The sequence below is a fragment of the Spinacia oleracea genome, chromosome 3 (assembly GCF_020520425.1).
Source record: "Spinacia oleracea cultivar Varoflay chromosome 3, BTI_SOV_V1, whole genome shotgun sequence".
NCBI classification, from domain to species: Eukaryota; Viridiplantae; Streptophyta; class Magnoliopsida; order Caryophyllales; family Amaranthaceae; genus Spinacia; species Spinacia oleracea.
The window spans coordinates 39,179,417-39,251,505 of record NC_079489.1 but is presented as its reverse complement, the minus strand read 5'-3'; the positions used below and the strand labels follow the sequence as shown (position 1 = coordinate 39,251,505).

Sequence of the window (72,089 nt, the reverse complement as noted above, 5' to 3'; positions counted from 1 at the left end):
AGTCATTTTATGTCGTGGCAAAATTGATAGGTTTACCTAAATAAGTCCTTAGACTATTAGCAAAAGGCTATTGCTTACCTAAAAGATTTTATAATTGAGTCTAAATACATAATGTGCTTAAATTCTTCAATGGTTTTAGGGTCTTGGAATCATTTCATTCACACCTGCCGGAACACATAACTTGAATAAAATGCTTAATGAACATTAAATTATGCATGCATGCTAGAATTTAAAGTTTATTAAGATAATTGTGAATGGTTATTTATTTGTTTATTCTTTTTCAATTGTAGTTTTAACTATGGCAAACAACAATTCATTCAACATCCGATCAATTCTCGAAAAGGAGAAGTTGAACGGGAAAAACTTCCTTGACTGGCAAAGGAACTAGCAAATAGTTCTTATGCAGGAAGAAAAGGAGTATGTCCTGGATGAGGCGATGCCCGAAGCCGCAGGCGAAGGGGTCACTCAGGCAGCCCTCGATCGTTGGATTGATGCCAACAAGCATGTAAAATGTCTAATGCTTGCAACCATGAGTGCAGATCTACAGAAAATGTTCATCAACTCAGATGCTTTCACGATCATCAGTAAGTTAAAGAACATGTTCCAAGATCTGGCTCGAGTCGAAAGATTCGAGACTCATAGGAAAATTCTTGAGACTAAGCTTAAGAAAGGCGAGCCCGTAAGTCCACATGTTCTCAAAATGATTGGACTCATTGAGAATATGAGTCGGCTGGATCAGCAATTCTCTCAGGAAATGGTTGTCGACACCATCCTCCATTCTCTTCATAGCGGGTATGATCAGTTCAAGCTGAAATACAGTATGAATAGTCTGGACAAAACGCTCACTGAGCTTCACGGTATGCTGAAAACCGCTGAAAAACGCTCAAACATGATAAACAAGATGTGCTTATGGTGCGTGGGGGCAAGTTCAAGAAATCTGGTAAGAAGAGGAATGCTAAGAAAGGTGGCAAGAAGGCCAGCCTGACTAAGCAAACTGGCGCCAAGTCTGAAAAGAGGAAGGTCAGTCAACCCACTTCTGAATCCGAATGCTTCTACTGCAAGAAGAAGGGGCATTGGAAGAAAGATTGCTTGAAGCTAAAGGAAGATCAGAAGAACGGAATAGTCGTTCCATCTTCAGGTATTTCCGTTATAGACTGTATACTTGCTAATTCAACTTCTTGGGTATTAGATACAGGTTGTGGCTCACACTTATGTTCCAATCCACAGGGACTAAGAAGAAGTAGAAGGTTAAGCAAGGGTGAAGTCGACCTACGAGTGGGAAATGGAGCACGGATTGCTGCATTAGCTGTAGGAACTTATTATTTGTCGTTACCCTCTAGGCTAGTTTTGGAACTGGAAGACTGTTTCCATGTTCCATGTCTTACTAAAAACATCATTTCTATTTCTTGCTTAGATGCTAAGGGATTTTCCTTTTTAATAAAAGACAATAGTTGTTCGTTTTATTTTAAAGAGATGTTTTATGGATCTGCTAGATTAGTCAATGGACTTTATTTATTAGATCACGACAAACAAGTTTATAACATAAATACCAAAAAGGCCAAAAAGGATGATTCAGATCTCACCTATCTGTGGCATTGTCGATTAGGCCATATTAACTTGAAACGCATAGAAAGACTTCAAAAGGAAGGAATTCTAGAACCATTTAATTTAGAGGATTATGGTAAGTGCGAATCATGTTTACTTGGCAAAATGACAAAGCAACCTTTCTCTAAAGTAGGAGAAAGAGCAACTGAACTATTGGGTTTAATCCATACAGATGTATGTGAACCAATGAGTACAAATACTAGAGGTGGGTTCAGCTACTTTATCACTTTCACTGATGACTTCAGTAGATATGGTTATATCTACCTAATGAAGCACAAGTCTGAATCCTTTGACAAATTCAAGGAATTTCAGAGTGAAGTAGAGAATCAATTAGGCAAGAAGATTAAGGCACTGCGGTCTGATAGAGGTGGTGAATATCTGAGCTATGAATTTGATGACCATCTGAAAGAATGTGGAATTCTATCAGAATTGACTCCTCCTGGAACACCACAATGGAACGGTGTGTCGGAACGGAGGAACAGAACCTTGTTAGACATGGTTAGATCAATGATGGGTCAGGCTGAACTTCCAATAGAATTTTGGGGACATGCACTAAATACAGCTGCACTCACTATAAATAGAGCTCCGTCTAAAGCTGTTGAAAAGACTCCATATGAGTTATGGTTTGGAAAGCCTCCAAATGTGTCTTTTCTTAAGATTTGGAGATGTAAAGTATACGTCAAACGATTAATTTCAGACAAACTTCATCCAAAATATGACAATTGTATCCTTGTGGGCTATCCAAAGGAAACAAAGGGGTATTACTTCTACAATACATCTGAGAACAAGGTGTTTGTTGCTCAAGATGGTATCTTTTTGGAAAAGGATCACATTTCCAAAATGACAAGTGGGAGAAAAGTAGACCTCGAAGAAATTCGAGTCGAACAACAAACTCTAGAGAATGCTCAAGATGACATTCAGGATGAAACTCAGAGATCTTTAGAAGTATCTGGTGAGAATCATGGACAATCTAGAAATGTAACCCCGCGTAGATCGCCAAGATATAGATCTCAACCGGAAAGGTACTTAGATATTTTGACGAACGAGAGCTATGACGTTCTATTACTTGAAAGTGATGAACCTGCGACTTACAAACAAGCTATGACGAACCCTAGCTCCAAGCAATGGCAAGAAGCCATGCAATCTGAATTAGACTCCATGTCAGAAAACCAAGTGTGGGATTTGGTCGATTTGCCAGATGGCTGTTAGGTTATGATACATATGACAATTCATAAATCATGCGGAAAAACCATAAAGCCAGGAAAGCATATTATTTACACATAATCATTCAGCATAGTTTAGATGCATACACTTTGTTGCATGCCTTCCCTATCTGCGCCCGAACCGAACAAGAACAAGTCTTTAGGACTCCAAATGTCGTCCCTCCGTAGATAGTCCACAGCACGTCCGGATCCGCCTTAAGCTTGACCAACTAGGATCGCCCTTAAGGTACTTAGAATTTTCGGCTAATGTAGGCAATTGTATGACTGAATTTTTGCTCTCAAAAATCACTTTGAATAATTGAATCGTGTATAAAAATAATGACCCTAGGCCCTTATTTATAGAGGTATGGAAAAGGAATTGTAATCCTACTAGGATGTGGATTTGTTAATTAGAACTTTATCAGGACTCTAAATAACAAAGCAAATCTAATAGGATTAGGATTTTAATCTTCGCACGAATCCTAATAGGATTAGGATTTACCGCACACGCATCGTACAAACCGTGCACCCGCGCAGGCCTTGCGGCCCACGACAAGCGCACAGCCCATGTGCGGTGCTGCGCGCGCGCGCGCCCTTGGCTGGGCCTGGCCTTGCGCTGGGCCTGGTCGAGGCGTGCGTTGCTGCGTGCGGCTCGCTGGGCGATGGCCTGGCTTCGTGCTGGGCCTTCGTCTAGCGGGCCTCGTCCGATGCTAATTCGTACGATTCGCTTCCGATTAAATTCCCGATTCCGGAATTCATTTCCGATACGAACAACATTTAATATTTCCGATTCCGGAATTAATTTCCGTTTCGAACAAATATCTAATATTTCCGTTTCCGGAATTATTTTCCGATTCAGATAATATTTCCGATTCTGACAATATTTCCGTTTCCGACAATATTTCCGATTCCGGCAATATTTCCATTTCCGATAATATTTTCCGATACGTACCATGTTTCCGTTTCCGGCAACATCTACGACTTGGATAATATTTATATTTCCGATACGATCCATATTTCCGTTTCCGGCAATATCATCGTTTCCGGAGTATTCATTTCTTGCCTGTGACGATCTCAGCTCCCACTGAAACCAAGATCCGTCGATTCCGAATATCCATAGATGGAGTATTTAATGCCATTAAATACTTGATCCGTTTACGTACTATTTGTGTGACCCTACGGGTTCAGTCAAGAGTAAGCTGTGGATTAATATCATTAATTCCACTTGAACTGAAGCGGCCTCTAGCTAGGCATTCAGCTCACTTGATCTCACTGAATTATTAACTTGTTAACTAATACTGAACCGCATTTATTGGACTTAACATAGAATGCATACTTGGACCAAGGGCATTATTTCCTTCAATGGCTACCAAGCCATAGGAAGCAAATAGGTTTTCAAAGTGAAAAAGGACAAGGATGGGAAACTTGAAGTTTTCAAAGCTAGATTGGTTGCAAAAGGTTACAGGCAAGTCCACGGTGTGGATTACGATGAAACCTTTTCACCAGTTGCAATGCTAAATTCTATTCGGATAATGTTAGCAATCGCTAGCTGCATATTACGATTACGAAATATGGCAGATGGATGTCAAAACCGCTTTCTTAAATGGCATTTTAACAGAAACTGTGTTTATGACACAGCCTGAGGGTTTTGAGGATCCAAAGCGTGCTAAAAAGGTATGCAAGCTTAAGAAATCAATCTACGGATTGAAGCAGGCATCCAGGAACTGGAATATACGTTTTGATGAAGCAGTCAGTGACTTTGGTTTCATCAAGAACGCAGACGAATCTTGTGTATACAAGAAGGTCAGTGGGAGCAAAATTTCTTTTCTAGTATTATATGTCGACGACATATTACTTATCGGAAATGACATTCCTATGTTAAACTCTGTCAAGATTTGGCTTAGGAAATGTTTTTCGATGAAGGATCTAGGAGAAGCACAGTACATACTGGGCATCAAGATTTACAGAGATAGATCTAAGAAGATGATTGGACTTAGTCAAAGCATTTATATCAATAAGGTGCTTGAAAGGTTCAAGATGGCAGACTCCAAGCGAGGCTACCTACCCATGTCTCATGGAATGACTCTAAGCAAGACTCAGTGCCCAAAAACACTTGATGAGCGTAGACGAATGAGTGGGATTCCATATGCATCATTGATTGGTTCAATAATGTATGCTATGATATGTACACGCCCGGATGTTGCATATGCACTCAGTGCTACGAGAAGATACCAGTCAGACCCAGGAGAGGCACATTGGACTGCTGCCAAGAATATTCTGAAGTACCTGAAAAGGCACAAAGATGATTCTTGGTCTATGGTGGAGATGATGAATTAATTGTTAAAGGCTATACGGACGCAAGTTTCCAAACCGACAAAGATGATTTCAGATCACAGTCTGGGTTTGTCTTCTGCCTCAACGGAGGTGCAGTAAGCTGGAAAAGTGCTAAGCAAAGCACCATTGCGGATTCTACAACTGAAGCGGAATACATTGCTGCACATGAAGCAGCAAAGGAAGCTATATGGCTAAGGAAGTTCATAGATGAACTTGGTGTAGTCCCCTCCATTAAAGGACCAATAGCCCTATATTGTGATAATAACGGAGCTATTGCACAGGCAAAGGAGCCTAGACACCACCAAAGAGTCAAGCATGTACTTCGTAGATTTCACCTTCTACGAGAATTCGTTGAAAGAAAAGAAATCGAGATAAGAAAGATTGGAACTGATGACAACATCTCAGATCCGTTAACTAAACCTCTGCCGCAGGCGAAGCACAACTCGCACACTGCAGCTATGGGAATCAAGCATATTGGAGAATGGCTTTGATGTCCTTGTTTAATGTTTTTAAGTTTTAGAGTTTAATACTTTGTAAAACATTATTGGTTAATCATTTCACAATAAATGAATAGAATTCATTTTTCCATTTTATTTGTGTTTTGTTAAATGATGAGTCCCTTCAATTTGACGAAATATTCAAGATAGAGTGTCAGGACCAGTCCTGTGACTAAGAAATGTCTATCAAGTGAACTTGAATGTCAAAAGAATGAAAATGGTCCCTGGTCGGAGTTGTTAGGTTATGATACATATGAAAAACATAAATCATGCGGAAAAACCTTAATGCCAGGAAACATATTATTTACACATAATCAGTTAGCATAGTTCAGATGCATACACTTTCTAGCGTGCCCTCCCTAGCTGCGCCCGAACCGAACAAGAACAAGTCTTTAGGACTCCAAGTGTCGTCCCTCCGTAGATAGTCCACAGTACGTCCGGATCCGCCTTAAGATTGACCAACTAGAATCGCCCTTAAGGTACTATAATTTTCGGCTAATATGGGCAAGTAATATGACTGATTTTTCTGCTCAAAAATCACTGCTTTAATTGTATGAATACTTGTTAAAAAAATCGTGTATAAATTTATGACCCTAAGCATATAGTTATAGAACCATGGAAAGGATTTCGAATCCTGTTAGAATACTAATTAATTAATTAGAATCCTTTTAGAACTCTAAATAATTAATTTAATCTTTTAGGATTAGGATTTAATCAATGCACGAATTCCGATAGCTTTAGGATTCGCATATCACGCACACGAGAACCGTACGAGCACCGCACGCCTGCGCGCATGCCTCGTGGCTCACGCTGAGCGCACAGCGCCTTGGCCCAATGCTCGCAGCCCATTGGCTGAGCGCGCGCGCCATGCCTGCTGGGCATGGCCTTGCGCTGGGCCTGGCGAGGCTTTGGCGTGTGCTGATGCGTGTGGCTTGCTGGGCGACGGCCTGGCTTCGTGTTGGGCCTTCGTCTTAGCAAGCCTCGTCCGATGCTAATTCGTACGATACGCTTCCGATTAAATTCCCGATTCCGGAATTCATTTCCGATACGAACAATATTTAACATTTCTGATTCCGGAATTAATTTTCGTTTCGAACAAATATTTATATTTCCGTTTCCAGAATAATTTTCCGATTCCGATAATATTTCCGATTCTAAAAATATTTCCGTTTCCGGCAATATTTCCGATTCCGGCAATATTTCCATTTCCGATAATATTTTCCGATACGTACCATGTTTCCGTTTCCGGCAACATCTACGACTTGGATAATATTTATATTTCCGATATGATCCATATTTCCGTTTCCGGCAATATCATCGTTTCCGGAGTATTCATTTACTTGCCTTTGACGATCTTAGCTCCCACTGAAACCAAGATCCGTCGAATCCGAATATCCATAGATGGAGTATTTAATGCCATTAAATACTTGATCCGTTTACGTACTATTTGTTTGACCCTACGGGTTCAGTCAAGAGTAAGTTGTGGATTAATATTATTAATTCCACTTGAACTGAAGCGGCCTCTAGCTAGGCATTCAGCTCACTTGATCTCACTGAATTATTAACTTGTTAATTAATATTGAACCGCATTTATTAGACTTAACATTAAATGCATACTTGGACCAAGGGCATTATTTCCTTCAGTCTCCCACTTGTCCTTAGGGACAAGTGTGCATTTCCTAATTCCTTTGTCGCTCGATGCTTTCTCTTGAACATAAGGTAAGAGTTGTCATCCTTATTATGTCCAGAGGTGTTTCTCGCTTTCAGAGTTCAACTGATCAAATAAACAGATAATCATAGCCCATGATTCATCTGAGCACGGCCATGCATTTTACAGTTTCTAGCTCTCCGAGTGGCCTTGTACAACTTTCAGCATCTCATCCCGATTTATGGGAGGACAATCCCAATCTTATGATCTTGAGATTAGCCTTCGTTTGATAGGTGATTATCTGAGCGTTGCCTTTATAGCCTCCTTTTACGGTGCGACGTTTGACAACGTCAAAGTAAGCAGTTCTCAAACAAGTAATCTCAAATCACTCAGGTATTGAGGATTAGTGTCTAATAATTTTAATGAAATTTACTTATGACAGATTTTCATCTCTTACAGTAAAGTTTCATAGGTCTGTCTGATACTAGTCTCCCCAAAGTAAGTATCTATGCAATTGATTATGACATTGCATGTCCACATAGTTCAAGAAACAGAACTACTAGTCATCTTGCATTCTAGTCGTCTAACGTTTTCTATGCGTCCATCTTTATAGAAAACTCCGACCAGGGACCATTTTCAACTTTTGACATTCAAGTTCACTTGATAGACATTTCTTAGTCACAGGACTGGTCCTGGCAGTCTATCTTGAATATTTCTTCAAATTGTAGGGACTCATCATTTAATAAACCACAAATTAAATGGAAAAATGAATTCTATTCATTTATTGTGAATGATTAACCAATAATGTTTTACAAAGTATTAAACTCTAAAACTTTAAAACATTAAACAAGGACATCAAAGCCATTTTCTAATATGCTTGATTCCCATAGCTGCAGTGTGCGAGTTGTGCTTCGCCTGAGGCAGAAGTTTAGTTAACGGATCTGAGATGTTGTGGTGTCTAGGCTCCTTTGCCTGTGCAATAGCTCCGTTATTATCACAATATAGGGCTATTGGTCCTTTAATGGAGGGGACTACACCAAGTTCACCTATGAACTTTCTTAGCCATATAGCTTCCTTTGCTGCTTCATATGCAGCAATGTACTCCGCTTCAGTTGTAGAATCAGCAATGGTGCTTTGCTTAGCACTTTTCCAGCTTACTACACCTTCGTTGAGGCAGAAGACAAACCCAGACTGTGATCTGAAATCATCTTTGTCGGTTTGGAAACTTGCGTCCGTATAGCCTTTAACAATTTAATTAATCATCTCCACCATAGACCAGGGAGTCATCTTTGTGCCTTTTCAGGTACTTCAGAATATTCTTGGCAGCAGTCCAATGTGCCTCTCCTGGGTCTGACTGGTATCTACTCGTAGCACTGAGTGCATACGCAACATCCGGGCGTGTACATATCATAGCATACATTATTGAACCAATCAATGATGCATATGGAATCCCATTCATTCGTCTACGCTCATCAAGTGTTTTTGAGCACTGAGTCTTGCTTAGAGTCATTCCATGAGACATGGGTAGGTAGCCTAGCTTGGAGTCTGCCATCTTGAACCTTTCAAGCACCTTATTGATATAAGTGCTTTGACTAAGTCCAATCATCTTTTTAGATCTATCTCTGTAAATCTTGATGCCCAGTATGTACTGTGCTTCTCCTAGATCCTTCATCGAAAAACATTTCCCAAGCCAAATCTTGACAGCGTTCAACATAGGAATGTCATTTCCGATAAGTAATATGTCGTCGACATATAATACTAGAAAAGCAATTTTGCTCCCATTGACCTTCTTGTATACACAAGATTCGTCTGCGTTCTTGATGAAACTAAAGTCACTGACTGCTTCATCAAAACGTATATTCCAGCTCCTGGATGCCTGCTTCAATCCGTAGATTGATTTCTTAAGCTTGCATACCTTTTTAGCATTCTTTGGATCCTCAAAACCCTCAGGCTGTGTCATAAACACAGTTTCTGTTAAAACGCCGTTTAAGAAAGCGGTTTTGACATCCATCTGCCATATTTCGTAATCGTAATATGCAGCGATTGCTAATATTATCTAAATAGACTTTAGCATTGCAACTGGTGAAAAAGTTTCATCGTAATCCACACCGTGGACTTGCCTGTAACCTTTTGCAACCAATCTAGCTTTGAAAACTTCTAGTTTCCCATCCTTGTCCTTTTTCAGTTTGAAAACCCATTTGCTTCCTATGGCTTGGTAGCCATCTGGCAAATCGACCAAATCCCACACTTGGTTTTCTAACATGGAGTCTAATTCAGATTGCATGGCTTCATGCCATTGCTTGGAGCTAGGGCTCGTCATAGCTTGTTTGTAAGTCGCAGGTTCATCACATTCAAGTAATAGAACTTCATAGCTCTCGTTCGTCAAAATACCTAAGTACCTTTCCGGTTGAGATCTATATCTCTGCGATCTACGCGGGGTTACATTTCTAGATTGTCCATGATTCTCACCAGATACTTCTAAAGATCTCTGAGTTTCATCCTGAATGTCATCTTGAGCATTCTCTAGAGTTTGTTGTTCGACTCGAATTTCTTCGAGGTCTACTTTTCTCCCACTTGTTATTTTGGAAATGTGATCCTTTTCCAAAAAGATACCATCTCGAGCAACAAATACCTTGTTCTCAGATGTATTCTAGAAGTAATACCCCTTTGTTTCCTTTGGGTAGCCCACAATATTTGTCAGATTTTGGATGAAGTTTGTCTGAAATTAATCGTTTGACGTATACTTCACATCCCCAAATCTTAAGAAAAGACACTTTTGGAGGCTTTCCAAACCATAACTCATATGGAGTCTTTTCAACAGCTTTAGACGGAGCTCTATTTATAGTGAGTGCAGCTGTATTTAGTGCATGTCCCCAAAGTTCTATTGGAAGTTCGGCCTGACCTATCATTGATCTAACCATGTCTAGCAAGGTTTTGTTCCTCCGTTCCGACACACCGTTCCATTGTGGTGTTCCAGGAGGAGTCAATTCTGATAGAATTCCACATTCTTTCAGATGGTCATCAAATTCATAGCTCAGATATTCACCGTCTCTATCAGACCGCAGTGCCTTAATCTTCTTGCCTAATTGATTCTCTACTTCACTCTGAAATTCCTTGAATTTGTCAAAGGATTCAGACTTATGCTTCATTAGGTAGACATAACCATATCTACTAAAGTCATCAGTGAAAGTGATAAAGTAGCTGAAACCACCTCTAGAATTTGTACTCATTGGTCCACATACATTTGTATGGATTAAACCCCAATAGTTCAATTGCTCTTTCTCCAACTTTAGAGAAAGGTTGCTTTGTCATTTTGCCAAGGAAACATGATTCTCACTTACCATAATCCTCTAAGTCAAATGGTTATAGAATTCCTTCCTTTTGAAGTCTTTCCATGCGTTTCAAGTTAATATGGCCTAATCGACAATGCCACAGATAGGTGAGATCTGAATCATCCTTTTTGGCCTTTTTGGTATTTATGTTATAAACTTGTTTGTCGTGATCTAATAAATAAAGTCCATTGACTAATCTAGCAGATCCATAAAACATCTCTTTAAAATAAAACGAACAACTATTGTCTTTTAAAAAGGAAAATCCCTTAGCATCTAAGCAAGAAACAGAAATGATGTTTTTAGTAAGACTTGGAACATGGAAACACTCTTCCAGTTCCAAAACTAGCCCAGAGGGCAACGACAAATAATAAGTTCCTACAGCTAATGCAGTAATCCTTTCTCCATTTCCCACTCGTAGGTTGATTTCACCCTTGCTTAACCTTCTACTCCTTCTTAGTCCCTGTGAATTGGAACATAAGTGTGAGCCACAACCTGTATCTAATACCCAAGAAGTTGAATTAGCAAGTATACAATCTATAACGAAAATACCTGAAGATGGAACGACTGTTCTGTTCGTCTGATCTTCCTTAAGCTTCAAGCAATCTCTCTTCCAATGCCCCTTCTTCTTGTAGTAGAAGCATTCGGATTTAGAAGTGGGTTGACTGACCTTCCTCTTTTCAGACTTGGCGCCAGTTTGGTTAGTCGGGCTGGCCTTCTTTCCACCTTTCTTAGCATTCCTCTTCTTACCAGATTTCTTGAACTTGCCCCCACGCACCATAAGCACATCTTGCTTATCACTTTTGAGCGTCTTTTCAGCGGTCTTCAGCATACCATGAAGCTCAGTGAGCGTTTTGTCCAGACTATTAATATTGTAGTTCAGTTTGAACTGATAACACCCGTTATGAAGAGAATGGAGGATGGTGTCGACAGCCATTTCCTGAGAGAATTGCTGATCCAGCCGACTCATATTCTCAATGAGTCCAATCATTTTGAGAACATGTGGACTTACGGGCTCGCCTTTCTTAAGCTTGGTCTCAAGAATTTTCCTATGAGTCTAGAATCTTTCGACCCGAGCCAGATCTTGGAACATGCTCTTTAACTCACTGATGATCGTGAAAGCATCTGAGTTAATGAACATTTTCTGTAGATCTGCACTCATGGTTGCAAGCATTAGACATTTCACATCCTTGTTGGCATCAATCCAACGATTGAGGGCTGCCTAAGTGACCCCGTCGCCCGCGGCTTCGGGCATCGCCTCTTCCAGGACATACTCCTTTTCTTCCTGCATAAGAACTATTTGCAAGTTCCTTTGCCAATCAAGGAAGTTTTTCCCGTTCAACTTCTCCTTTTCGAGAATTGATCGAATGTTGAATGAATTGTTGTTTGCCATAGTTAAAACTACAATTGAAAAAGAATAAACAAATAAATAATCATTCACAGTTTCTCTTAATAAACTTAAATTCTAGCATACATGCATAATTTAATGTTCATTAAGCATTTTATTCAAGTTATGTGTTCCGGCAGGTGTGAATAAAATGATTCCAAGACCCTAAAAACCATTGAAGAATTAAGAACATAATGTATTTTGACTCAATTCTAAAATCTTTTAGGTAAGCAAAAGCCTTTTGCTAATAGTCTAGAAACTACTCTTGGTTGATAGGTGCGTCTAAGAACTTATTAGGTAAACCTATCGATTTTTCCACGACATAAAAGGACTCCTTACTTATATCGTTGAGTTTCACCAAAACTAACATGTACTCACAATTGTTTGTGTACCTTACCCCTTTAGAATCAATAAGTAACACCTCGCTATGGCGGAAAACTATTACTAAGATTGATGTAAAGGTTATCCAAGTAAGTGTTATTTTGGCATGGCACCTTTTAACTCAATTTTTAAGTTTGGAACTTAAGGCTCTTACTATGTTGGTTAGATTTTAAGTGAACTAAAATCCTTAATCATGCAACATAATCAAGCTTCAATCTCATGCATATTTAAGACATATTTAAAAGCAATAAATAACTTAAAGCATGCATAAGATATATATGATCTAGTATGGCCCGACTTCATCTTGAAGCTTCAACTTCAAAGTCCGTCTTGAAAATGGGTTGGAAACTCCGTCTTGAATTTCACCGTGGGAGGAGCCATTTTCTTCAAATAGGATCAGCTATAATTAAACTAATTACAACTATTTGATGGTACGCAGACCATATTTGAATTGAAAAAACAAACTTTGGTGCATTAGACCAATTACATTCAAATTAATGGTACGAAGACCATATTTTCTATCCTATTTGGGCCATATTAGTCACTTCATAACCTGCAAAACAGTACATATACAATATATATATACCATTCACCCATTCATTATCATTAATGGCCCACATAGCTGGTTAGTAAAACATGTTATGCATCACATATATATTTGCAGCAATTAATCAAGGGCACCAATAATATACCAATTATTCAGTCCTTATTAATTCTAATCAAGTTGATTTAACCTTAAAGGAGTGTAGACCTAATCAAGAGCTTATGACTAAAATGCTCCCACTTAAACCAATAACTTTATATGCTTTACTAATTTTAAACATAAAAATGTATTTCTAGTCTAACCGGAAACATACAAATTTAATTAAAATTGAAAGCTCATATAAAATTATGATCGAATCCAATTAATTTATTTTCAGTTGAATTAAACGAATATAAATTAATTCAAGGTTTAATTTTAGTAAAATAATTAGTATAAATTAAAATTTATAATAATTATAATATTCAAAATTAAAATCCGAGAAAAAAATTTAAATTATTAATTTTAAAATTAATTAAAATTATTTCCGAACTGAAAATTTCAAATTAAAATTAAAACGAACCAATCGGGTCAAGACAAGGCCATGGGCTTGCGCCCATGCCTCGTCAAGTCCAACAAGCAACAAACCTATTGTCACTCGATTGATCGTACCGCAAAGCCCAAGCAACAATGCACTAATGCGTCAAGCCCAGCGAGCCACGCTTGCGCGCAGCCCACTCGCCCATCGCCTTGGCGCGCTGCTGGGCAACGCTTGCTGGACAGGCCAGCCAACGCTGCCTGCGTGCACGTTGTGCTGCGCTTGTCGCTGCCTTGGCTTCTGCCTTGGCGTGCTGCTAGGCGAGGCAACGCACGTTGTGGCGCAGCATCCATCGCTGCCCACGCGTGCTTGCCTTGCTCGCTGCACTTGCTTGCCCATCGCCCCATCGCCCCACATGCGTAGCACACAGCCCATAGGCAGCAATTGCCTTGTGCATGCTACGCTCGTTGCTCGCTGCATTCGTACCGCATGGGCGACGAGCTCCCTTGCTCGTTGTCGCATGCCCGCACTATACAACACCCCTTAAGGGTAACACGTAGCTTCCTTTGCTTTGTGCGTGCAACTTTTATTAGCGAATTATATAAAAATTAATACTTTTTAATTTAAAATTAATGACAAAATAATAAATCATATTATTTTCATAATTTTAGGGCGAAAAATCGAAAATTTATTAATCAATTAATTTCCGATTAACATGGATTCAGATCTAGGTCATAAAAATTTAAAATTTATCATAAAATAACAATTTTTATGGTGGTTTTTAATCATGGGTACCTAATTAAATCATTAATTAATTATGAAAATCAAATCAATTCTAAATTATTCGAATTTCAACAAATTAATCATAATTACAAATTAGGTTGTATAATTAACAAGTCTAGGCATTCAAATTTGTTAAACATATACAGTAGGTTAATCAAAAATTCAAGATCAACAAGAATCGCAAATATTCAATTTGCGTTCGAAAAACTAAATCCTCCGGAAAGTCATAGTTAGGCTTCGAATTTGGGAATTCTGGGTTCGGCCGAAAAATAATGTTTTTGTCAAAATTTTAGAATGCCTTTTACATGCGGAATTGACACAAAAATCACTCGATTTGGTTGAGTAACGAATAAACTGCCGAAAAACTGCGTACATATAATTAAATAAACGCAATTTGCAATTAATTAACAATTACGAAAAATAATCACCCCTTTTAATTCTTTGCAAATTTGTAAAATTTAACCATGTCATGCAATTTAGATTATGTAAATAATAAGAGGCTCGTGATACCACTGTTAGGTTATGATACATATGAAAAACATAAATCATGCAGAAAAACCTTAATGCCAGAAAACATATTATTTACACATAATCAGTTAGCATAATTCAGATGCATACACTTTGTAGCGTGCCATCCCTAGCTGCGCCCGAACCGAACAAGAACAAGTCTTTAGGACTCCAAGTGTCGTCCCTCCGTAGATAGTCCACATCACGTCCGGATCCGCCTTAAGATTGACCAACTAGAATCGCCCTTAAGGTACTATAATTTTCGGCTAATATGGGCAAGTAATATGACTGATTTTTCTGCTCAAAAATCACTGCTTTAATTGTATGAATACTTGTTAAAAAACTCGTGTATAAATTTATGACCCTAGTCAAAAATCACTGCTTTAATTGTATGAATACTTGTTAAAAGACTCGTGTATACATTTATGACCCTAGGCATATATTTATAGAACCATGGAAAGGATTTCAAATCCTATTAGAATACTAATTAATTAATTAGAATCCTTTTAGAACTCTAAATAATTAATTTAATCTTTTAGGATTAGGATTTAATCAATGCACGAATTCCGATAGCTTTTGGATTCGTATAGCACGCACACGAGCACCGTACGAGCACCGCACGCCTGCGCGCATGCCTCGCGGCCCACGCTGAGAGCACAGCGCCTTGGCCCAATGCTCGCAGCCCATTGGCTGAGCGCGCGCGCCATGCCTGCTGGGTCTGGCCATGCGCTGGGCCTGGCGAGGCTTTGGCGTGTGCTGATGCGTGTGGCTTGCTGGGCGACGGCCTGGCTTCGTGCTGGGCCTTCGTCTTAGCAAGCCTCGTCCGATGCTAATTCGTACGATACGCTTCCGATTAAATTCCCGATTTCGGAATTCATTTCCGATATGAACAATATTTAACATTTCCGATTCCGGAATTAATTTCCGTTTCGAACAAATATTTAATATTTCCGTTTCCGGAATTATTTTCCGATTCCGATAATATTTCCGATTCTGACAATAAATCCGTTTCCGGCAATATTTCCGATTCCGGCAATATTCCCATTTCCGATAATATTTTCCGATACGTACCATGTTTCCGTTTCCGGCAACATCTAAGACTTGGATAATATTTATATTTCCGATATGATCCATATTTCCGTTTCCGGCAATATCATCGTTTCCGGAGTATTCATTTACTTGCCTTTGACGATCTTAGCTCCCACTGAAACCAAGATCCGTCGATTCCGAATATCCATAGATGGAGTATTTAATGCCATTAAATACTTGATCCGTTTACGTACTATTTGTGTGACCCTACGGGTTCAGTCAAGAGTAAGTTGTGGATTAATATTATTAATTCCACTTGAACTGAAGCGGCCTCTAGTTAGGCATTCAGCTCACTTGATCTCACTGAATTATTAACTTGTTAATTAATACTGAACCGCATTTATTAGACTTAACATTAAATGCATACTTGGACCAAGGGAATTATTTCCTTCAGGAGTTTTATATAAAGATGGACGCATAGAAAACGTTAGACGACTAGAATGCAAGATGACTAGTAGTTCTTTTTCTTGAACTATGTGGACATGGCAGTGTCGTAATCATTTGCATAGATACTTACTTTGGGAAGACTAGTATCGGACAGACCTATGAAACTTTACTGTGAGAGATGAAAATTTGTCATAAGTAAATTTCATTAAAATTATTAAACAATAATCCTCAATACCTGAGTGATTTGAGATTACTTGTTTGAGAACTGCTTACTTTTACGTTGTCAACCGTCGCACCGTAAAAGGAGGCTATAAACGCAACGCTCAGGTAATCACCTATCAAACGAAGTCTAATCTCAAGATCTCAAGATTGGGATTGTCCTCCCATAAATCGGGATGAGATGCTGAAAGTTGTACAAGGCCACTCGGAGAGCTAGAAACTGTAAAATGCATGGTCGTTCTCAGATGAATCATAGGTTATGATTATCTGTTTATTTGATCAGTTGAACTCTGAAACCGAGAAACACCTCTGGACATAATAAGGATGACAACTCGTACCTTATGTTCAAGAGAAAGCATCGAGCGACAAAGGAATTAGGAAATGCACACTTATCCCTAAGGACAAGTGGGAGACTGAAGGAAATAATGCCCTTGGTCCAAATATGCTTTTAATGTTAAGTCTAATGAATGCGGTTCAGTATTAATTAACAAGTTAATAATTCAGTGAGATCAAGTGAACTGAATGCCTAGCTAGAGGCCGCTTCAGTTCAAGTGGAATTAATGATATTAATCCACAACTTACTCTTGACTGGACCCGTAGGGTCACACAAATAGTACGTAAACGGATCAAGTATTTAATGGCATTAAATACTCCATCTATGGATATTCGGAATCGACGGATCTTGGTTTCAGTGGGAGCTAAGATCGTCAAAGGCAAAGAAATGAATACTCCGGAAACGATGATATTGCCGGAAACGGAAATATGGATCGTATCGGAAATATAAATATTATCCAAGTCGTAGATGTTGCCGGAAACGGAAACATGGTACGTATCGGAAAATATTATCGGAAATGGAAATATTGCCGGAATCGGAAATATTGACGGGAACGGAAATATTGTCAGAATCGGATATATTATCGGAATCGGAAAATAATTCCGGAAACGGAAATATTAAATATTTGTTCGAAACGGAAATTAATTCCGGAATCGGAAATGAATTCCGGAATCGGGAATTTAATCGGAAGCGTATCGTGCGAATTAGCATCGGACGAGACTTCCTGGACAAAGGCCCGGCACGAAGCCAGGTCGTCGCCCAGCAAGCCATACGCATCAAAACCACACGCCAAAGCCTCGCCAGGCCCAGTGCAAGGCCAGGCCCAGCTAGGCGTGGCGCGCGCACGGATCAGGTGGGCTGCGAGCATTGGGCCAAGGCGTCGTGCAGTTCGCGTGGGCCGCGAGGCATGCGCGCGGGCTGTGCGGTGCTCGTGCTCGTGCTCGTTTGCGTGCTATACGAATCCTAAAGCTATCGGAATTCGTGCTATGATTAAATCCTAATCCTAGAAGATAGAAATTAATTATTTAGAGTTCTAAAAGGATTCCAATTAATTAATTAGTATTTTAATAGGATTCGAAATCCTTTTCCATGATTCTATAAATATATGCCTAGGGTCATAAATTTATACACGAGTTTTTTAACAAGTATTCATACAATAAAAGCTGTAATTTTTTAGCAAAAAAATCAGTCACATTACTTGCCCATTTAGCCGAAAATAATAGTACCTTAAGGGCGATTCTAGTTGGTCAATCTTAAGGCGGATCCGGACGTGCTGTGACTATCTACGGAGGGACGACACTTGGAGTCCTAAAGACTTGTTCTTGTTCGGTTCGGTTCGGGCGCAGCTAGGGAGGGCACGCTACAAAGTGTATGCATCTAAATTATGCTAACTGATTATGTGTAAATAATATGTTTCCTGACATTAAGGTTTTTCCGCATGATTTATGTTTTTCATATGTATCAAAACCTAACAAAAAGAACAGACAATTCCAACCCTAAACCCTTAAGCTTGAGTATTGACCGAAGCTTTTCTCTGTCCCGTATTCGTGTGTCTGCCGTATTTAACACACTGTTAAGCAGACCCTGCCCACACGACCGCCTGATCGCTGAATACTGTCAAAGTGCTGCTGAAATCTAAACACGATCCTTAAGCCTAAAATACTCCAAACTCTGGAATAATCCCGTCCCATAGTTAGTAAAGTCATCGGAAAGTTCTAAAGCCAAACGGAAAGCTAGCAAAGTCAAGTGGTAGGTGTTCCTGAGAACCGCAGTAAAACATACGCTTTGCTGTAATCTGAATCTATATTTTATTGCTTTCCTCGCCATATAAATCTATCAACTTTAATTTGTTATATTGCCCACACGTAAATCAGATAACTCTTGGACAAACCGGTATTGTTAAGCTCCTTTAATCAATTAAATCAGCGTTTTGACATCTGTTTAGTAAATATCTATGCATTAAAATCAATCAGGAGTAGTAATGTAGCATAACGCATGTCCCATCGTCATCACAATTGAGCTAGTAAGGATCGCGCCGCGTGGGCTAATGTTGGGCACTCCCCGTATTAGTAAACGTCCCCGAATTCACAAACTCTACTCTGCTGGATGTACGTTGAGGGATCTCCACACCAGGGATCACGAGGGAACGTATGGCCGTTGTGAATCACATATGTTTGCACTCCAGGCATATCACGACAACCGGGTTTTGTCAGTTTTCTAAAACTGAATGGAGACTCCTAAAGACTAGTAAAAAGAGGCTAACGCCCACAGTTAGTTTCTATTTACTTAATATGCTTGCCTCATCCAGAGGGGAAAAGTCATGCGGGTCGTACACTCTTCCCAAGAGGCGCCCCGTCGTGTTTTTCGACCCCCTCACAAATTCAGACTCTTATTTAAATGAAGATCCTAGGTCTAGTCAAAGAAACACGTGGCGCATAAGCCCATGCAAGGGTCAAAACTACGATCAAGAAAAGTAAACTGAAGTGGTACCCACACGACACCTTTCTTGAGGGGTAAATGATGTAGCAAAAAACATGTAAGCCCCCTGTTGTGGCATAAATTACCTATCCACCTAAGACCAATACAGTCACAACACGTGGCACATCCGGGAAGAATTGTAAAGACCATTCTTCGGTCATAGCCCATGAGTAGCGTCAAATGATGTAGTTCATTACCAAATATAGCCCAATTCACGAAGGCCCATTAAGCCCTCAAAATGATGTAAAGAAGGGACACATGTCCTCTTAAGAAAAGCTAACCAATCAGCTATCTAGGTTTTGAGAACATCTCCCAAAACCATAGCCCTGTAAATAGTTCAATTCCCAAGATAAAGGACATTTAATTCATTCTCACCTAACATTCCTATTATGCTTTGCCTTCTCTCTAAATACTTACTATCTCTAGCAAATACTTACTTAATCATAGGAGGGAATATTTTTACGCAAATATTCTTATTTTGCAGGTTGTCAGAAGATTGGTTCAGCGCATACTTGATACCTACTTTGAAAGGTGACACATCAGCATCACCAAAAACACCACATCAAGGATTATTGAGGGGATTTAGGTTTTAACTTATATTGTGAATTGATGGAGAGTGCATGATGCTTTAATGATGTGTAGTTATATCACACGCGCGCTATCAAATTAATATGGTACTCCAAATGCAAAGAGAGAGATTGCCAAATCGAGGTTTTGATGAAATCCTTTCCACCGAGCCAAACTTAATTTTGGAGCGCTACAGTCATATTCTCAGAGGCCAGAGAGCTTCAAAATCAAAATTGATAAACAATAGTTTCTTACTGTTTCATCTGATAATCTCAAAGGCTCTTCTTTCAAGATGCTCCGCCGGTGGGCTGGCCACTGTGATACACTGTGACGATTTTCGTGCTAAGTTGCTGAAGACTGCTACTGTGAAGTGTCTGGCTAATGCAAGTTTTTTCCTGGACGAGTATGATTTTTTCACTACCTCGATTTTCAGAAAACATCTCTTAAGCGTTGTTGTTTTTTGTACTTCAATCGAGTGGAATTTGTGGTAGTGTTCTGTACTTCAAGTATGGTTTGTAAAGACGATGTCAATTTCCAATTTAGGTTTCAGCACAATGCAAAGGATGTGTGCTTCCACGAGTTGGAATCACCACAATGCAGCAAAACAAAAACCAATCTTTTCTAAAATCTTGACAAAAACTAAAACTACCCCATATATATATATGCCGCAAACACTTTGAAGTTGAATGATTTTCATCGATGTGTCAATTACGGGCTGAGCAAGTAGATAAAGTACACGAAAAGGAGTTATTAGCCACCTAATGCATATTCTAAACATAGAGGAGTCTGTGTTCTATGATCATGACATAACTATTTCAAACACACAGCAGATACTGCATTACTCTTACTCTGATAACAGCTCCAGGACAAAATTACATCACAATGCAGCAAAGTTGTTTTTACTCCATACTTCTTTTTCTCCTCTTCTCTTTCTTGCAGGCAATTAGGTACCTCCCATATTTAGCAGAAATCTATCTAATAGAGGTGGAAAAACAAATCAAGTATCATCTAAACACAAAGCCTAAGGAAAACAAACAAACTACAAATGACCATAAGCGAATAAGCCAAATCTAGGGAATCATTGAACCTCATTTTACTCCAGAGTCTAGATTTGATTAGCCATATTCAAGACTGTCATTAAGACTGAAAACCCAACTAACAAAATTGGGATCCGCAAAGGCTCTCATACTCCTGACTTCCGTAGCTCCGCAGCCCCATGAGCAAAGTGGCACCTGTCTCCGAAAGTACATGAACCCTTTGTAAAGTTCTCACAAATCTTGGTCCTGTAATTGGTCGAGGCAGGTCCATGAGGTGGTGCAGGTCCTCCAGAACCCTTAAAGGGGGCATTTGCACTGACACTTGCTACAAGATCATGTACCATGTCAGTTGCCATCTTGATCTGATCTAGGGTGCCTTCCAGTTCAATGTTCCTCTTTGTAGAATCTGAATCATGATCCCGAATCGAAAGCTTCACACCTGTTTGACGGCAAATCTGTTTCGAGTTGACACCACTCTTACCGATGATGGCCCCAGCTAGGGAGGCATCAACACTAATCTTAGCAGTTGCTGATTCGCCAAAGGTGGCACCAAAACCAGTGGGAACAGGTGGTTCATGTCTCCCAGAAAAGCGACCGTGCATAGGATGGCCCCCCCTAGCACGAGGATCATCAAAGGTTGGTGGAGCAACAGATTTATTGAGTTCCCACTCACCGTGGGCAAAATGGCATTTATCACCATATTTGCACCCATCAGGAGAGCTGAATTTGTTGCATAAGCGAGTTTTGGCAGTAGCAGCAGAGCCATTGTGTGCCTGTGGAGGGGGTGGTGGAGCATTTCTTGACATGGGCGGTAAGTTCATCAACTGAGCAACAGCATTGTAACCACCAGCAACATGATGCAGAAAGTGACAATTTTCTCCAAATGGACATCCAGATGTACTGCAAAACAACAAGAATCGAGTAGCTAAATCAAAGTTGCAGAAGGTGTGAATTGGGAGGCCACACAAAACAAAAGGGACGGTAAATCCCTCTCTACAGAAACAGAGCAACACAAAACTTTACTAGGTAGCATGAAAGCACACGAAAGAATACTAACTGATTTAGGCTACAGATTCCCCGCCCTTCACAGAATTAAGTAAAGGCACTTCCTACAGAGGCCAAGGGGACCAAAAAGGTGCTGGTACTTTATACAATAATAACAGAGTATGCAACACAACTTGATTTAATACAACTCGTCTCTAAAAGAATGTGTATAACAACACCCCTTACAACATATTGAACCAAAAACGTAACTTAACCGAATCGCAAACAATTAAACCACAACTACCAATCACAAGTTCCTACATACCAGCAAGACCACAGAAATAATAAAATGCTTCAAATGATTTACCGCTATCAGATATGCCAAAATTGACAAGTAATCGTCAAGCAGACAGGCCACTTCCAAACAAGTCGATCACTATAGATATCACAACTTATTATCTGTAAAGCTATTGAAAACTACTTCATTGTTCCAAAATGGCCTAGAAGACTTCAAAAAACCTACTCCCTTGAGAACCAAAGGTTAAATTTACCAGTAACTTCCACGCAAATCTGGCCTTTTTAAAAGGGAATCCACATAATTTGATTTTTCGTTCTCTTCGAGATGGTTCTAAATTATTATCATGGCCAATAGAATACTGTTATCTACATAATGACCTTTATTCATTTATCTTTAAATCAAAGAAGTAAAGGCAAGAGCTACACTAGCATGAAAGAGCATCACAAGGCAAGGTGTTGTTAGTATTACACATGTAAGCAAGAATAACCACACAGCAAAATCTAAAAGGCTACCCCTGAACCTCAACAGAGATTTGGCTGCCTCTTGCAGAGCCTCCATAAATCACACTCGTTCACGTTACATACTTACATACCGTCAGAAACTACATGCATAATTTTCTTAACATCTTTGAAGTTCACAATGATACATTTTGTTTCAGATAGAAATTTACTGATTTAGTAACGACAGCTGCAAAACATGCTGATAATAAGAAAGATAAATATGTATTCAAAATTTCCAAACAAAATGTCTGATACAACAATATTCAGGCACATGAAACGAACATAATCGCCCAAGTCAGAATCACAAAAGAGCTGCTTTCTTTTTCTGTTTTTTTTAAAGCTAAATTTTCAATTTCTCACAGACAACTCAAAGCTTGTGTTAAAAACAGCAAAGATAAGAAGAAACAGTGGATTCATAGTGCATCACACAAAAACAGACAGTATATATCTCCTGAAATTAGAGAAATAAAATGAAGCCCCTCAAGCTTATTCTTCTAACAATAGGAAGCGGAAAAGTTACTTCTAAAGGACGGGAATCAAAGTTTCTAGTACCTTGTCCTATTTGAAGGAATCTAGAGAAAATAAAAGAAAAAATGACAATGCCACAAGAAAGATACTAGAAGTTCAAATACTTCATCCGTTCTTATTTAGTTGACACATTTCTTTACTCACATTTGTCGATGCACATCTTTTATCATTAATATCTTTGATTATATTAAAAATAGTTAAAAAAATATTTTGAAAATATTTATCAAGAGAATTTAACAAGATCTCACATTACTATACTTTACCTTATGCATAAATAACAAAATCCGGTTAAAGAAAGGTGTATGAATAGTGTTTAAGTTAAACTATGTCAACTAAATATAAACAGAGAAAGTATATTAAAACAAGCCAGATTAAGCATTGTCAGTAACAGAAGTTAACAAACATACTGCAATTAACAGTATTTACATGTTTACATGCTTAAGCATTTATACATTATGGAGTGAAAAATTCATTCGATTGGACAAGTTATGACCTAAAGCATTTGAGATAAGATACACTACAATGTCAATATTTATTAGATGGGTAAAGATTTGAACCTGAAGAACTTGGTGCAAGGCTTTGATTTGCTTCCTATACCATCCGTTTCTGTTACAAAACATTAATTATCTTTTATGAGTTTTCCTTGCCACCGTTGCTTTGAATAAGTTCAAAATAACCAAACACTACTGTAGTGACTTACATGTAACTAAAAATACACTACTAATGATAGACAATTTTAATGCATATATCAATATAGAAATATCTAATTCATGTGAGTCTGTTAATAATTTAACATTACTTATGTAACTTGATTCTCCATGCGCAAGTGTTAGCTCTTCATAACTTAAATCCCAGCAGAGTCTTTTAAATGAGATTTCATCCCATTCTCGGTAAATTGGGTTGCCTTTTGCCTACTTCTTTCATGTTGCTCAACTAAAATGGATATCCATGCTAAATCCATGGTAAGAGAGGCAGATGCACAGAAAATAAACAATTGCAATCAATGCTTAGTGCTTGCATATAAATCATCAAACATGTAAACAACCCCAAATTATTCTAAATAGGTAACTTAACAGAATCACAAACCCCCCCCCCCCCAAACTTCCAGTACACATCCTAAAATACCGTACTAAAATTAGTTCATTGTAATTAATAACATTGTTTCCAAGAGCTGAAATCAGCAAAACATTATCCCTGTCGGGTGGCCATTATTTTGAGACGCCCCCAAAAATTAAAATGTGACCTACTAAAGCGTACTGGTCTTACCTCCCAAATTTGGTTCAAATAAAATAGTGACGTCAGTTACGTAAACCCAGTTACTCCGTATAATATTTTCTATATAGAAAGACAATTAATATTACAAAAATGCGTTTCGGTGACTTTTCTGTCCCAAATCGGAAAAATTTGCAATCTTGTTATTCTTGTAGTACTCAAATGAAAGTAATACTGTAACGAATTAAAAATCTACTCAATTCATGTCACTTCCTATTAATAACCAAAAGGTTTGCTACAGAACAACACAGAAGAAATTTTCAGAATATGTACTCCAGCCAAAATTAATTCTTGCTTCTTAGTTCAGATCCAAGCCTAGAAATTATTGAGTAAAGAAAAAGAAAGGAGTAAAATGAAGAACAAACCTTGTTTGTGCTTCTTGAATCCCCCATTAGAGTGTGCACTGCCAGCATCATGCCTTCCTCTCTTTCGGCCGTCCATTGAAGTTGGAGATTCGAGCTAAATCGAGCTTTAAACAACAAAAATAAACTAAAACTGCAAAATTGAAGAATAAATTTCACGAACCCTAGAAAAAATGAAGAAAATGAGAAAATTTGAGTAAGGTAGAAACCCTAGCAGAAACTAGGGTTTAGAGGTTGGGGAAGAGAGAGAAAACGTAGCTTGAGGAAGAGACGCCTCGAAGAAAGAGAGAGAAAATTTTGAGCGCTGGAGGTTATTTTTAGAAAACAAGGATTTTTTTTAATTTTATTTTTAGGGTTTTTCTTTTCCCCCCATTTTATCTGATTTATTTATATTTAATTTATAAAAGGAATTTAAGTCGGTTAGTTTTCTTTTGTTTTAAAAAAAAAAAACAAAAAAAATCATGTTGAAAGGTGCTCACGTACTCACGTGCTATCTTGATCGACTGTACTAAAGAATCCAATGGCTGGATTGCCGCAAATTTTTGGCTATGAAAACGATGTCGTTTTGTGTTGTTTAAATGAACATTAATATACTGGTACAAAAATAAACATTTACTATTTCGGAAATGAATATTTATTTAGTTATCTGGAATGAACATTTACTATTTTGGAAATGAACATTTATATATTTATTTGGAAATAAACTACAAAAATGAACATTTACTATTTCGGAAATGAACATTTATTTATTTATTTGGAATGAACATTTACTATTTTGGAAATGAACATTTATTTATTTATTTGGAAATAAACAATATAGGCGCTTGTAAAAACATAAAAGACCAATGAAGTGAACAATTTCATTATGAATTTTAAAGCCAACATGAAAGAACAAACAATAAAGCGATAATTATTATGAACAAACAAATAAACAAAAAAGAACAAATAATTCAACAAAAAAGAACAAACAATATAAAAAAGAACATAAAATTCCAGAAAAATGAACAAACAATACAACAATTATGAACAGTTTTATGATGAATTTTAAAGCCAACATGAAAGAACAAACAATACAACAATAAGTTTAATGTTAAAAAACAACAAGAAAGAACAAACAGTACAACAAGAAAGAACAAACAATACAAAAAGAAAGAATAAAAGATTAATGAAGAGTTTAATCATCAACATTAACCATATGATTATTATAAACAAACAAATAAACAAGAAAGAACAAACAATATAAAAAAGAACATAAAATTCCAGAAGAAAGAACAAAAAATACAACAATTATGAAAATTTGATAATGAATTTTAAAAACAACATGAAAGAACAAATAGTACAACAAGAATGAACAAACAGTATAACAAAAAAGAACAAACAGTACAATAAGAATGAACAAACAATACAATAAAAAAGAACAAACAGTCGACAAGAATGAACAAACAATATGAGCGCGTCGTTTTTGGGGGTACAGCCAGAGCTGGGCATTTGGGCATTTGGTTCATGGGCTGGTTTAGGGCGGTCTCCGGCGATTTGGAGGTCTTGGGCTAAACTCAACTGTATGGCCTCATAAAATTTTGAGGACGATTATTTAAGGTAAACATAAATATATTAATATTGTTTTGTTTATAAAAAATATAAAGCCAAACTAATGTTATGATTTACTCATCCTCTCAAAATAATCCCAATTTTGAATTATTTTGAATAATTCCAACATTCGGATATATCTTCTTAAAATAATCTAAAATATCAATTTGCCTACGTACAATAGACCCAAAATGATTTAGTAATGATAAGAAAAAAAAACTTCAGATTAATTTGAGAAGGTAACTTTCACCCATTTTCTAAAAATAATCCCAACTTTGGATTATTTTAGAATAATCCAAAGTTGGGATTGTTTTTAGAAAATGGGTGAAAGTTGGGATTATTCTTATCAATTTTTCCTTTAATATTTTATGTGGGTTTGTTTGAAAGAATGAATCGAAACATTTGACAGACATAAAAATGGGTGATTCTTTTCATCGTTACCACACAAAAAAAGGAAAAGTAACATTGTTAAGAATCGAACTCAGGGTGTCATGTCCCAAACACATACCTCCCTACCAGGGAGGACATGGGAATTTATTGTTTTTAGAAAGCAACTGAAAACATATGAGATATATCATTCTTGAGATTCAACTAGCAAAAATTTCTTTTGGGCCCAAAATTTTGTTGCCCAGTGATGTAGGTCCAGTTGGACCACCCCAAAGTCGGGTCAGGGCTGGCTGGTAGGGGCGTTAGTGGTTTATGGAAAGGTCTAAATTCGAATCTAATTTGGACCAAGTTTGCCGGACTTTGTATTTTACAGAGGGACATAGTAAAGCAAAAAATATATGAAATGTAAGAGAAATGCAAGCGTGTAAAGTAGGGAAAAAAATGTTTGGTTGATTCTAAGAGTTACTAACGCTGAGAGTTTTGTTAATAGGGGAGAGGGTGGGGGTAACTACTCAAGAGGGGAAATTGGAGAAATCTTAACACTTCTTAAGTCGTGAAATTGTGTTATTATTCCTTCAGTAGTTTTTTTTTTTTTTGAAAGGTAAGGAGAAATAATAAATTAGGAGCCCCTCCGCACGAGGGTTACTCCTAAGCAATCACTATCTAAAATGAAAAGTAACTGAGGGATAGTACAAGAATCAATACACATAGTGTTGCTAACAAAATGACCCACATTTGTTATCCAATCTTTCGCTCGATTGGCTTCCCTGAAAACGTGCTTTATATCCCAGTTGTCGAAGAAGTTGAGTATATTTAGAATGTCTTGAATGATGAACTGTAGTTTCCACGGGATTTTTCAAGTTCCTTTTACTGCGTTGATGACCATCAGGTCGTCTCCTTCAATGCTTAGCTGCTTGATGTTTAGATTTCTTGCTTCTTGAAGACCTTTGTGAAGAGCACAATCTTTTGCCTTGAAATCTTGCATGCTTCCTAGATTGTAAGCATGAATGCTTATAAGAGCGTCATTGTAGTCTCGAATGATGAAACCAGCTGCTGCTGAAGAATTTTTACAAGAACCGTCAAAGTTGAGTTTGAAAGTACCGTGAGGTGGTGGATACCAGCGAACTAGAATCAGAAGAGTGTGAGTAGGTGTTGTGTTAGTGTGTGAAGTGAGAGGGGTACCCTTAAGTAGGTGCCGGTAAATACTAGTTCGAAATTTCCATTCTTCAAATGCTATACTAGCCTTAAAGAAGTCCCGCAATAGTATATTCCCCACTTTACCCCCATTTTTGTGTCTACGTATTTTTTTGTCTTATTGTTAGGAGTAGTGGCCGGATCATAATACCCTTGTTTATTTGCAACCATGTATTTTGTTTTTTTGATGGAATGCAACCATGTGTTTCCTGCATAATTTAATTACTTTTTTTTAATAGAAAATAAGTATTTAAATAATTATGTTTTCTGTTTCTTAGGTAATTTTCCACGTTATCAAGTGCGCTTGCAGGGGAGAATACAAGGTGGAAGTGGACGTTTGTGATGGGGGAGAATAGTGTACTATTGGCATCAACTGTGAACGAATTTTGCAAATCATTACAAGTGGTCTCTATTTGCAACGAATTTAAGACCGCATGATTTACGATTTCAGGTAACCAGTTAGCCAATGATGCATTTAATAGTAGCTCAAGGCTTTACTTTACATCGTGATATTTTTGGAAGCCTTAATATCGGAAATCCCATGTCAACTGTTTTTAACGGATTGTATTGTGGGAACTTTTACGGTGCTGATGTGGCACGCGCTCCTCGGAGGTATCAAGTATGACTTGGCACGAACTTCTGGTAACCTGCAAAACAAGAATATTCCCGTAGGAATATTCCCTCCGATGCTTAAGTAAGTATAAGCTAGAGAGATAAGTAATTTGTAGAGAGAAGGCAGAGCAAAGATAAGTTTGTTGTTGTTGAGCAAGAATTGAATGCCTTTTTACCTTGGGATCTGAGCTATTTATAGTGCTAGGGTTCCTTGGGGACTGCACCCTCAACCCTAGCTATGGGACACGTGCCCCTTGGGGATTTAGGACACGTGGCCTTCGGCCTGCAATGATGGACCTTCCATATTTGGACCGGCTTTTAAAGAGAATGGGCTTCGCCAAATGGGGCTCTGTCTTTATTCTGGTGTAGTAGCAGGACTTTGGGCCTTTTTCCAGGCCTGGGCCCATCTGATCAGTATGAGTCGTAGGCTGCCTCTTTGGGCTTTGTGGGAGATTTATTCAAGCCCACATCATTTGCCCCTCATGAGGAGTGAAAACAGACGTTATTTTTCACTGCTCTTGGAGTGTCCAACAAGGTGATGACGCGTGGCAGGGGTAATCATTTCTTACCCCTCTATAAGTAAGTGGCCAATTTGAGTGATTTTCCCCCTCATTTCCAGTGATCATTTGAGAGCAATAGGAGAAGGCAATTTCCGGCGTCTTATATCCACTGACATCCACCGTAGCACCGCCACGATCTTCAAAGTCGTGTTCTTGCAGTTCTTCATCCAAGTTCTTTCACAAACTCTCTTTTGATTTATCAGGTAAAGGTTTTCTTTGGAAAAATGTGTTTGTTGATTTTGATTCTTCCAAATTTTCTTCTTAGTCTTGCATGGGTCTCGTCAAACTGAAGGCGTCATCTTGTCCGTTTGACGTCTTCTGTTTTCAAGTTTGTCCCTGTTTTGAGGCAAGTCTTGGCTTGTTGCAGGATTTAATGGCGCGAATAGAAGACGAGGAGCAGTTCGAAGGAGAATCCTCTTCTCCTATAGAGGACGTCCCAGAAAGCACCGATGCCGCGCCGGCTAGCACGTCAGGTGGGGAGGAAGGTCACCTTCATCCCAGCGCCATCTTCCCACTTCAGACGTGGCTGAACTTTCTCACCCTAGAGGGGAAGGCCTATGGGGCGTCTCTGAATCTGGGTTCGGAGTATAAATTCCGCATGCCGGCTGGTATGGACTGCACCAGCTTTGGACTGGTGAAAGGAGAGTTTGCCGTTTACGGCTCGTTTTTGAAGCTGGGTATGAGATTCCCCCCTCACCCCTTTGTGGTGGAGTTGCTGGACGGCTTTAATATTGGCCTGTGCCAAATGTCCCCGAACTCCTGGGCGGGTGTGTTTGGCTATATTGCTCGCTGCGAGCTTGCAGGCATCACCCCTTCTCTTCCGGCGTTCCTAAGAATCGCCTCTATGTCCCAAGTTTCGAGAGCCGCCGCGGGCTGGCTGATTCTTACAAACAAAGGGGCCTATCGGACGGTGATGGGGAAGGCGTCTAAGTGGCATCACTGGAGGAAGAAGTGGGTGGTTATCAAAACCACCAATCTGGAGATGTGCGAGAGGATGAGACGCTGGAACATCAAGCCCAACTTCGTTGGGAAAGGTGCTTCTTTACCTCCCGTCTCCGCCGAGCTCTGGGAGCGGATCTCGTCGCTGTTCCTGGTCAAGCCGCTCGTCATAAAGGACAAGACGGCCTACATACCCGAGGGGTGGTTGCCTCATCTGAATCAACTGAGCAATCCCATTTTCCTCTCGGCTGTAGGCCTGTGTCCGTATATGCCGAGAGGTAATGTATCTATACTTCCAATTCTTTTGTTTAATCAAAACCGCACTAATGTCTTTATTTCGTTTTTTCAGACGAGGCCATGGGTAAGCTGGACGATGCCTCCAAAGGCCAATTGGATAGGCCGTCTTGGTTAGCGAAGGTACTCGACGCCAGTACCTTCAGAGCTTGGAAGCGTCAGCAGGCAGCCGAGCAAGCCATTTCTGAGCAAATGGCTCCCCCTCCTGCTGAGGAGAAGGTATTGATTAAATCTTCAGACGTGATTTCCTTTGTTGTTTACAACTTGTTTTTATTCATCATTTTTTTTCTTTTTAGAAGACGAGGAAGGCGGCCACGGACGCGGCTCCTACTTCCAAACGCAGGGCTGGCGGCACAGGAAAACCCGTCTTCAAGTCAGTCACGTCGAAGGCTTCTAAGGGGTTTGCCGTCCCCAAGGCTGCATCTGCTTCTCCTAGCTTGGAGAAAACTGGAGGGACATCTGATCCTCTTGCGGGGATTCCTGAAGTCGTCCGCCGCAACATCCCTCTGAGGGCGGCAGAGAGAGCTAGAAATTCTGGGGGTAAGTTTTACTCCAACATCGTAACCACCTGCCGTTCCTCGTCTAGCAGTTCTATAGTTTCCCCCAGGGATTCTAAGGCCGTTGTTTTTCCCATAGAAATTCCCGATCCTCAGAAAGACATAGATGCTGAATTGGATCAGATCCCTTCTTCAGGCGGATTCAATTCTCATGACCGTAGGAAGATAATGACGCTGATGCGCAGTGCCATTCCTCCCCAATATGCTGAAACTCTTCCTGAGGCGGCCGAGAATATGCTAGCCGCCATGCAGTCCTCGGCGCTGGACGTGAGTTTCGTTATACCTTTATTTTTACACACTCGTTTCTTTTTGTTTTGACTTACTATTTTTGCGCAGATGTTCATTCTGCTGGACTCGCTGAAAAAGTGGCGCACTGCTTTGGTGCATGAAGAAGCTCGTCACCGTCTTTTGGCCAGTCAGTGTGGTGACCAGCATTTTGCTGCACTGGAGAAGCTTCGCTTCGACAGGCGGGAACAGATTGACGTTGTGACTACCGCCCTGGCCTCTCAAAATGCTGAGAACACAGCTCGTCTCCTGCATATTGATCAGAATTTTTCTGAAATGGAGGATCTTTCTAAGAAGATCAAGGAGAAAGAGGCTGAGTTTTCTCGTCTGGAGACTCAGTTTAAAGAGTTGGAGGTTCAACTGGAGGCGGCTAGCAAGGAAGTCGCTTCGTCACAAAGCGTCCTCGACCAGTCGGCTATGCTGGGTGAGAAATCGATCCGAAGGGGTATGGAGCTTGCATGGAATGCTGAATTTGCAAGCGAACGTTCCTTCAGCTGGTTTGAGAAGTTTCTCACCTATCAGATTGAGGTGGAGAAGGCTCAAAAGGAAGGACACACCCCTCCTAAGTTCGTGCCCAGCGAGGATGAGGAATGAGTCCCTACGCGTCTTTGTTTTTATTAATGTGTTTTTTTTTTTTTTTGCACATGTTCTTTTGACACCATGCTTGGTGGCTTTTGTGCATAATTCTTGTAATTATGACTAACTTTTTGGGAATGACATGATGCCCTTGTGAACGTCTTATTGCTTTTTAGCTTTCATCACACATTTTTTTATTACGTCTGACGCCCCCAATTTGAGACGTCAGATGTCTGCCTTGGTCTTTTTGCCAAGGTCTTTTGCTACTTTATTAGCTGTGTTAGGAATATGTAACCCCTGTGTTCTAGGTGATCAGCCTAGTGAGGGTGCTAGTCTGGGCCACTTCTTAGGCCTTTAAACGACTAGTCTTTTGGGAGAGAATTAGTTTGCATTTCTCCGAGAGATTTGATGACATTCTTTTCACAAGGATTTCCCAGCAAGACCGGCTTGCAGTGAATTTTTCATTTAATGTTCAAAACATGCTACACGGTGCGTCTAGGCTCTAGTCGTCTTTACAATGCATATAATCTAGACAAGTGTCAATCTAGAAAAAGTACTTCTTGAGGTTATCCGCATTCCAAGTACGCAAAATCGGACGCCCCTGCATGTCTTGGATCCGGTATGTTCCGTCTTGAACCTCCTCGTAAATCTCATACGGACCTTCCCAAGTAGGGGTGAGTTTCCCTTGTTCATTGGCGCGTCCGACGGCTTCCATTTTCCTAAGCACAAAATCTCCAACTTTAAGTATTCTTCTAGAAACCCTTTTGTTGTATTCCCTTGTCATTCGGAGTTTGTATAGCTGCTGTCGTAGAGCCGCATTCCCTTTGGTTTCTGGTAAGAAATCCAAAGCCGCCTTCATCATTTCCCAATTGGCATCTTCATTAAACAACATGACGCGCAGGGTGGGTTCGCACATTTCAATGGGTAGGACGGCTTCAGCCCCATAGGCTAACAAGAATGGTGTTTCTCCTGTGGAATTTTTTTCCGTGGTCCGTATAGACCATAAAACATTGGGTAACTCGTCGGCCCATAAACCCTTTGCCTAATCAAGCTTCTTCTTCATCCCTTCAGAGATAATCTTGTTGAATGCCTCTACTTGTCCGTTAGCTTGGGGGCATCCTACTGATGCAAAACATGCTGTGATACCATGGTCGGCCAACCATTCTTCTAATTTGGGCGTCTTGAATTGTGGCCCATTGTCGAAGACGATAGACTGAGGCACGCCAAATCTTGTGATTATGTTTTTCCAGATGAATGCTCTCACATCATGTGCTTTAGTGTTCTTTAAAGCCTCAGCTTCTACCCATTTAGTGAAGTAATTGACGGCTACTATTACATAACGCAGTCCTCCTGGTGCCGTCGTATAGGGGCCTTATAAGTCCATCCCCCATTTGGCAAAAGGTATAGGGCTGGTGATGGGCGTCAGTTTCTGTGCTGGTCGTCGAATTAGGTGAGCAAATCGTTGGCATTTATCACAACGCTTAACCATATTGAGGGCGTCTTCTTTGAGAGTGGGCCAATAGTATCCAGTTCTTAAAGTTTTTTCGGCCAGGGCCCTCCCTCCTATGTGGGAGCTGCATAATCCCTGATGAAGATCTTCCAGTACCTCATGCCCCTTCTCGGGGGTTACGCAGCGGAGAAGTGGCCGTGAGAAGGCTTTTTTGTATAGTGTTCCATTCCATATCTCAAACCATGTACATTTCTTTTGTAATCTTTCTGCCTGCTTGGGGTCATCAGGGAGTACTCCATTCATTTTGAAGTTGACAATGTCATCCATCCAGGTGGCTGTTCGGTCCAAGATGTCTATTCTCGAGGCGTCAATGCTTTTGGACTGTTTTACCTCCCAAAATACATGACGTGGCGTGTCGCAGGATGCTGAGCTTGCTAGTTTAGATAAAGCGTCTGCCTTGTTATTTTCAGACCGGGGGATGTGTTTTACTTCAAAGTTAGACAGCTGTTGAGCTTCTTGGCGGACTTTTTCCAAATATCTTATCATGGCCTCGTCCTTGGCCTCATACTCTCCTTTGACCTGACTTACAATTAATTGCGAGTCAGACAAAACCAGGACGTCTTCTGCCCCTGCGGCTCTGCTCATCTGAATTCCACATATCAGGGCTTCGTATTCAGCTTTGTTGTTTGACGCCTGAAAGTTAAATCGCATTGCATATTCATAGATATCTCCTTCTAGTGACTCACAGATAATGCCGGCTCCTGACCCGTTCTGAGTGGCAGAGCCGTCCACATGCACTATCCACTGAGTTTTTTCATTCTTCAAATAGGGTGGCTTGGTCAGTTCCGCGATGAAGTCAGCAAATGCCTGTCCCTTTATTGCCTTCCTCGGTTCATACGAGATATCAAACGCGTGAAGCTCAATTGCCCAATTGAGCATTCTTCCTGATGCTTCAAGGTTGGTGAAAGGTCGCTTAAGCGGTTGATCCGTGTATACTACCAATCGATGGGCCAGAAAATATGGACGAAGCTTCTTACTAGCCAAGAACAGAGCAAAACCAATTTTTTCGACTATTGGATATTTTAGTTCAGCATTCTGCAACATGTGACTGACAAAGTACACAGGTAGTTGCGTTCCATCCCTCTCTGTAAGCAAGACGGCGCTTAGCGCGTATTCTGAGATGGCAAGGTACAGGTACAAAACTTCCCCCAAGAGAGGGCTAACTAGCCGTGGCAAGGTGTGCAGATGTTCTTTTAGGCGGAGGAAGGCAGCCTCAGCTTGCGTTGTCCACTCAAACTGGGTGCCCTTTTTGATGGTACTGAAAAAGTAGTGACACTTGTCTCCAGCTCTAGATAAGAATCGTCCCAAGGCGGCGAGACACCTAGTGAGGCGTTGCACGTCTTTAACCGTCCTTGGCGACGTCATATCAATGACCGCTTGCACTTTGTTCGGATTTGCTTCAATGCCCCTTTCGTCAATCAGGAAGCCAAGGAACTTGCCAGAAGATACCCCAAATATGCACTTCTTGGGATTGAGTCTCATCTGGTATGTCCTGATGGTTTCAAAGGTTTCTCTCAAGTCGTCAAGGTGATCCTTCTTCTGCTTGCTTTTTACAATCATGTCGTCAATATAGGCTTCTATATTCCTCCCCAGCTGTTTTACGAAAACTGTGTTTACCAACCGTTGAAAGGTAGCAGGGGCATTTTTTAGACCGAACGACATTACTTTGTAGCAGTACAATCCTTGTTCCGTGACGAAAGACGTCTTCTCCTGATCTTCGGACCATAATGGAATTTGGTGGAATCCGGAGTAGGCGTCCATGAAGCTCATCATGGCATGTCCAGCGGTGGAGTCGACGAGTCGGTCTATCTTCGGCAGTGGGAATCTGTCTTTAGGGCATGCTTTATTGAGATCAGTGTAATCAACACACATTCTCCACGTCCCATTGGGCTTGGGTACCAGGACTACGTTGGCTACCCAGTCTGGGTACTGGCATGGGCGTATGAAGCCTGCATCCATTAGTTTCTTAACCTCGGCAGCGGCGGCCAAATTTCTTGCTTCTCCATGATTCATCTTCTTTTGTCGTACTGGCTTCACAGTACTGTCCACATTCAACTGATGCACGGCCACCGCCGGGTCTATACCGGGCATCTCCTCTACCGTGAAGGCAAATATCTCCTTATATTCTTGGAGTAGTTGCACTAATGCTGCTGACATGGGGTCGTCAGGGTGGACCCCAATGGGGACTGTTCGAGACGGATCCGCTAAGTCTAGAATTATATCATAAAGTGCTCCCACTGGCTCAGGTCGTCTTTCTGCATTGTGCTCTGTCGGTATTTCCCGGGTTTTACGGCGACTTGCTGGAGGTTTAGTTTGTTCCTTTCCCTTTGGAGAAGCTCCCCAGGCCGTTGGCTCCAATGTCGACAAGTAACAATCCCTGGCCAACTATTGATTTCCATAGAGAGATCCAACGCGTCCGTTGCTTCCAACAAATTTTACCAACAGTAAATGAGGGACGATCACAGCTTTTAGGTCGTTGAGTGTTGGACGACCAAGTATGATGTTGAATGTGGTGAGATTTGCCACTATTATAAACCTGATGACAACTTCTTTGATTACTGGGGGAATTCCAAAAGAAACCGGCAGCAAAATGGAGCCAATTGGACGAACGATGCTCCCCCCGAATCCTACCAAGGGCCCGTAAACTTTTTCTATGTCTTCTGGATTGTGCCTTAATTTCCGCAGGCATTGCAGACTGATTATGTCAGACGAGCTTCCCGTATCCACCAGTACTCTCTTTACCTTAAGATTAGCCACCTTAGCCTCTATAACCAGAGGATCATCATCATATGGCGCGGCCGCCCTTCTATAGTCGTCTTCGGAAATTTCTACAGAGGGTAGGTTCTTCTGCGCTGGGCGAAGATGAGGTGGACCTTTTTGTCGTCCCTCCTTACATGGTTCTCCTGCCGCTATTCCTCCTGATATTACCATAACTCTTTCGTTTGAATACTTAGAGGTGGGGCTCGCTTCTTTATGTGCGTCCTCTAGATGGACGTACTGGCGAAGGTGCCCTTCAGCCACGCGATCAGTTAATATCTTCCTCAACATCCGACAACTTTGGGTGTCATGCCCTTCGTCGTTGTGAAAAGCACAGAAAGGTACTTGTGGGCAGGAGGTGGACGATCGTCGGGGGGACGGTTCTATTCCCAGACTTGGTCCTTCCGCAAGGAGGATCTCGCCAAGAGCCGTATTGAACTTAAAGGGACCTCTAGAGGACGTCCTCCTTCGCCCCCTTTTTTCTTCGGAGCCACAACCATTCTTCCTTCGGGCGACGCTCTCATGCTGTCTTATAGGAGCCTCTAGAGAGTAACGGTCCGCATTTTTCTTCGGCAAGATTCGTCTCGTCCTTCTTCCTGGACGAACCTCCTTGACATGCCGACTAGCTTCCTCCAGGTTGCGTCTCCTCATAGGCGAGTCAGAATCTTCTGACAGAAACTCTGCCATCCTACCATGATCATGTTTAGGATTGACTCCGTGAGGACCATCCAGCAAAGGTCGAATAGGAATGACGGCAGCAGGCTGGCTAGCTGCCGTGTCACATTGAGTGTTGGACCCATCCTTAAACACTCCTTTTCTGGCTGGGAGTTCTGATTTACCCTTGGTTTTTCCGCAGTCAGTTTGAAGTTCAACCATGACACTGTACCTCCCCACAGACGACGCCAAATGTTGTGGGAACTTTTACGGTGCTGATGTGGCACGCGCTCCTCGGAGGTATCAAGTATGACTTGGCACGAACTTCTCGTAACCTGCAAAACAAGAATATTCCCGTAGGAATATTCCCTCCGATGCTTAAGTAAGTATAAGCTAGAGAGATAAGTAATTTGTAGAGAGAAGGCAGAGCAAAGATAAGTTTGTTGTTGTTGGGCAAGAATTGAATGCCTTTTTACCTTGGGATCTGAGCTATTTATAGTGCGAGGGTTCCTTGGGGACTGCACCCTCAACCCTAGCTATGGGACACGTGCCCCTTGGGGATTTAGGACACGTGGCCTTCGGCCTGCAATGATGGACCTTCCATATTTGGACCGGCTTTTAAAGAGAATGGGCTTCGCCAAATGGGGCTCTGTCTTTATTCTGGTGTAGTAGCAGGACTTTGGGCCTTTTTCCAGGCCTGGGCCCATCTGATCAATATGAGTCATAGGCTGCCTCTTTGGGCTTTGTGGGAGATTTATTCAAGCCCACATCAGATTGGGCTTGAGATTAGTCTCTTAGTACTTGATCTGAACTTTGGTGTATTGTTTATATTGTTGGAATAAAGGGTATATTCATAAAATATAATATTTATTGTTATTTGGTCTACTATGTGAAAGTTGTAACCAACTCATAAAATTTTGTTGTTACATGTTTTGATCGTATGAACTTAACTTTTTAGTTTTGATTTCTAAATAAACAAAACACCAAGGCCAAAGGAAAGAAACGAGGAGTAAGGAAAACTACACCAACTTATAAAATATCTCACATTCTCACACAATATCCGTAATTATACGATATAATTACATTTTCTATACAAATTTCCACACCCATATTTTACGTAAACATTTTTGTTATCCGATCCTCGTTCCCAGTAGAAGTTAATCGATCCTCGTTCCCAGTTAGAGGTTACCCGTTCCTCGTTTCCAGTTAGAGGTTACCCGATCCTCGTTCCCAGTTAGAGGTTTACGGTTTACCCGATCCTCGTTGCCAGTTAGAGGATACCCGGTCCTCGTTCCCAATAGAGGTTTACCCGATCCTCGTTCCCAGTTAGAGGTTTGACCGATCCTCGTCCCAATTTGAGGTTTATTCGCACCTCATCAATAGAAAATGTCTTCATTCCCGTTTCCGTTTTGAGGTATATCCCTTCCTCATTAGTAAAAGGTCTATATTCCATATTTTATCCTTCGAAAATTCCGTCACCTAATTATCTGTTTTCGAAAAGGTCCATTCACCATCTAAACATCTTCAATGACTCTGTGAGAAGTCAGTTCAATCAATAGATTCCTAATGGCTCATGAGGGAACTATTGGCATTCCCAGTGATGACCCTTAAGTCAAACGTTATCACTCGGGAGCTCGTGAGACCCTCGCTTAAATTTGGTCTCAACCGGACTAAGTTTCCAGACGCACTCCGTCTACCAGTACTTAGATTATCGTCTTCCCCAGACTCAATCAAAGTGGGGGCTAATTGTAAACGCCTACATTTGTCCCTAGGCCCGAAGCGGTATGTTCGATGATGGAACCAAACATTACTTGACTAAGATTTTTAAACATGCGACGAACAACCTGTGACTCACTGACAATCCCAATATAATATTTCCTTTTTTTGGAACTCCTATTTATAGTAACTTCTATGCTTAACCGTTGCCCAGAATAGTAACCATATAAGATGAATTTTTAAGTGATTACGTTGCATTACAATAAATCGTTAAAAGAAAGGATAAGAGTTGCATTCCAACCGATATTCTTAAATGAGATAAAACCGTGAGTGATATATATGATTCGGATAAAATCGGATAAATCTGGAAAAATCTGGAAAAGTGGAAGTAAAACACCAGCGCTAGATATTTCTAGCGCTAGATATTTCTAGAGCTAGGCACACATGCACCGCAAATATTCTAGCGCACCAAATCCAGCGCCAGAATATTCTAGCGCTACAATTTGGTTCCCACCCAATCACGACAAAGATAAAGTTTTAAACAGTTGTTTAATAATCAGATCTAGCGTGTCTCTTGCTAGCGCTAGAAAATAATAGCTCTCCTTATCAGAGCGATATAATATTCTAGCGCTGTTGGTTTAGTAAACTTCTATCTCTTAGAATATTTATCTTATTCCGGCCTGTTACACTTCTACCCTTTGAAATCCCGAAAATAACACACAATCCCACATAATACCCTAAGCTTGAGTATTGACCAAAGCATCTCTCTATCCTGTATTTGCGGTTGTCTGTCGTATTAACACGTTGTTAAGAAGACTCTACATATGACTGATAGATCCAGTCCAAACATTGCCGAAATTCGGACCCAATCTCTAGCCTAAACACACAAAACTCTGGAAGAATCTCACCCCATAGTCAGTCAGTTATCAGGAAGGTCGAAAGCTAATAGGAAAGCTAGCAAAGTCAAGTGGTTAGTGTTCCTGAGAATCGTAGTATAGCCTACGATATACTGTAACCTGAAATCTACCTTTTTATCGCTTTCATCACCATATAAATCTGTTCACCTAATCTACTTTATTAATCACGCCTAAATAAGATGATCTTTGGACAAACCTGTTTATTGCTAAGCACCTTGAATTATTCTAAATCACTATTTTGACGTTGTTTTAGTTAATTACTTGTGCATTAAAACCAACTCAGATTAGTAATGTAGCATTACGCATGTCCCTTTCGTCGTCACGTTGAACTAGTAACGACCTCCGCGTGGGCTAATGCTGGGCATTCCCCGTATTAGTAAACGTCCCCCGAACACTCAATCTCTACTCCGGTGGATGTACATTGAGCGATCTCCACAATAGGGATCACAAGGGAACCTATGGCCATTGTGAGTCAAATATGTTTGCATTCCAGGCATATCACGATAACCGTGTTTTGTCAGTTTTCTTCAATGTAGTTGTGAAACTGAATGGCGAGTCCTAAAGACTAGTAAAAAGAGGCTAACGCCCACAGTTAGTTCCTATTTACTTAATATGATTTCCACATCCAGAGGGGAAAGTCGTTCGGGCCATTTTCTTAATGCCCGTCCTATTTTTTCGACCCCTTCACACGGGTACTCCCACTTGCCTCGCGAACACGAACTAAAAATCCACTTGCAGTCCCTCTACAATCGTCCACTGATATGTTTAGATCCGCCTTGATTATGTTAGCTTAGAACTTCCATAAGGTATTTGACTTTTGAGAATTATCAACTTTGGAGGCACATAGAGAATTAGGGTTCTTGTGTTTTCTCTAGGGTTTGATCAAGTGTGTGTATTATGGAACACTGACTTAGGTTTAATGAATAAACCAATTGGGAATACATGTGGCCAACCGTCAATCATAGTGCTAGTGGCCGGCCAACACACACACACGCACAGCCCGCACGCTGCTGGGCCTTGGGCCGCGCCCAAGCCAGCACGTGGTGCAGCGCTTCTGCTACGATATTGCTTGGCGCACAACCCGTGCACACACAAGTGCAAGGCCATGGGCCTGCGCGCTGTTGTGATGTCGTTGCTGCCTTGTTGTTGCACCCATGGGCCTAGCGCTTGCGCGCTTGGGCTTGTGGGCTAGCAACTTGCTCTTTCCTTTTTGTCTTGCGTCTAATTCCTTGCGGAAATTATTTAGCGTGTAGTACTTGACGATCCAACGCCGTACGATACGTTATTCGTCTAGCCCGACCTAAGAATATACGCAATATGATATACGATTATGATCCAACGTCTTATCGTATATTTACGTTTTCCGAACTAAATTCCCGAATAGCCATTAAATGAATTTCCGATTCATTTAATCCGACGATCTATTTTATGTCATTGGTGTGACCTTGTAGGTTCAATCAAAAGTAAGTTGTGAGCCTAATAAACATTAGAACTCAATGATCGGAAAATTGCTCCAGCTAGTTGTTTCGATCATTTGATCTTACTGAATTAATTATTCATAATTAATCTGAACATTGGTATTAGACTAATTCACCTTGGGTTAAGGACATATTTCTTTCAATTATTTATTACATATTTACTGATAATTATTCACTAACATTTAAAATAGTATATTAACAATAACATTCCAATTCTAAAAAGTCAAAGTACTCATTTTACGGCAAAATATAATCGTAAATACCAATAATAATTCTCCAAACCATGACAAATATCTACTCCGTATATTATAAGGAAACTTCAAATATCATTTACATTTTGATGTCCCCCTTTTGAATAGTTTGTAATACCGCCTCTCACAAATATTTAAATAATTGAATTAAAAAAATGCAATCAACTAAAATAGTTTAGATCAAATTTTATTAGAGTAATAACTTACATAATTTTGAATAAAAATTAGCGAAAAAACAAGCAAAAATCAATACTAACTCAAATTAATATTACCTCAAATTTGGTTGTACGTAAGCTAATTGCTACAAGTTAATCATAGATTAAAGTATAAGTGCATGTTACAAAAAAATAATAAAAAAGAAAAAACATCATCTTCACTTTATGATTATTGCAACGATAATTTATGACTAAGCTCGGTTTGGGACAATATATATCAATTAATCCATAATTTATGTCGATCATTTCTGAAAACCCAGAAATAAATAGCATTTATCTATTATATAAACTTAATCCCCTCCCCATCCTAATCACTCAAAACACAATATGTGTTTCGCTATCCTTTATTTGATCTCTAATGTATGATTATGTTATACATTTCCTTTATAGAGTATTAAGCATATATTATTATTGGTTGTAATTGAATAGTTACTCATAATACATGTACAATATCACTTTCTTTTATAATTAAGATAATATAATTATCACACATTTGGTGGATATCAGTCTATCATTTCAATTTCAAGTGTCAACCTATCCATCTTATTGCTTAATACCGTAATTACTAATCAAATTCTTTATTTTATTTTATTTTGTTAATATATCATTTGCTACTCTGGTTTGTATAACCTTTTTTCATATTATGATCGGCCTTTCAGCTACACTTTATTATTTTAGCATATGTTATTATTAAAGCACTGATACAATAAAGATTATATCATTCTCATCCATCATAATGCATGATATTGTTAAAAGAGAGAGTAAATCATGCACTCTGAACTACTAAGTTATTTATGAATTATTACTACAAGAATCACCTTTCAAAAACATTGTCAGTCTAATATTCTATCATCTATAAAACAAGAAAAAATATATGACCAAAGAAATTACGCTTTTCATCATTCTTTTAATTTTTTAAATTATTTTTTAAACCATAATCATGATGAATAATCTATACCACTATACCTCAGTAATTGTTAAAACTTATATTTGACAACACAAATCACGCATTGGATTGTATAGATCTTTTTAACAATTTTCTTAACTTTTTGATCAGGCATTTTGTGATGAAATCTCGCAATGGATATTAAACCATTGGTCAAGATACTTTATGAAGAAAAAAAAAAGGTAGTCATTATACAATAATGAATGTTGATTTACTAATGTCATTTTGTATGCATTCTAAAATCCACACACGCATCGTGTACACAAAAGACTAGTTGTCACTAATCAAACAACAATATACAGAGTACGCAATAGTATTTGATTTATATATATTGGTAAAAAATCCAAGTCAAACTTAGTATTCATGAATAGTGTCAAAATTAAAGTGATAAATTTAAAAAAATTGGAAGGAGTATATTACAGTCCATATTAGGGGTGTAAGTGGACTGAAAGAGTCTAAAGTCATAAAACCCCGAACCCAATTTTTTTCTTCTGACTGCCTTTTTCTTTCATCTTCTATTGAGTATTCTTGAAGTTAAAAAAGAAAGAAAAAAATTAAAGCTAAACTACTGATGCAATGTGCATAGACCAGTCAAACGGGTCGGTCGGGTCGGATTGTAAAAAATTACTTTTTGGTTCGGGTTGAATCGGGTCGGTCACTTTCGGGTTCGGGTTTACAAATTCTTGTTAAAGACCCAGAACTTTCGGGTTCGAGTCGACCCAACGGGTTGAGAGATTTTAAAACGCGCATTATATTTTCATTAATTTAGGTAATAAATATACAAAATATTGGCACAAATTAACAAATTTTCCTACGAAAGTTTATATTTAGTCAAATTCAACCATAAAATGGCGTATAATTCAAATTAAAATCATATTACACACAACAATAGTAAAAACAACGTGTCTATTACAACAACAACAACAACAACAACAACAACAACAACAAAGCCTTAGTCCCAAAATGATTTGGGGTCGGCTAACATGAATCGTCGTAGGAGATTGTCATTGTCACCAATCAAACCAGAAAGGAGCAAGAAGTAATAAGAAAAACAAGGAAGAGAAAGTGGAATTAATGAAAGTAAGATAAGAGAAAAATGTGTGTGTGTGTATAAATATATATATATATATATATATATATATATATATATATATATATATATATATATATACATATATATATATATATTTTATAGAAAAAATATTGTAAGAGCTAATAAAAAATAAGTAAAGTTTAAAATAAGTACATTTCAAAAAGTTTAAAATAAGTACATTTCAAAATAGCATGTAAAATTAAAAATTTTGAAAGAATTTTATAAATAAAAAAATAAAAATAATAATAATAAAAAAAAATAGAGAGTATCAGAAACATTGAAGCTGTATAAATCAAATGAAGTCATCAATGTATGTTCTCTCCCCTCCACTCTATCCTATCCAACGCCATATTTTCCTCAATCCCAAGAAAGCTCATATCGTGCTCAATCACCTTCCTCCAAGTTTTCTTAGGTCTTGCCCTACCCCTTGCAATTCTATCACTTTGCCACTCTTCTATCCTCCTAACCGGGCATCACTTGATCTTCTGCTTACATGTCCAAACCATCTTAAACGATTTTCCATCATCTTAAACTCAATCGGTGCAACCCCTACTTTCTTCCTAATAATCTCATTCCTCAAATGACCCTTTCTTGTATGCCCACACATCCAACGTAACATGCACATCTCCGCCACATTCATCTTGTGCACGTGACAATATTTCACTGCACAACATTATGTGCCGTATAACAAAGCCGGTCGAATTGTCGTGCGGTAAAATTTTCCCTTCAATCTTTGGGGCATGCCTGAATCACATAGGAACCCCGTGGCACCTTTCCACTTCAACCAACCTGCTTTGATTCTATGGGCCACATCGCCATCCAATTCTCCATCCTTTTGGATAATAAATCCTAAATAACGGAACATTTCAGAGCCTTGGACAAACCCATCTAAGGTAATCGCCCCTATCTCTCTATCTTGGACTCCACTAAACTTACACTCCATATATTCCGTCTTGTTTCTACTCAGCCTAAAATCCCGAGATTCCAAAGTTTGTCTCCATAACTCCAACTTACTTTCCACTCCTTTTGTTTCATCAATCAACACAATATCACCTGCAAATATCATGCACCAGGGTATACCATCTTGGATTGACCTCGTCAATTCGTCCATGACTATAGCAAAAAGAAACGGGCTAAGTGCGGAACCTTGATGCACTCCACTCGTAATGGGGAATTCTTCGGTCTTCCCAACACTAGTTCTCACACTCGTGCTAACTCCCTCATACATGTCCTTGATGATATCAATATACTTCCTCGGAATTCCTTTCTTACTTAATGCCCATTAAAGGATTTCCCTTGGTAACTTATCATACGCCTTCTCCAAATCTATGAAAACTATATGTAAGTCCTTCTTCTTATCCCGATAATTCTCCATTAGTTGCCTTATAAGATGAATGGACTCCATAGTCGATCTCCCAGGCATAAATCTAAACTGGTTCTCCGAAATTTTCACAGTTTTCCTCAGTCTTTGCTCAATAATCTGCTCCCAAAATTTCATAGTATGACTCATTAGTTTGATTCCTCGATAGTTGGCACAATCCTGGACATCACCCTTATTCTTGTACAAGGGGGTGATAGTACTCTTCCTCCACTCTAATGAAATCCTATTACTTCCCCAAATCTTGTTGAAAAGAGTTGTTAGCCATACAACCCCTCTCTCTCCCAAGCATCTCCAGACTTCGATAGGTATACCATCGGGCCCCACTGCCCTCTTGCGTCTCATCTTTTTCAGTGCCATTTCGACTTCTCTCTTTTGAATTCTTCGAATAAAGTCTAGGTTAACCATATCCCTAGGGATATTTGTATCCCCAATATCGCGCCCTTGATCCCCGTTGAACAAGCTATCAAAGTAGAACCTCCATTTATCCTTGATTTCCTTATCTCCCACCAAAACTTTTTTATCAACATCTTTCACACATTTAATCCTCCCGATGTCTCGCGTCTTTTTATCTCTCATTCGAGCAAGTCTATAGATGTCTTTTTCACATTCCTTTGTATCCAATCTTGCGTAAAGATCCTGATTCACCTTTGCACTAGCCTCTCTTACGACCTTCTTTGCTTTCCTTTTAGCCTCCTTGTACTTCTCGTAGTTCTCATCACTTCTACATTTTCCCAACTCTTTATAGCATTCTCGTTTGCTCTTTATAGCTTGTTGCACAACTTCGTTCCACCAAGATGTGTCCTTACTTGGTGGCATGATTCCTTTAGATTCCCCTAGGACCTCTTTCGCCACTCCCTTTATGGTGTGCTCCATTCTTGTCCATAATGAGTCTATATGCAAATCCATATCCCGGGCCCAAATACCTTCACTTTCCACCTTTTCCACGAATTTTAGTTGTTGCTCCCCTTGAAGTTTCCACCACTTGATCCTAGGCTCCACTAGTGGTCTTCTCCTTGTTATATAACTTCTACCTCGAAAATCAAGTACAACAAGTCTATGTTAGGTTGTTGTACTCTCACCCGGAATCACCTTACAATTGGTGTAGCACTGTCTCAAAGCGTTCCTTACTAAAAAGAAGTCAATCTGACTCGCATTATCTTCACTCCTATAGGTTACTAGGTGAGATTCTCTTTTCACAAACCAAGTGTTCATTATTCCCAAGTCATATGCCAATGCAAAATCCAAAATAGCATTTCCCGCTTCATTTCGCTCCCCACCCAAAACCACCATGAATGCTTTCAAATCCATCGCGACTCGAGCCTACATGTCCGTTGAGACCCCCACCAATGACCAGATTCTCACTTATAGGGACACGTTGCACCACTTCTTCTAAATCCTCCCAAAATTCTTGTCTAGTTGATGCATCTAGTCCTGCTTGTGGTGCATAGGCACTCACAATAGTTACAACTTCATCCCCTAACACAAGCTTAATACTCATAATTCGATCCCTCTTTCGGGACACGTCCACTACATCATCAATATAATCTCTGTCAATAAGGATACCTACCCCATTCCTACCCCTAGTTTTTCCCGAATACCAAATCTTATAATCCCATGGAGCTATTTCTCTTGCCTTGTTTCCAACCCACTTAGTCTCCTGCAAACATAATATGTTAATTCTCCTCCTTTTCATAGCCTCTACTACTTCGACTAATCTCCCTGTCAAAGAGCCAATGTTCCAAGTCCCAAAACGCATCCTACTACCCTTACCTTTACCCCTGCCCTTACCATGAAACCTTGGATAATTATCACCACCATCGGGTGGCGCGTCGCTTCCGGGCGACGGCCTAGCAACCTTGCATATTTTCCACTACACTCGGGCCTAGGAAGTGTAGCGCACCCTTGCATATGTGACACCACCCCCAGGTGTAGGGGTGGCGCGCCGCTTCTGGGCGACGTCCTACCAACCCTCACATATTTTTCACTACACCCGGGCTTAAGAGGCGTAGCGCGTCGCTGAGAAGGGGACGCCCCCACGATATTGCATTGCCGATTCATGTCATGATATGTGGCTTAGTTTTACTGTTGGCCGCCACCAACCTACCTCACCCTCCTCCTTTATCCGGGCTTGGGACCGACAGTAAATGCCGCATACACGACACTCACAAGTGAATGCCGCTTTCGCGACACTATATGCTTAAAAATTTTCTCATAATCTCATTTATTACTATAAATACAATGATTTTCAATCGGTCGGGTCCAAAACGAGTTTGGTCGGGTTTTGACCCATTCCTTTTCGGGTTGCTCAGGTTCAAATAAAATCAGGTTACTGGTCACAAAATCTTGTTCAGCACCCAGTATTTTCGGGTCGGGTTCGAGTCACTTTTCTGGTCGGATCAATTTTTGACAGCTCTAAATGTGCATAGTTGAAGATAAACATAGTTCAAATCTCCAAGACGATAAAGAACAAGACAAACTGATTTGAGTCTTGTAGGGCTGTAAGTAGACCTGTCAAACGGGTCGGTCGGGTCGGGTTGTAAAAAATTATTTTCGGGTTCGGGTTAGATCGGGTCGGTCACTTTCGGGTTCGGGTTTACAAATGCTTGTTCAAGACCCAGAACTTTCGGGTTCGGGTCGACCCAACGGGTTGAGAGATTTTAAAACGCACATTATATTTTCATTAATTTAGGTGATAAATATACAAAATATGGGCACAAATTAACAAATTTTCCTACATAAGTTTATATTTAGTCAAATTCAACCATAAAATGGCGTATAGTTCAAATTAAAATCATATTACACACAATAATAGTAAAAACAACGTGTTTATTATGTTTAAATTTTCTCATAATCGCATTTATTACTATAAATACAACGATTTTCAATCGGTCGGGTCCAAAATGGGTTCGGTCGGGTTCCATTACTTTTCGGGTTGCTCGGGTTCGGATAAAATCGGGTTACGGGTCACAAAATCTTGTTCAGGACCCAGTATTTTCGGATCGGGTTCGGGTCGATTTTCGGATCGGGTCGATTTTTGACAGGTCTAGCTGTAAGGTAAACAACCAACTCAAGAAACAACTAGATTACTAGAATACACAAGTTAAGTCTTCCAAAATCAGAAGCATTAGATGAAACTAAACAAAAATTATGAACATCCTAATATCTGCTATATGAGAATGCCTAAGCCTAAGATCAAGATGCTGTACAATTCATCCACAAGCTCATATTAATTTGCGCTTTCCCCTTCTGATACAAGCAGATCTTGATTCATTTTCATCACTCTCTGGTGAGCCTTCAACAACGGTCTGTTCCTGTAGAACTAGACCTCGATTTCTTGATAATTTTCTTATTGGAGTCGTTGTAGCAGCTTTTTCATGAACTATGTTTTCTGGTTCTGTTGGTAACTCTGAATGAGCAGATGTTTCTGCTGGAACCCTGTGTGGCATCAGCTCCTCGCCTTCTCCAACAGAATCCAACATCAACTGTGAAATCAAACAAATAATATGAAGCATATTATAGCACATCCTTGAAGCAACCACTCAACAGAGTAACAAGCATGCTACTGCATCTAATGGGCATTAATGCATTATTGTCAAATACATATGTAGAAATTGTTTTGCAATTCTGAACTAAAGACCAGTTTTTAAAAACTTATTCAGAGATATATGGTGAATATATCTCTAAATAAGTTAATGAATGCATGAACTTGAATCCTTGGTTTTCAAGCCAACTATGCCTTGGGAAATTCTAATCCCGGATTAAAAATAATAAAGGAAGCACCATCATTTTTGTAGGAAAAAGGTTGAGCTGCATAAGCTTACTTTAAGAAGATAAAAGTTACGTGTCTGTTATAGAAGTCATCACACTAAATCATAACGCAAATTAGATGAAACTAACAAAAAGCAATCTTAGGTGATTGGAGACTATAGGGCCTAGACACAGCTTAAGAAAACTTAGAAACTCAACTTGTGTTCCTAGTTGAGCAGGCTACTTTCATAAGATTCAAACGATAATAAAGACCGACAATGTAATTATGCAGCTGGATAGGGTTCGAACTGCAGATTTACCTTCCAATCCTTGAAGTCAAGTCTGAAGACAAAGTGACTGTATGAAACTTTGCCTGATGTGACTGCTTCAGCAGATGGAGCATTCCTAGGGCCTGCCAATAGGCAAGAAACAGCACATTAGCCTACGAGTGCATCAAGGAGAATGTTTGTGCATAAATAAAAATAAGTTTATCAGCAGATTCTCTTACAAACAAAATGGCCATTCTTGTTCGCAGTAATTTCAGCTCTTCCATCTTTCACTAGAAATGACAAAGCAAATAAGTTCTCTACTGTCTGTGCAAAAGAACTTCTGTCCAAAATTAGATTTTCCAGTCTGACCCTTCGGTCTTTCCTCAAAATGCCAAACATTATTGACATATTCTTGTCCGTGTCAGTTTTCTCTTCCGTAGTGTTATCGAGCTGCAATACAACCAAACAGACATAGACTGAATAACATGTGAAACATATTGCAATAATATCTTTCAGCAAGGAACAATCAATCAAATTGTTTTCTCTACCAAGCAAGAGTTACAAAAGTCAAATAACCAAATAAGGAACTCTACCTCTTCAGGCCGTGAAGTATCAGTTGGTTTGACATGTTTTTTCCGAACTACAGTCTTCCTTCGCTTTAGTTCGGAACTCATAGGCCCTAGCCTGCAAAATAAACACAGTCAAAAGTGAAATAAAGCAAATCAAGCCAATGAATAAGCTCAAATAGATAATAAGGTTTGCAACTAGTAACTAACATGGTAGAACATCCTGTGCCTTTTCTGAAGATATGAGAAACTGCAAGCCCAATGTCTTTCCATATTATGGAGTTCCCAGAATCATCTATACTGCTGGTAGCTCTACCTTGCCGACCATAATCCTTAAGCAAGCAAGACACAAAATCTGATGGGGTCACTCCCTCATTTTTTTGTGCCTTAACAGATTTCACGAAACTGCTTGTAATGTCAAACAAAGCCTCTGCATCAGCTACTTGCTCACGAGGCTTCCGAACTGATATCAAGAAAAAGAAAATATAAAAAGTGAATGAAGATTAGTACATAACCTATCATTCTAAGAATTACTTTTTACTTATTTCTTGCTATGAGACTCGAATCCTAAATTTTTAGGAACTGCATAAAAATTAAGATAAGCGGAAGTGATCAGCTAATAATGAATTACTATTGCCGATTGCCTGACATTAGAAGAGTTTATCCATATAACAACAACAACAAAGCCTTAGTCCCAAAATGTTTTGGGGTCGGCTAACATGAATCGTCGTAGGACATCGTCATTGTCACCAATCAAACCAGAAAGGAGCGGGAAGTTAAAAAATAAAAACATGGAGGAGAAAGTGAAATTAATGAAAGTAAGATAAGAGAAAATGTATATATATATTACAGAAAAAAAATATTATAAGAGATAATAAAAAATAAGTAAAGTTTAAAATAAATGAATAAGTAAAATAAGTACATTTCAAAATAGCATGTAAAATTTAAAAAAATTAAAAGAATTTAAAAAAATAAAAAATAGGATTAATTGTATTTTACCACCTAAAAAACTCAAAAAATTATTTTTTACCACCTAAAAAATTAAAACTTGTATTTTACCACCTAAAGAATTTTTAAAACTTGTATTTTACCACCTGAAAAATAGAAAAGTAGATGAAAATATTATGTGGGGCCCATAATAACGGCAATATTTATGATATATTCTCTTCTACCACGATTTCATGTATTTAACTCTTTTCTCTTCTCCCCACTTTCTTATATTCCATGAATTCACATAATTTTTCACCACCATTAATTCATAAAATTAACAAAATTTAATGAAAATAAAGAGAGAAGAGTGAAAGAGTTAAAAAAAAATCACAAAAGGGTGTAAAAAATTGGATGGAAATTGAATTAGGTAACCATACATAAAGGTTTCATCTACTTTTTCGTTTTCAGGCGGTAAAAAACAAGTTTTAATTTTTTTGTAGGTGGTAAAATAAAGTTTTAGTCATTTAGGTGGAAAAAAATAAATTTTCGATTTTTATAGGAGGTAAAATACAATTTGTCCTAAAAAATAAGACAATAAAAAAAAGAAAAAAAAAAGAAACAGAAAAATGGAAACTGTATAAGTCAAATGAAGTTATCAATGTATATTCTCTCCCTCCACTCTGTGCTATCAAACGCTATATTTTACCCAATCCCAATAAAGCTCATATCGTGCTCAATCACCTTCCTCCAAGTTTTCTTAGGTCTTCCCCTACCCCTTGCAATTCTATCACTTTGCCACCCTTCTATCCTCCTAACCGGGGAATCACTTAATCTTCTGCTTACATGTCCAACCATCTTAAACGATTTTTCATCATCTTAAACTCAATCGGTGCAACCCCTACTTTCTTCCTAATAATCTCATTCCGCAAACGATCATTTCTTGTATGCCCACACATCCAACGTAACATGCGCATCTCCGCCACATTCATCTTATGCACGTGACAATGTTTCACTGCCCAGCATTCCGTGCCGTATAACAAAGCCGATCGAATTGTCGTGCGGTAAAAATTTTCCTTCAATCTTTGGGACATCCCTGTGGCACCTTTCCACTTCAACCAACCTGCTTTGATTCTATGAGCCACATCGCTATCCATTTCTCTATCCTTTTGGATAATAGATCATATGTAACGGAATATTTCAGAGTCTTGGACAATTTTCCCATCTTAGGTAATTGCCCCTGTCTTGGACTCCACTAAACTTACACTCCATATATTTCGTCTTGTTCAGTGTTACTAGGTTCGTGGTACGTGGCCTCGAACCGCGAACCGGGTTCGTGCGTACCCGGTTCGCTGTTGTTCGTCTGGATCGCCGGAGGTGACGCACCGGAATTGAAAGCCTAGCTATGCACTTGAAGTACTTTGATGCAGTTATGGCCCATTGAATAATGGCGAAGGAAGAAGAATATTGCTTGCTTTTTTGTTAATAATGGCGGTAGAGAAGATGAAGGAAGAAGAGTAGAAGACATACTGAATGAAGAAGATGGAAAAAGGACGGAGATTCCAAGGACCTTTCCCTTTTATTAACTTTTACTTTTTACTTGTTCATTTATTTATTATATGCCAGCTGTTTTGTTCTATTTCAGAGGTGATAGACTGATAGACTTCTTTATTTATTTTTCAAAGGACAACTGTTAGTGTTAGCCACTTACGAGTCTTTTTTAGGGAAGCTAGTTGTTTTGTCCTTATCAAATAATTACATGACAGTTATTTATTTTATTTTATGGTTTTATTTTTACTGATTCTAAAACTTAAAATCCAAAAAAATAAAACAAATTTAACCCAACGTTCCGGGAACTCTAGAGGTGGCGTTCCGCGTTCCCGTTCCCGTACCACGTTCCAAAACGTCCCGCGTTCCATGTAACATTGGTCTTGTTTCTACTCAGCCTAAAACCCCGAGATTCCAAAGTTTATCCATCTTACAAAAAAAAGTCCCTTGATTTCATACTTAGGTTTCGAACAGGTAAAAGAGAAATACTTAACGACTCCATTTGGTTTGGTAGTAAAACGTTTCCATTGTAAAATGATTTTCCATGGAAAACACAATTCAAACTTGTTTTCTTTTGTTTGGTTCCTTAATAGAAAATGGAAGAAGATGGTGAAGATTGAGAGAAAGAAAGGATTGGGAGGTAAGGAGGAAAGGTGAAAATTTGGTTTCCCTCCCTTTCAAATGGAAAAGATTTTTCCAGCTTTGAGGGAGTAATGGGTAGTATTTTCCATCCCCTAAACCAAACAACGTAAAATGATTGAAAATGGTAAAATCATTTTCCATGAAAACTTACACCCTACCGGGAGCTTTAAAGAGAACAAAAGAGAAATTTGGCTGCCTGGCGTGGTAATCCCTACCTATTTCTTTTTCATAACAGAAAAAAAGTAAATTGGTAATCCCTGCCTCTTGTAAAGCCCTTTGTGCTTTCATTTTCTCCGTATATAGGTACTAAGCTTTTGACATAATTTTATATTTCTATAAATTGCCGTTCTCTAAACTACATACTGATCTTTTCATGGATTCTCATTAACTGATTACAGAGTAGGTGTTTACCCCAAACTCAAAACAACACCCCACAAGCAGTGTTATAACTTTTTAGGACTATTTCTTTCTAACAAGCCTGAAATAACCTACAGCTCAAAATTAACCCAAAATCTCAGTCAAAGAGTTATATCATCAAGTTGAAAGTATTGATTTTTTTATATCATAACTGACTGAGTTAACCACTAGTCCAACACAGTTTAGCATAGTAGCATACAGCCAGCAGCAGAACTGCAGAATTACTATTGTCATATTTTGAATCCAGGATGTATTTCATTAGCTGCACATCATCATAAATCCATCCATATTCTAACTTATTTACTGCTATTCCTTCTCAAAAGTCTAAAACTAGAACCAATTATGCGAATTACATCGAATGTAAGAGGTAGCAAAAAGCAAAAGAACTACATCCTGAGTTTTGGCTACACCAATTCACTTACTAACCTCAATCAACCAAACATACACCAAATTGGATGGATAGCCAATAATTTGTTTTCCATCTTGGACTTCGTATAACAGACCTGATGACACCCATGACCCATCCTTAATTACATTACAAATCTTCTTATCTCCTTCATTTGTAAATTCCATCATGCGTACGTTATAATTAAAGAACCCATCTGTCCTCAATTGTTATCAAGAATTCAAATGCATGTTCCAGAAATATATCAGCATTTGAGAACCTCATATATTGAACTAAAAACTCAGCAATTAAGCTGCCTTGACAATTATACACATACCATATACCATATTTAAGCCAAATCCATGATTTTGTAGGAATTACAATTGACAAAGCTTAAAAAGGAAGTTAAATATTAAAAGCAAAGAATAACCTTTCTTATGCAAACTCTCAACTTCATCAATCATAGCCTTGAACTTATCGGAATCAGCCGCTCCACCTGCATATTCCATTAACCTCGTTAGTTGGGCGTAACTACAACAACAACAACAACAACAATCAATCAATAAACATCAATACAATCGCAAAAAAATCATAGGGAAAAAGATAAAGGAAATAACCGGAGAGTAAATTTTTGACGGCGAGATATTTCGAACGGAGATTTCTCCTTACAACAACTTCATCTTCTTCCTCCTCTTCTTCTCCTCCACTACCATTCTTCTGCGACGGCGGTGGCCGTGACTTCCGCTGCAGCGGCTGATTCTGATGTTCAGCGGCGGAATCACCGGAAGTAGAAACGGCGCCAGTTTTCCTACCCCTCAATTCTCTAACTACAGCACTAGTGGTGCCTTTCTCTCTCTTCACTTTCCCCATTGTCGCTAAAACCCTAGAATTCGGATATTGAATTCAGGAACTCGCCAAAATTGAACAGGATGGAACCCTAAATTGGATGAACTGAAAGTAGGAAATACGAAGAATTAATAATAAATTAGAATTGTGAAAATAATTTGTAGCTAATCGAAATGTCGGAAATTTACGGAGAGGGGCCGGGGAGGTGGGGGAGCGGATTCGAAATTTCGAAGGGACGGGGGTTTTCCCGCACTCTCCCTCTCTGGTGTTGTGAAATTGAAATATTTTCACGCACACGAAAATTCTGGATTGATTTATATGAGCAAAATCTAGCTTCCTCTATAAGTTAAAAAAAAAAGAAGTCGTGTAGGGTAAGATTTTATAATTTTTTTTTTTTTTGAGGGAAAAGCTTAATGCCTTGTATTAATAAACTAGTTTGTGACCCGGGCGATCAAATTATGGTTAATGCACCCGGGTACACAATGTTCACTGTGCACCCTGTTTTTAAATGAACATGTAGTTCAAATACAAATAACATATAGTTCATACCCAAAGAACATATAGCCAATGAACATATAATTCAAATCCATAGAACATATAATTTAAATATTTCACTAGTACATGTACATTGAAATTATTCTTTATGTTCATTAGATTTTCAATAAATGTTCAACAAGGTGCACAATGAGCACTGTGCACCCGTGTGTATAATCCAAATTGCGTTGGGCGATGCCTCGGTTACAAACTTACAATGTTGAATAATACATGAAATGTTTTATTTACGTTGTTTACATGTGTTGTGTATGCGATTTTGACCCTTTTATTGGTTAGATCGTTTATTTTATTTGGATGTGACTGTAATGTATGTAGTACGTATCATTTTTTAGTAACAACGTTCTTCCCTTTTTGGGTTGTTAATATTCGTAAATCATGTCTACTATCTAATAAATATTTTGTATATGATATGATACATATATATGCTAACACAATTGTTGACTAATTAACGAAAAAACATGTTCTATTATATGTGGAAAATAGACAAATTAAAAATGCAGCAATTATTCAAACCGGTTTTTAATAATGGTAACAAAATTAAATTTTCTTGCAATCACTATGTAGTGAACATTAATAACATTAATCATGTGAAAAATAGTATAAATACATGTACACTAATTCTATCCCACTTAAATATATTTAAATAGAGTTAAAAGACATAAATTATAGTATAGTTAAGATGGTATGCTTTCTACTATTTTTCTTGCTGGTTCCATGTTCGAACCCTAACAAAAACATTTTGTGTATCAATATATCAAAAGCACATCCTCAGTGTCATTGTTGATGTGGCGCCTTGTCATGTTCAGAGAAGGTGACACATGGCGGCGTAACATGATTTGCCTTTGAGATTTAATAATAGTATAGATAGATTGTCCATTAATACATACGGAGAGATCTCACAGGGATAATGATTTTCCCATATTTGTTCAACTCCAAAGGGCATTAAACGAGCAAGATGATGGGCAACATAATTCCCATCTCTTTTGACATGATTCCAGGAAATAAAATCAAAAGCATTACTTAAAGACAGGATATCCTCTAAGATCGTATCCAAATCCGAGAAGTAGACCGCTGCTTTGCTTAGGCGGGTGATGAGGGTGAGGCTATCAGACTCAAGAATGATGTTCGTGTAGGGTAAGATAGTAATAGTAAACTTTGGGGATTTTTAATCAACGTTTGTGTTAGTTAAAAACATCCTCATTTATCACGTAAAGGCTTGAGTTTACCATTTAAAAAGAAATTCACCCGCTTCACTTCCTTCACACCTCACCACTCCTCACCTTTGCTCACCCCTCCCAAAAGTTCTAGCCACTATTCCGACCACCCACAAAAATTCCGGCCGAAAGAAAATTCGTTCAACCACCCAAAAGTATGTATTTTCTATGTTTCACGACATCCTTCACTGCTCGCAGAATATCTCGTCGTCCTCCCCTCTCTGTTGCTCTCCCTCCTTGGATTTTGGAAATTTTTTAGGGGAATTTTAACCCATGATAGAATTTGGAAATATTTTAGGGGAATTTCAACCCATTGGAAATGTTATTGAATTTGTATATGGGAACAATGGAAAGCAAGAATTTTTGTAGGTTGAAGGTGAATTTGAAATTCGAATTTGATTTGGGATTTGGAATTGGAGTTGGAAAAGAGGCGTTTTGTAGAGCCCATGAGGCCTTGAATTTAGAACCTTGGACTTGAAGATCCGGCATTATGCCATCATGGATTTGGAATTTGGGAATTTTGAATATAGGATTTGAAATCGGGAATTTGAACTTGAGGTTTGAAAGATTGAATCGGAATTTTGGCATTACGCCATCATGAGTTTGGACATTTGAACTTGAGGCTTTGAGGTTAGAATTGGGAATTTGAACTTGAGATTTCGATCATGTAATAGGAGGTTTGAATGCTTGAGTTGGAAATCCGGCATTACGGCGTCGTTGGATTGAATTTGGTATTTGAACTTTGGACTAGAAAATCCGGCATTATGACGTCGTTGGATTGAATTTTGAATTTGGAAACTTGAATTTGGACTAGAAAATCCGGCATTATGACGCCGTTGGATTGAATTTTAAATTTGGAATTTGTGCGTGAGGCGTGTTTAGGTGCTTTGAATCAAATGGAGTGACACTCCTAAAAGACCCTAAATCGGCGATTTTATATGCATGAAGTTTGAATGATGCTCCTAGGGATTAGGTTTCCTAGTTGGAGGCTAATGGTTTTGGCAAAGCTAGAACTCGAGGTTAGTCATTCACGCGTGCAAAGACGCCCACACAATGCACAAATAGTATGTTGTCACACTAACATGGATTATGAATGCGACATGCAAAGTTCTCAACCTAAGGCCGGTCTAAGTTTTGTATGATGCAAGTGGTCGGCTTTGGGGTGTCAAAGGGGTACTTGACTAAGAGGCGGATCCGGCAACAACTGTGCACCCCTCAAAGTAGAGATGTTGGTTGGCTGACGATCTCCATACTTGACATCGGGAATGTAAAGTAAATGTCAAGTTTCGGTAGGCGCGAAAATGGTCACACACTTTGGTCAGGAACCGCATGGAGAGTCACCATTTCGTTGCCCCCGGGGCTAGCCCGAATGTAGAACACATTCATGTTGGGCTAGGTAGAAATTCGTTTTGCACAAATATGGTTTTCGAAATATGCATGACATGCCTAGAAATTGAAAATTGAAAATTGTACTCGAATATTGTATTGGAAAAGCTCGTTTTTCGACATTCATTCTCAAGGTTTGGGAGTGTCCTTCGAAATTCAAAACCGGAACTGACTCCCACTCAAAAACTTGGGCATCATGGGCAACTAGCCACTGGAAGCCACTGTGTTGAAGGAAATAATGCCCTTGGTCTAAGTATGCATTCTATGTTAAGTCTAATAAGTGCGGTTCAGTATTAATTAACAAGTTAATAATTCAGTGAGATCAAGTGAGCTGAATGCCTAGCTAGAGGCCGCTTCAGTTCAAGTGGAATTAATGATATTAATCCACAGCTTACTCTTGACTGAACCCGTAGGGTCACACAAATAGTACGTAAATGGATCAAGTATTTAATGGCATTAAATACTCCATCTATGGATATTCGGAATCGACGGATCTTGGTTTCAGTGGGAGCTGAGATCGTCACAGGCAAGAAATGAATGCTCCGGAAACGATGATATTGCCGGAAACGGAAATATGGATCGTATCGGAAATATAAATATTATCCAAGTCGTAGATGTTGCCGGAAACGGAAACATGGTACGTATCGGAAAATATTATCGGAAATGGAAATATTGCCGAAATCGGAAATATTGCCGGAAACGGAAATATTGTCAGAATCGGAAATATTATCGGAATCGGAAAATAATTCCGGAAACGGAAATATTAAATATTTGTTCGAAACGGAAATTAATTCCGGAATCGGAAATATTAAATATTGTTCGTATCGGAAATGAATTCCGAAATCGGGAATTTAATCGGAAGCGTATCGTACGAATTAGCATCGGACGAGGCTCGCTAGACGAAGGCCCAGCACGAAGCCAGGCCATCGCCCAGCAAGCCACACGCATCACCAACACACGCCAAAGCCTCGACCAGGCCCAGCGCAAGCCAGGCCCAGCCGAAGCCATGGGCGCGCGCGGACAGTAGCATGGGCCGAGCGCTGTGCGCTCAGCGTGGGCCGCAAGGCCTGCGCGGGTGTACGGTGCTCGTGCGATGCTCGTGTGCGAATCCTAAAGCTATCGGGATTCGATAAAAGATTAAATCCTAAACCTATTAGATAAAGTTTATTTAAATAGAGTCCTAGCAGGATTCTAATTAAATTAATTAGTATCCTAATAGGATTCCAGTTCCTTTTCCATACCTCTATAAATAAAGGCCTAGGGTCATTATTTTGTAAAGAGTATTCAAGTATTCAAAGTGATTTTTGAGAGAAAAAATTCAGTCATACAATTGCCTACATTAGCCGAAAATTCTAAGTACCTTAGGGGCGATCCTAGTTGGTCAAGTTTAAGGCGGATCCGGACGTGCTGTGGACTATCTACGGAGGGACGACACTTGGAGTCCTAAAGACTTGTTCTTGTTCGGTTCGGGCGCAGCTAGGGAAGGCACGCAACAAAGTGTATGCATCTAAACTATGCTAAATGATTATGTGTAAATAATATGCTTTCCTGGCTTTATGGTTTTTCCGCATGATTTATGAATTGTCATATGTATCATAACCTAACAGTGGTATCACGAGCCTCTTATTATTTTCATAATCTAAATTGCATAAACATGGTTAAATATTACAAATTTGCTAGAATTAAAAAGGGGTGATTAATTTTCGTAATTGTTAATTAATTGCAAATTGCGTTTATTTAATTATACGTACGCAGTTTTTCGGCAGTTTCTTCGTTACTCATCCAAATCGAGTGATTTTTGTGTCAATTCCGCATGTAAAAGGCATTCTAAAATTTTGACAAAACTAATATTTTTCGGCCGAACCCAGAATTCTCAAATTCGAAGCCTAACTATGACTTTTCGGAGGTTTTAGTTTTTCGAATGCAAAATTTCGTAAATTTAAGATGTTAAATTAAATATTTGCGATTCTTGTTGATAAATCTTGAATTTTTGATTGACCTACTGTATATGTTTAACAAGTTTGAATGCCTAGCCTTGTTAATTATGCAATCTAATTTGTAATTATGATTAATTTGCTGAAAATTGGAATAATTTAGAATTAATTTGATTTTCATAATTAGTTATAATTTAATTAGACACCTATGATTAAAAACCACCATAAAAATTGTAAATTTATGTTAAATTTTAAATTTTTATGACCTAGACTTGAATCCATGTTAATCGGAAATCAATTAAATAATAAATTTTCGATTTTTCGCCCTAAAATTATGAAATTAATATTATTTATTAATTTGTCATTAATTTTGAATATAAATTTTTAATTTTTATGCGATTCGCTCATATAACTTGCACGCACAAAGCAATGGACGCTACGTGTTACCCTTAAGGGATGTTGTATAGTGCGGGCATGTGACGACGAGCAAGGGAGCTCGTCGCCCATGCGGTACGAATGCAATGAGCAAGGCCACGGTGCACGAGCACAAGGCAGCAGCCCTGCCTTGTGTCGTGGGCTGTGTGCGATGGGCGAATGGGCGAGAGCAAGGCACGAGCAGTCGCGTGTGGGCAGCAAGCGAGCTGCGCCACAGCGCGCACTGCCTCGCGCAAGCATGCGGAGCCTCGCACGCAGCGAGCGCAAGCTCGCGTGCCACGAGCGCAACGCCCAGCGTCGATCGCTCGCGCGCAGCGAGCGCCAGCTCGCATGCCACTGCCTCGTGCGATGTGCGCAAGCTCGCGTGCGACGAGGGCAGGCGCGCAACGAGCCAGAGGCCAAGCATGCCTCGGATGCCTTGCGATGGAATGCAGCAGCAATGCGACACAGCACATGGGCTGCGCGCACATGGCCAGCGATGGCTGCGTGCGTGTGGCCTATGGCTGTGCGTTGCGTGGGGTTGTTGCGTTACGATTAGATCGTTTTAAAATTTTAATTTGAAATTTTCAGTTTTCGTAATTTTAATTAATTTTAAAATTAATAATTTAAATTGTTTTCTTGGATTTTAATTTTGAATATTATAATTATAATAAATTTTATTTATTCTAATTATTTTACTAAAATTAAAATCATGAATTAATTTAAATATGACTGAAATTAAATTAAATTTATGGATTCAATTATAAATTTATATGAGCTTTAAATTTTAATTAAATTTGTATGTTTCCGGTTAGACTAGAAATACATTTTAATGTTTAAAATTAGTAAAGCATATGAATTTATTGGTTTAAGTGGGAGCCCTTTTAGTCATAAACTCTTGATTAGGTCTACAAATCCTTAAGGTTAAAACAACTTGATTAGAATTAATAAGGACTGAATAATTGGTAGATTATTGGTGCCCTTGATTAATTATATTGCTGCAAATATTTACGTGATGCATAATGTGTTTTACTAACCAGCTATGTGGGCCATTCATGTTAATGAATGGGTGAATGGTATATATTGTATATGTACTGTTTTGCAGGTTATGAAGTGACTAGTATGGCCCAAATAGGATAGAAAAAATATGGTCTGCGTACCATTAATTTGAATGTAATTGGTCTAAAGTACCAAAGTTGTTTTTCAATTCAAATATGGTCTGCGTACCATCAAATAGTTGTAATTAGTTTTAATTATAGCTTATCCTATTTGAAGAAAATGGTGCCACCCCAAAGATTTTCAAGACGGACTTTGAAGTTAAAACTTCAAGATGAAGTCGGGCCATACTAGATCACATTTATCTTATGCATGTTTTAAGTTATTTATTGCTTTTAAATATGTCTTAAAATGCATGAGATCAAAAGCTTGATTATGTTGCATGATTAAGGATTTTAGTTCACTTAAAATCTAACCAACATAGTAAGAGCCTTAAGTTCCAAACTTAAAAATTGAGTTAAAAGGTGCCATGCCAAAATATACACTTGCTTGGATATCCTTTACATCAATCTAGTAATAGTTTTCGCTCAGCGAGGTGTTACTTATTGGTCCTAAAGGGGCAAGGTACACAAATAATTGTGAGTACATGTTAGTTTTGGTGAAACTCAACGATATAAGTAAGGAGTCCTTTTATGTCGTGGCAAAATCGATAGGTTTACCTAATAAGTTCTTAGACGTACCTATCAACCAAGAGTAGTTTCTAGACTATTAGCAAAAGGCTTTTGCTTACCTAAAATGTTTTAGAATTGAGTCGACAAACTGTGCTTAATTCTTCAATGGTTTTAGGGTCTTGGAATCATTTTATTCACACCTGCCGGAACACATAATTCGAATAAAATGCTAATGACTTGTTTAAATTGCATGATTGCTTTAATTTTCAAGTTATTACTCATGATAAATGTTTAGACTTTGCATGCTTCAATGTATGTTTTAATTATTGTTTATAATTAAATATCTTGCACTGCAATAAATCCTTTTAGAAAGGTAACAGTAAATTTCCTTGATTGGTAATGAATCCAAGAACGATTCACGGAAATGAGAGAAAATGAGCAATTTAAAATGTACGTTTCTTATATCGACTTTTATGGTTGTTTTCGAGTATCAAAGTTGAATTGCAAACCGATTGGTGCTTGTGAATTCAAAATACAATGTAGTTTTGAGATCATAAAGCATTGAGTTTAAACGCTCAGCTTTACCAATGGTTAACAACCTAAAGTCCTTTTTCCATTTAATTCTCGAATGAGTCTAGTCCCTAGACATTCGAATAGATCGATGCTTAGAGAACTTTAGAAGCTTCTGGTAAAATCATCTAGTTGAAACAGAATATTCAACATAAATTAAATGGAAAGAACCTTGTTGGAGTGACATTGGACATGTCTAACAAAATATAAAAGTCAACACTAGAGAATTCAATTCTTAAGACTATAAGAAATGGTACAAGAAATAGGAAAACGAGGAACAAATGAAAGGAATTTACGATTCCGTTTCTACCTATAAGTTTATGTTTAAAGAGAAGTGACCTAGCAATCAAACTTCCTTGGTATCATATACCGCTTGAGGTTCTTACTTCGGTAATAACTCAAACAATGGAAGCTAGGATACACTAATGACCTACAAGTGGGAAATGAAGCATGGCAATGCTACATTAGTTGTAGGGTCATCTAGTTTGTTTTAAGTCCTTTCAAAGGCTGGAACTTAATGGCTATTTTGTTCCATAATCAGCATACCTAAATTTCTGCTTCAAACACAGAAAGACTCACATTCAGAAGAACGAAAACAATGCTTGTTTGTTTGTTTGTTTATTTGAATGAAATGGTCATTTACGGTTTGAGTCAATATGCTTGATTAAAACAAACAACTCTTTAAATAAAAACTTTACTAGGTTCAAATCAAACCCTTGATTTGAGTTCCATTAATCTTTGGCATTGTTGCTTAGACCATATCAACAAGTTAACATTCACAAGCTCTATTTTAATGGACTTTTTAAAGTTGGTTGATTTCTAGATCAACTTAAGACAAGCTAGTCTTACTTGTTGAAAGTAACAAAGAATATGAACTATTATTAGAACGCCTAGACGATAGAGTTCAAAGCTAAAGAAAGGTTTTATGACTTTATTATTTCACATGGATTTGATTGAATATAGGTTTATTTACTCAAATGTGATATAAGTTGAATCTGTTTGGCTAGTTCAAAGATTCAGAAGTATAAAATCCACTTGGCAAGAATTCATAAAGATCTAGGTTAGATCATGTTGATGATTACTTGAGACCAAATATGATCATCAATGATTGTGTGTTGTAATTTCACAATCTAGGTCCATAAGATATGGCATATCTTAGTTGGAATAATCGAAGTCAATTAGTACTTGATTCGATCAATGATGGATCATAAAGACTTTTCCTATAATTTCTAAAACAAAATGCTCAACTACCACCAAACTAAACCAAATTCGTCAAAGCTATTGAAAAGTAATTTCAGGATATCTTTTCAATTATATATATCTAAAGAGTTGCTAAATTCAGTGGGAGCTTAGTGTTTGTTATTCAACAAACTAAGGCCCAAGTCTAGATATATGTTTCATTGTGATTTATTCAAATGAGACACAAGGGTATTGTTTCTACCACGAATTTTTGAGAACATAATGTTTGTTTGCTCGAAATAATGTCCTTTTGGAGATTCGTTTCCAAAATGACAAGTGGGAGAAAATAGACCTCGAAAGTCTTCGAGGCGAACAACAAACATAGACGGACATTCCGGAGGATTTTCGAAGTTCTTTAGAAAATCCGAACACGTATTCTTTAAGGACTTTAGAAGTGGCTTTAAAGAATAGACATCTCTTAGAAGACTTTACAAGTGCTTCAAGGAGAACAGAATATTCAAAGGACTTTCAAGTGGCTATTGATATTCTATTGTTTGATGTTCTATACCCAAGTAGGCATAGAGTTCAGGTCACTGAATCTATGCGATTCTTCTATTAGATAGTGAAGAAACCTACAACTTGCAGTCAAACTATTATCATGTAGGTTAATGAGTTTGTGACCTGTAAGAAAGCTATGACGAAACCCAGATTCCCTAAAATGGTTAGAGGCCATATATAGACTCAAATGTTTTAAATGGTTAGAGGCCATAAAACATACTCAATGTTTTGATGACAAAATTGAAATTTTGTTGATTTGCAAGAATAGTTTCACACCTATTGGTTGCAAGTTTGTTTTAAGGATAAAAACCATCAAACATGGAATTGTGTTCACACACAAAACTAGATTAGTTGCTAAAGGTTACAAGCAAATTCACGGCGTGGATTGTGTTGAAACCTCATGCATAATCGTAATGCTCAAGTCTATAATTCAAGTAATGATTGCATATTGGTACATATGACAATTGGATGACAAAACATCTTCCTCAGTCAAATGTTGGAAGAAACTATGTACATGGTATGTCATAGGATTTGTGGATCCAAATAAATGCTTGAAAAGGAATGCTAACTTATGAAATCTAAGTACAGATTTAAGCAAGCAATTGGGAATTGGAACTGTATTTTAGTGAAGCAAATAAGCATTTTAGTTTCATAAAATGTACATGATTCTTATAGATATATAAGAAGTTTAGTGGGAGTACATAAAAACTTAATTGGTCCTATGTGTATCACACACATATCTCTCTATTGTGAAATAACATTCAAATGCTAATGACTTAGATTTGAAATTATTCATCAATGACGGACCAAGGCGAAACTTAGTACATAATGGGTATTAAGATCTATTTACAAAGATCTTATATTAATGTTTTAGATTAAGTAATGGAATTTACTAAATCAAACACGAAATACTCATTGGAGATATTCGACCCATATGAATAAATCTAAGTAAAAGAATGTTTGAACTATGTATAAGCATTTACTAAGTTAAAACATCAAAGGATCTAAGTGAGATTCTTAACCTATATTATATGTCAAAGAATTTAGCTGGATTCAGTATCTACTGAAATTGAATGAGCTAAAGTTACATGAATACAATTCAATTGAGAATTATTCTGCAAAAGAATTTATCATGTATGATATAATATGAGGATCGCCAAAAATGTATCGTATGACTTTAGGCATGACGAACATATACCAATCTCTATTGATCTAAGTAAAGATCAACTAGATTGAGATCAAGAATACTTATGGTACTTAAAAGGGTACATAGGAATAGTTCTTGATTCAAGGAAATAAAGATGTGCTAAATATTGATGCTACACGCATAAACACTGGCAAAGGATCAAGCAAGACCCTATGGAGTTAACCATTGACAAAGACGAGCCATAGAGCATCGTGATTTGAAATGGCAACATGGATTGGAGACCATGAGTTGTTGCATGGGAAATTAAATTTCTAAGTTCTAAGATATAGTTGGAAAGTCTTCCGCATATCTGTGAACTGCTTGGATAAGCAAATCCAAACAAAGCATCACTAGCAACCTATACAGTTGAAGTAAAAGTATTTATTGCCTAAGAAGCAATAAAATAGAGTTGTTTATATTAAAGAGTTCTTCATTGAACTTGGGTGGATCACATGTCTGCTACCTTGATGGTTCTTCATTGCAAAATGCGTAGAACCACTATTTAAGTAAGAAAGACTAGATCACATAATAAATAAACTCAAAAGATCTTATCATCATATCTCGAAAATCATTCGATGAAAAGGATATTAAGATTGGCAAAGCATGATAACTAAACCTATGCAACAAGTGAGAAGCAACACTCACATTGTAGCACTGGAAATCAAACATAGCTTTGAAATTCCATGAACTGTTTTAAAGATGGGTTTAAGGCCCATGGTTGTAAAACATTGGGGTTGAACATTTATCATATATGAAATGTATTTTCATATTCCATTTAATCTTGGTTTAGTATTAAATGATGAGTCCCTTCAATTTGACGAAATATTCAAGATAGACTGTCAGGACCAGTCCTGTGACTAAGAAATGTCTATCAAGTGAACTTGAATGTCAAAAGTTGAGAATGGTCCCTGGTCGGAGTTTTCTATAAAATTGGACGCATAGAAAACGTTAGACGACTAGAATGCAAGATGACTAGTAGTTCTGTTTCTTGAACTATGTGGACATGGCAATGTCATAATCATTTGTATAGATACTTACTTTGGGAAGACTAGTATCGGACAAGACCTATGAAACTTTACTGTAAGATATGAAAATCTGTCATAAGTAAATTTCATTAAAATTATTAGACACTAAATCCTCAATACCTGAGTGATTTGAGATTACTTGTTTGAGAACTGGTTGCTTTGACGTTGACCAACCGTCGTACCGTAAAAGGAGGCTATAAAGGCAACGCTCAGGTAATCACCTATCAAACGAAGTCTAATCTCAAGATCGCAAGATTGGGATTGTCCTCCCATAAATCGGGATGAGATGCTTAAAAGTTGTACAAGGCCACTCGGAGAGCTAGAAACTGTGAAATGCATGGCCGTGCTCGGATGAATCATAGGCTATGATTATCTGTTTATTTGATCAGTTGAACTCTGAAACCGAGAAACACCTCTAGACATAATAAGGATGACAACTCTTACCTTATGTTCAAGAGCAAGCATCGAGCGACAAAGGAATTAGGAAATGCACACTTGTCCCTAAGGACAAGTGGGAGACTGAAGGAAATAATGCCCTTGGTCCAAGTATGCATTCTATGTTAAGTCTAATAAGTGCGGTTCAGTATTAATTAACAAGTTAATAATTCAGTGAGATCAAGTGAGCTGAATGCCTAGCTAGAGGCCGCTTCAGTTCAAGTGGAATTAATGATATTAATCCACAGCTTACTCTTGACTGAACCCGTAGGGTCACACAAATAGTACGTAAACGGATCAAGTATTTAATGGCATTAAATACTCCATCTATGGATATTCGGAATCGACGGATCTTGGTTTCAGTGGGAGCTGAGATCGTCACAGGCAAGAAATGAATGCTCCGGAAACGATGATATTGCCGGAAACGGAAATATGGATCGTATCGAAAATATAAATATTATCCAAGTCGTAGATGTTGCCGGAAACGGAAACATGGTACGTATCGGAAAATATTATCGGAAATGGAAATATTGCCGGAATCGGAAATATTGCCGGAAACGGAAATATTGTCAGAATCGGAAATATTATCGGAATCGGAAAATAATTCCGGAAACGGAAATATTAAATATTTGTTCGAAACGGAAATTAATTCCGGAATCGAAAATATTAAATATTGTTCGTATCGGAAATGAATTCCGAAATCGGGAATTTAATCGGAAGCGTATCGTACGAATTAGCATCGGACGAGGCTCGCTAGACGAAGGCCCAGCACGAAGCCAGGCCATCGCCCAGCATGCCACACGCATCACCAACACACGCCAAAGCCTCGACCAGGCCCAGCGCAAGCCAGGCCCAGCCGAAGCCATGGGTGCGCGCGGACAGTAGCATGGGCCGAGCGCTGTGCGCTCAGCGTGGGCCGCAAGTCCTGCGCGGGTGTACGGTGCTCGTGCGATGCTCGTGTGCGAATCCTGAAGCTATCGGGATTGGATAAAAGATTAAATCCTAAACCTATTAGATAAAGTTTATTTAAATAGTCATAGCAGGATTCTAATTAAATTAATTAGTATCCTAATAGGATTCCAGTTCCTTTTCCATACCTCTATAAATAAAGGCCTAGGGTCATTATTTTGTAAAGAGTATTCAAGTATTCAAAGTGATTTTTGAGAGAAAAAATTCAGTCATACAATTGCCTACATTAGCCGAAAATTCTAAGTACCTTAAGGGCGATCCTAGTTGGTCAAGTTTAAGGCGGATCCGGACGTGCTGTGGACTATCTACGGAGGGACGACACTTGGAGTCCTAAAGACTTGTTCTTGTTCGGTTCGGGCGCAGCTAGGGAAGGCACGCAACAAAGTGTATGCATCTAAACTATGCTAAATGATTATGTGTAAATAATATGCTTTCCTGGCTTTATGGTTTTTCCGCATGATTTATGAATTGTCATATGTATCATAACCTAACATGTGTTGGATGCAGGAAGTGACGTCTGGCGCAGGGGTCTGCGCCCAACGCCGGAGCTGGCATCCAGAACTTGAGCATGGAAGTGGCTTGTTGCTCAAAGCATACTCGTATAATCGAATTTGAAATCAGAAATCCCTAGTGGAGTTGCCAGAATTGTAGGGTTTTTTTTTCTCGTACTTTCCTTTTTTGTAGTTTCCCCTACGGAAGGCTTTGTATGTTTTTGGATTTCGAAGGAGTCGCCACCAAACAATTTTAAGGGTCCCGTTTGGAAAGACCAAAGTTGACTCTTTAGTGGATAAGACATTGAATCTTAGAAACGAATGAGTGAGATCCGGGCAAGTGAACGAAATTCTTATTCCGCGAGCTTTAGAAATTATATCCGAGTACATGGCAAATAGCATTTTCGAATAACCCTAGTTATGACACTATGTGGGTTTGAACTTTGAACTTAGCACATAGAATTTCTACTTGTATTGTGACCACTTCGCTTTAAAGTTAATTTAAGGGAACCTAAGGTCGGTTTGTCCAAGAAATTATCTTTGTGAAGCGTGATGTAACTTTGTATTTTGTTGGATTTAGCATGTGTGAGGGGGTCGAAAAAGCACGAGGCTAATGCGTGACCTCGTCCCTCGTGGGTGTGACGATTCTTTTTATTCAATCAAGTGTAATTGGATTTCCTGTGAGTTTTACACCCAATTGACTAGTAATATAGGAGTCGCCATTCAGTTTTTAACGACAATGAGAAAAACTGACAAAACCCGGTTATCGTGACATAAAGGGAGTGCAATTATGTTTGACCACGACGGCCGTAGGTTCCCTTGTGATCCCTGGTGTGGGGATCTGTCAACATACACCCGCAAGGTAGAGATTGAGGGTTCGGGGGACTGTAACTACCGAGAGGAGTACTCGCTCGTCGATAACTCCAGAGGCAGGATATCCTTACTAGCTCATCATAAATAATTGAAGGGACATGCGTTAACTATTAAACTAATTTGAGTTGATTTTAGCAATATGCAACATATAATACTAGATCGATCGCGATTATCTGATTTAAATAGTATTAAGGGACCTAGCATGATAATCCAATTTCCCAAAAATATTATATTTGTTAGGCGTGATAGAACAATCAGATTTAGTTAGTTTAACAGTTCATAAAAAGGGCGAGGAAAGCAATTAAATCATCGAAAAGGGACACATTACGACGCACCCTTGAGAGGTGCGTCACGGTTCTCAGAAAACTAACCACTTTGACTTTGCTATTTCTCCTTTTTATTTAACGAATCTCAATTATGGGACAGGATACGTTCTGTTCGATTTATGGATCGATTGCGACAGAACGCGTGAACAATTTCGCAGCGTGAGGCTTAGGCTAAGGGTTGGAGTCAATACTCAGAATATGAATTGTGTGTTGTCTTTCACGTCGAATTTGGGGCTGTATTTATAGGGGAGAGTTCGTGGAAAGATAGAATTGCAGAGTTCTAATCCATAAAGAATTAGGAAAAAACACGTACCCAGGTATTTTCAGCGCCCAGGCCTGGGCGCCGAAGATTTCGGCGCCCAGAGCCAGGCGTTGAAAATAGGGTCTGGGCTGTTTTCTTAGTCAGATTCGGATTCCTGAAATCCGTAGTGTTTGAGACTTAATCAAGTCTTTTAGTGCGTATTAACCTTGTGACGGGATGCGTCTGGGCCCGTTACGAACTCTAGGCTCGTTAGGAATTTATTTAATACGTAACTCTTATTTCCGAATCATATTAGGAATAGGATTCTCGCAGTTTTCTATCTCATTTAGGATTTATGTTGGAATGCAACACCTAATTCTGACAGGTTTCTATCCTTTATGACTTGCCACTTTTAGAAGCTACCCTTTACGGCAGTTACTATTTTTAGAAGGTTTCTATAAATAGCAGGTTTCGGGTGAAATGAAAAGGGGAATTGAGATTCGTTTATTTTATAGGAGATGCGTTGTCAAGTGGAGATTTATGCTTTCATCATCGAACCTTTCCCTTTCGGGAATGGGGACAAAAGTAGGTGTCTACAGTTAGCCCCCACTTTGACTGAGTCTCGGGATGAGACGTGTTAGGTTATGATACATATGACAATACATAAATCATGCGGAAAAACCATAAAGCCAGGAAAGCATATTATTTACACATAATCATTTAGCATAGTATAGATGCATACACTTTGTAGCGTGCCTTCCCTAGCTGCGCCCGAACCGAACAAGAACAAGTCTTTAGGACTCCAAGTGTCGTCCCTCCGTAGATAGTCCACAGTACGTCCGGATCCGCCTCAAGATTGACCAACTAGAATCGCCCTTAAGGTGCTTAGGAAATTTCGGCTATTAGTGCAAGAGAGTGGCTGAATTTTCTTTCAAAAACTTACCCTTTGAATACTTCAATTGTACCCATAAATTATGACCCTAGGCACTTATTTATAGGAGTATGGAAAAGGAATTGTAATCCTACTAGGATGTGGATTTGTTAATTAGAACTTTATTAGGACTCTAAATAACAAAGCAAATCTAATAGGATTAGGATTTTAATCTTCGCACGAATCCTAATAGGATTAGGATTTCCCGCACACGCATCGTACAAGCCGTGCACCCGCGCAGGCCTTGCAGCCCACGACAAGCGCACAGCCCATGTGCGGTGCTACGCGCGCGCGCCCTTGGCTGGGCCTGGCCTTGCGCTGGGCCTGGTCGAGGCGTGCGTTGCTGCGTGCGGCTCGCTGGGCGATGGCCTGGCTTCGTGCTGGGCCTTCGTCTAGCGGGCCTCGTCCGATGCTAATTCGTACGATACGCTTCCGATTAAATTCCCGATTCCGGAATTCATTTCCGATACGAACAACATTTAATATTTCCGATTCCGGAATTAATTTCCGTTTAAAACAAATATTTAATATTTCCGTTTCCGGAATTATTTTGCGATTCCGATAATATTTCCGATTCTGACAATATTTCCGTTTCCGGCAATATTTCCGATTACGGCAATATTTCCATTTCCGATAATATTTTCCGATACGTACCATGTTTCCGTTTCCGGCAACATCTACGACTTGGATAATATTTATATTTCCGATACGATCCATATTTCCGTTTCCGGCAATATCATCGTTTCCGGAGTATTCATTTCTTGCTTGTGACGATCTCAGCTCCCACTGAAACCAAGATCCGTCGATTCCGAATATCCATATATAGAGTATTTAATGCCATTAAATACTTGATCCTTTTACGTACTATTTGTGTGACCCTACGGGTTCAGTCAAGAGTAAGTTGTGGATTAATATCATTAATTCCACTTGAACTGAAGCGGCCTCTAGCTAGGCATTCAGCTCACTTGATCTCACTGAATTATTAACTTGTTAATTAATACTGAACCGCACTTATTAGACTTAACATAGAATGCATACTTGGACCAAGGGCATTATTTCCTTCAGTCTCCCACTTGTCCTTAGGGACAAGTGTGCATTTCCTAATTCCTTTGTCGCTCGATGCTTGCTCTTGAACATAAGGTAAGAGTTGTCATCCTTATTATGTCCAGAGGTGTTCCTCGGTTTCAGAGTTCAACTGATCAAATAAACAGATAATCATAGCCTATGATTTATCCGAGCACGGCCATGCATTTCACAGTTTCTAGCTCTCCGAGTGGCCTTGTACAACTTTTAAGCATCTCATCCCGATTTATGAGAGGACAATCCCATTCTTGCGATCTTGAGATTAGACTTCGTTTGATAGGTGATTACCTGAGCGTTGCCTTTATAGCCTCTTTTTTACGGTGCGACGGTTGGTCAACGTCAAAGCAACCAGTTCTCAAACAAGTAATCTCAAATCACTCAGGTATTGAGGATTTAGTGTCTAATAATTTTAATGAAATTTACTTATGACAGATTTTCATCTCTTACAGTAAAATTTCATAGGTCTTGTCCGATACTAGTCTTCCCAAAGTAAGTATCTATGCAAATGATTATGACATTGCCATGTCCACATAGTTCAAGAAACAGAACTACTAGTCATCTTGCATTCTAATCGTCTAACGTTTTCTATGCGTCCAATTTTATAGAAAACTCCGACTAGGGACCATTTTCAACCTTTGACATTCAAGTTCACTTGATAGACATTTCTTAGTCACAGGACTGGTCCTGACAGTCTATCTTGAATATATCGTCAAATTGAAGGGACTCATCATTTAATACTAAACCAAGATTAAATGGAATATGAAAATACATTTCATATATGATAAATGTTCAACCCCATTGTTTTACAACCATGGGCCTCAAACCCATCTTTAAAACAGTTCATGGAATTCAAAGCTATGCTTGATTTCCAGTGCTACAACGTGAGTGTTGCTTCTCACTTGTTGCATAGGTTTAGTTATCACGCTTTGCCAATCTTAATATCCTTTTTATCGAATGTTCTTCGAGATATGATGATAAGATCTTTTGAGTATGTTTATTTTGTGATCTAG

At 38.8% G+C, this 72,089-nt stretch overlaps 3 protein-coding genes across 4 annotated transcripts; all 3 read right to left on the bottom strand.

Annotated features, from left to right (window-relative positions):
* Window positions 1–20,434: 20,434 nt before the first annotated feature.
* LOC110785101 (zinc finger CCCH domain-containing protein 31) lies at window positions 20,435–25,146 on the bottom strand. The gene is made up of 3 exons (XM_021989543.2): window positions 24,790–25,146; window positions 23,710–23,758; window positions 20,435–21,742 (listed from the first exon to the last, which is right to left on the bottom strand). The coding sequence occupies exons 1-3, from the start codon at window positions 24,863–24,865 to the stop codon at window positions 20,989–20,991; spliced, it is 879 nt and encodes a 292-aa protein (XP_021845235.1). The 5' UTR covers window positions 24,866–25,146; the 3' UTR covers window positions 20,435–20,988.
* A 20,810-nt stretch (window positions 25,147–45,956) lies between these two features.
* Window positions 45,957–46,451, bottom strand: LOC110785085 (uncharacterized). Its single transcript, XM_021989533.1, has one exon. The coding sequence runs from the start codon at window positions 46,449–46,451 to the stop codon at window positions 45,957–45,959; it is 495 nt and encodes a 164-aa protein (XP_021845225.1).
* A 1,311-nt stretch (window positions 46,452–47,762) lies between these two features.
* On the bottom strand, window positions 47,763–54,335 carry LOC110785102 (non-structural maintenance of chromosomes element 4 homolog A). 2 transcript variants are annotated; one of them, XM_021989544.2, is made up of 7 exons: window positions 53,814–54,335; window positions 53,627–53,692; window positions 49,488–49,740; window positions 49,305–49,395; window positions 48,951–49,161; window positions 48,763–48,854; window positions 47,763–48,177 (listed from the first exon to the last, which is right to left on the bottom strand). In XM_021989544.2, the coding sequence occupies exons 1-7, from the start codon at window positions 54,064–54,066 to the stop codon at window positions 47,917–47,919; spliced, it is 1,227 nt and encodes a 408-aa protein (XP_021845236.1). In that variant the 5' UTR covers window positions 54,067–54,335; the 3' UTR covers window positions 47,763–47,916. The 2 variants fall into 2 exon arrangements, with proteins under 2 accessions (XP_021845236.1, XP_056696183.1); XM_056840205.1 differs by having other exon boundaries at window positions 53,627–53,727; window positions 53,814–53,954.
* Between the last annotated feature and the right edge of the window lie 17,754 nt (window positions 54,336–72,089).

Bases quoted from the DNA above. Each gene is read 5' to 3' on its own strand.
- LOC110785101 (XM_021989543.2), bottom strand. From the start codon at position 24,865: ATGGACGGCCGAAAGAGAGGAAGGCATGATGCTGGCAGTGCACACTCT. The intron at 23,759-24,789 runs GTTTGTTCTTCA...GTTTTGTAACAG, and splicing joins ATTCAAGAAGCACAAACAAG to AAACGGATGGTATAGGAAGC. The intron at 21,743-23,709 runs GTTCAAATCTTT...GTTGTTTTGCAG, and splicing joins CCTTGCACCAAGTTCTTCAG to TACATCTGGATGTCCATTTG.
- LOC110785085 (XM_021989533.1), bottom strand. From the start codon at position 46,451: ATGCGTTTTGGGACTTGGAACATTGGCTCTTTGACAGGGAGATTAGTC.
- LOC110785102 (XM_021989544.2), bottom strand. From the start codon at position 54,066: ATGGGGAAAGTGAAGAGAGAGAAAGGCACCACTAGTGCTGTAGTTAGA. The intron at 49,162-49,304 runs GTAGAGTTCCTT...GTTGTATTGCAG, and splicing joins ATACTTCACGGCCTGAAGAG to CTCGATAACACTACGGAAGA. The intron at 48,855-48,950 runs GTAAGAGAATCT...GCCTATTGGCAG, and splicing joins CAAGAATGGCCATTTTGTTT to GCCCTAGGAATGCTCCATCT.